At 34.5% G+C, this 72,089-nt stretch overlaps 2 protein-coding genes and 2 long non-coding RNA genes across 4 annotated transcripts; 1 reads left to right on the top strand and 3 right to left on the bottom strand.

Annotated features, from left to right (window-relative positions):
• Positions 1-25,413: 25,413 nt before the first annotated feature.
• On the bottom strand, positions 25,414-27,258 carry LOC122591543. Its single transcript, XM_043763806.1, has one exon. The coding sequence runs from the start codon at positions 27,256-27,258 to the stop codon at positions 25,414-25,416; it is 1,845 nt and encodes a 614-aa protein (XP_043619741.1).
• Positions 27,259-33,399: 6,141 nt separating this feature from the next.
• LOC122590926 lies at positions 33,400-34,300 on the top strand. The gene is made up of 2 exons (XR_006322635.1): positions 33,400-33,439; positions 34,173-34,300. It is a non-coding gene; the product is annotated as an uncharacterized LOC122590926 (long non-coding RNA).
• Positions 34,301-35,355: 1,055 nt separating this feature from the next.
• LOC122594438 lies at positions 35,356-36,366 on the bottom strand. Its single transcript, XR_006323000.1, has 2 exons — positions 36,154-36,366; positions 35,356-35,692 (listed from the first exon to the last, which is right to left on the bottom strand). It is a non-coding gene; the product is annotated as an uncharacterized LOC122594438 (long non-coding RNA).
• A 3,162-nt stretch (positions 36,367-39,528) lies between these two features.
• On the bottom strand, positions 39,529-53,693 carry LOC122593794 (heparanase-like protein 3). Its single transcript, XM_043766244.1, has 9 exons — positions 53,433-53,693; positions 42,645-42,681; positions 42,216-42,399; positions 41,975-42,123; positions 41,174-41,404; positions 40,887-41,076; positions 40,664-40,789; positions 40,406-40,505; positions 39,529-40,089 (listed from the first exon to the last, which is right to left on the bottom strand). Exons 1-9 carry the CDS (start codon positions 53,670-53,672, stop codon positions 39,724-39,726), a joined length of 1,623 nt encoding a protein of 540 aa, XP_043622179.1. The 5' UTR covers positions 53,673-53,693; the 3' UTR covers positions 39,529-39,723.
• Positions 53,694-72,089: the final 18,396 nt, after the last annotated feature.

Raw genomic sequence — 72,089 nt, 5'->3', positions numbered from 1 at the left:
GTAGAATTCTTCAAAAAGAATGTCTAACTCATCACTCGTTGGAGCTGGAAACTTCTTGAATTTGGATGCTAAAGTAGAAGTCCTTGATGAAGTACTTGAATCACTTGGACCAGTATTTGTTGGTAGCAAACTTTCTTGCTCGAAAATCATGCCCGACATCTCATCAAACCAAACATTCATTGTTTCTTGAATCGTATTTGTTCGGCGATTGTAGATACGATAGGCAATTGATGTCTTGGAATAACCAACAAAGTAACCTTCATCACCTTTCTTCTCGAACTTTCTAACATTCTCCCGATCATTCAGAGTATAACAAACACACCCAAAGATATGAAAATAGTTGATGTTGGGTTTCCATTTGTTAACAACCTCATAAGGAGTGTTCTCAAAACGCTGATTAACAATGGACTGATTCTGAGTGTGACAAGCAGTGTCAACAGCTTCAGCCCACATATTGGAAGGTAACTTAGAATAAGCTAGCATGGTTCTTGCAGCTTCCACAAGCGTTCGATTTCTCCTTTCAACGACACCATTTTGTTGTAGGGTACGAATCGCAGAGAATTGGTGAGTAATGCCTTTAGATTTTCAAAATTCATCAAACACGGCATTTTTGAACTCAGTTCCATTATCCGAACGGATGTAACGGACTGGAAGTTGAAGATTTACTTGAGTAGAAGTGATGAAATTGATCAAAGTTTGAGTTGTTACATCTTTGGAGGCAAGAAACTTGACCCAAGTATATCTTGAATAATCATCAACAATAACCAAAATGTATCTCTTCCCATTTCGGCTTTGAACTTTCATTAGTCCACAAAGATCCATGTGAAGCAAATGAAGAAGTGCTAAAGAATTTGGAGATTTCTTCGGTTTATGAGAAGCTCGTTTTATCTTCCTAACGGCACAAGAAGAACAGACATGCTCACTTTCATACTTATAGTCTGGCAAGCCTTCAACAAGATGCTTATTTACTAAAGTATTGATGGTAGGAAAATTTAGGTGAGAAAGTCTTCTATGCCACAACCAAGAATTCTTTGAAGTAGCCTTTGAAATGAGACAAATATTATCGGTTGGTTGGTTATCATCAAGATTGACGGTAAAGAGGTTATCATCGCGGTCGCCACACAAAATGTCAACTCCATCTAGAGTTTGAACCTTGCAGAGAGATTGTCGAAAAAGAACTTGAAGATTGTTGTCACAGAATTGTCCAACACTGAACAAGTTATGACTTAATCCTTCAACATAATGAGTTTTCTTAATGACAATTCCATTGCGTTCAATGTCGCCATAGCCTAAGATAGGAGCGAAATTGTTGTTACCAAACCGAATAGTTCCCCATGAATCGTTCGATAAAGTTCTTGAGCAATGCTTTATTGCCAGTCATGTGTTTTGAACACCCGGAGTCGAGTATCCAAGCACAGATGGTTATTTCCTGCAATCAAATAGAATTAACCGACTTTAGGTACCCACTTGAAGACGGGTCCTTTGTGGTTAGTTAGCACAGGCAGGGTATATAACTTAGGAGATGCATACAAACATGCTTTCGAATCAACATACTTATTAACAAGCACATTTGGATCAAACAAACGAATATTAACACACGAATCAAAAGTAACATGTCTACCACCATTCAAACCATACAAATAAAAGCGAGAATTAACATTGTTTACAACATCACAAGGCATTGCCTTGGCATCATTAACATTTGTTTTCAAGGATGACTTAAAAGATAAATTGTTTGAAACATCAGCAACAAGCTTCTTCTTACTACCCGCTTTTCTCCTTTGCCTTTTCTTCTTTTTCTCAACTTTAGTGATCTTAGGTACTAATGACTTAGCTACCCATTTAGACTCACTAATCAAGCTCTTTCCACCTGTTGGATTGACACTAAGAAGATTAGAACGAGAGTTTTGAAGCACTTTTATCTTTTTAGACTCTTTTGAAGGTGCAGAAACTTCTTGTTTCTTAGGTTTATCGTGAGAAAACCAGCCATATCTATCCCTATATCTAGTTGCACCATTTGTAGCATCCCTAGTTAGCAAAACTGAGCTAGAACTAGACACTTTAGAAATTGAACTAGAATGAGAGCTAGACGAAGAAACATTTGAATTGATTTCCAGAAGTTTCACTTTGTTGTATTTGATTTTGGGAATGGTCTCAACTTGTTTGGTTTTAACATGCTTTTCCGGGGTAGGACACTTTGTTTTTAACTTATTGATTCTTGGTTTGGTGACAGTCTATGGTTCAGTCTTGATGAGTTTGGAAATAACCCGTTTCTTTGAATAATATGAAGTTGGAGCTTTGGAAAACGATTTTGGAGATTCCTCTTTTGATTTAACTTTGATTTTGGTAGATTCAATCTTTTTCTCAGTTTCAGAATCAAAAACATATTCTCCCTCCATGAATTTATCAAAATCATTTTTGGTGAATGGTGAAACCGGAGAAATTTTTGAAAAATCAGGAATCTTGTTTTCCAACTTCACACTATGGGTAATCTCAGGAATGAAATCAACTTGAACTGGCACTTCTTTGGTTTCACAAGAAATTAAAGTAGAAGTATCAACACCTATACTAGCACTAAGCTTAGGGTGAACAACTAACTCTTCAGGAGACTCACAAGTGAAAAACCTAAAGTAGTACCATATCAAAACTAAACTATGCGCAAGTTCGTCATAAGATAAATCAGATTGCACATAATCATCAGCTATAACAGTAGCAACATTTTGACATGAACACTCAAAAGAATCAGTCAAGGTTTGGGTGGAGGAAACAGTAGATGAAACACAAGTAGTCTGAGTGGAATGGTCTACTAAAGCACTTAGGTCAGTTTGAGGAGAAACATCCATACAAACTTTCTTAGTATCCACAACAACTAATTCATCCTCCAAATTCAAACTTTGAGACTTAAGTTTTTCAATTTCATTTTGTTGAGATTTCACCGTTTGTTGCAAACCTTCTATTTGTTTTTCCAGAATCGTAGACGGAACATACATTTTAGTCGGTTTAGGTGAATTACCAACTGACTCTTGGTTTTGAAAATTTGATGCTATTTCTTCCAATTTGAAAATTGAAGATTCTTTCGAGTTATTTGAAGCATTAATAACATCATAGTTAACAAAAAAATCATTTTGTGGTAATTTCTCAACTTCATCAGTCTCAAAATCGTCATCCAGTGGACGAATAAATTGTTGTACCATACCAAGTCGAAGAAATCTTTCATCATACAAGGGTTCGATTTGTTCTTTGGCTTTTTGTAATGGAGAGATATTCTCAAATCCCAACCCATGAAGAAGTTCTGATCTGTCAATCTTGGACTTGTTGAAATAGGCGGTAAAATCCAAAAGAGGGTTTTGTTCGACTTTATATAACTTCTCTTGATAGAAAAGTATATTCTTTTTAAATTCCTCTATTTGGTTTTTAAGAGTTTCAATCTCAACGCCTTTCAAAAAACAAGTATGATTTAAATCAGAAATCTTTCGTTCAAGTTCAATATTGTTAGGTTTGGATTCTAAAAGTTTCTTGTTAAGAATATCAACATCCATTTGTCTTGCATTGGCCCGAAGCCACTCATTGGTCTTTTGAATTTCAAGATCTTGATTGGCTTTTTCAAGATCATGAATGGTCTTTTCAAGTTTATAACACTTATGCAATAACTTAGATACAGGAGATGCATTCAACTCACACTCTTTAACCAACATTTGATCTTTGTAGATTTGAAAATCTTGTTTAATAGTATCATAATCAAAAAGTAATTTCGAATGTTCTTCAAAGAGTTTTGAAAATTTACTTTTAGAAAAGAAATACTATTTTTCAACTTCTTATTTTTGTTGGCTAAAGACGTAATATGAGTTGTCAAGTTAGATAAAGCTAAATCAAACGACTCTTTATCTTTAACTAAAGAAAAAGCAGAGTGCAGATTTACCTCATCATCCGGGTATTCATCATCAGTGCTTTGAGCCTCAAAAGCTTTGTCCTTGGCCAACCTCGCCATGAAGCACACATTTGCAGAGAGATCTTCATCTTCATCATCCGAGAGCAACAGCCATTCGTCATCTTCAGCCAGTAATGCATGACCAACTTCCACTTGCTTTGCTAAAAGCATCTTCTGCTTGTAGTACTCATAGTTTCTCTTGCGGGGTTGCTTGCAATCAATTGCAAAATGACCAGGAATACCACAGTTGTAGCACTTTTTATCAGAAGCTTTCCCCTTCTCAACAACTTGTTTGTCATAACCTTCAACTTTCTTTTCCACATGCTTGGATCCACTTGATTCACCTTGACCATTATTCTTTGAATGATAGTGTTCCTTCTTGGGAAATGCACTTGTGGAAGAAGTGCGGAGATTGTTGTTAGTTGGCCTCACTTTGTAGTACTTTTTCTTGAAGTGCTTGGTAGCTGCGGCAAGAGCTTGATATAATTCGTCAGAAACACCATCTCATGGAGCCAACATATCATCTCCCTCCTCATCAGACGAAGAAACAACTACCATTTGCCTTTTAAGAGCTTCAGAAACCTTCTTTTCAATAATTAATGCCAAAACATTAGAAGATACAACTTCTGGCATTTTGTTTGATGAAGCTTTGTTTAGTACTTGATGTTCATTGAGTTTGAAGGATTCATGAAGATTATGGATGGAGAACTTGGCCAGATTTTGATGTTGCTTAATCTGAGTTCCATAATCTTCCCACTCAAGACCAAGAGCTTTGATGAATTTGATGTTTAACTCAATCTCCGATTTCTTATACAGTAGACAGCCTCTAGAGATTCATTTGGCAATTTGCTGAAGTTGTCAAACTCAGCCAACACATTTGTTAATCTAATTGTTGAAGTTAGGTCAGATCCTTCCATTTGTCTTGCCACCTCATCCGATATCTCCTTGGCTGTATCATAAGAATCAACAGAACCATAGATTTCATCTGGCAGTGCTTTGTATAAGCATGATGTAGCTCTGTTATCTACAGCTGTTCGATCTTTTTGTTCAGCATTCAAAAGATCAAGAGTGAGTATTGCACCAGTGGTGGGATGGCAATGAACTGGAAGTCCATTAAGAATGGAATCTTTAAGAAGGTGACCATTTGGTTGATATTCCACATAATCCATGAATCTTTTCTTCCATAGTCCATAAGAACCACGATAGAGAACTGGAGGTCTTATGTCAGAACCTAATGCCAAAGCTTCACGAGAAGCCATTTGAAAGAGATTTGATTTGGAACTTGACTTAGAATGAAAGTTGAAATTTTCAGAAGCTGAAACGTTCTTGAGAAGATCGTTTTAGGATATGATCGTCTTGAAAGAGATCGTCCTAGATGAATGAATTTAAGAACGACTTGGAAAAGATCGTTTTAGGATTAAGAGGAGTAAGACGATTTAGAGAAGATCGTCTTGAATGAACTTTGATGAAATTTGGCTAAGTATGAAATGAAACTAAAATTGAGGAATGATTTTGTGATTTGGAAATGGAAATTGAAAAAAGGAATTAAAGGAAATTGAAGTATAAAGAACTTTGAAAATGAAACGATCTAAAAAGAGTTCGTCTTGGAATTTTGATCAAGGGAATGAAACGGTCTTGATAAGATCGTTTTAGAAGACTTGGAAATTTTTTTTTTTTTTAAGTGTTTTTGAGAATTTTTGGACAGAGATTTGTTTTGAATTGGAAGGAATTAGATTTGAGCAAAACCAATCAATAATGATCAGTTACCCAGGAAGTGTGTGATTCCCAATCACAACAACTTCAAATGATCAACCTCACCAACACAACATACAGCAAACACTGAGACGATCTTGGTCAAGATCGTTTTAGTGTCAGGTAACTGAGATGATCTTGGCAAGATCGTCTTAGTTTCTGCCAACTCTTTTTCAAAGTTTAAACACTTTGAATTTTGACCAAACCAATCCAAAATGGATCAGTTAGCCACAAACAACACTTTTCCAACAACCACACTTGCTAGAACGATCTTGTGAGGATCGTCCTACAAGCCACAACACAAAATGTATCAAATATGGAAAAACAACCACTGAGACGATCTTAAGGAGATCGTCCTAGTGAAGATCGTTTTGAGGTCTTCTTCTCCAACAGAACACAAAGTAAAAACTCCATTGATGAATTTTCAAGCTTCAATAACTTTCGATTTACTGAGTGTTAGAATGTGAAATCACTTGCAAAACGTTTGTAATTACATCCGCAACAAATCCTAATACACAATTCAGCTTATAACACAACAGAATCAAAACCCAATTTTTAGCGCCAAAACTAAAAATTTCAATCTAGAGATTTAGATCGAATTGGAACTTGAAACTTGACAGGATTATGTTTAAAACTATCAGGAATCTAACGGTGAACAAAAATTGATGATTTCATTTGATTTTTCTGGTGAAAAATGATGAAACAGTGACGGTATGAAAAACGGTTTTTGAAATGAAATTGGATGAAAATTGAGATCAAAATCAGTTATGGATCGATATCAAAGTGATGTTTGCTCTGATACCACATGTAATAACACGATTTCTACTATTGATTCGATCTCAACAATGGTGGTTCAAGTGTGTGTGTTCTTGGTGTGTTTAGTGTGTGTGATTTTCTAGAGAGAGAGAGAAAGAGACGATCTTAATAAGTTGTATGTGAAAAATGGATTAAAGGCTTATGATTTCTAAGGAGTTGAGGGTATTTATAGTCTAAATCTACAATTAAGCTAATTGACACTCCTAGTCCCTCAACCCTAGAAATCATTTCACCATGTCTTAACAACAATAACATCCACTAACTTAAATTACAATTTATCACTATTATTGGATTTCTAACAGTAATCTTACCTGTACGAAGGTAATTCTGCTTCTGCTTCGAGTACGGAGCTAGAGCTCCGTATGGGTATATCATCAATGTGCATGGCACGTGGGGGAACTTGACGACACAAAAGACGGACGTTGCTCGTAGGTATTGTCCGAGTTGGGAAATGAGAAGTTGGGGTATGCTGAGCGTAAATTTGAAACTATAGGTAGGTACCCAGCAATATGGTGGATAGTCCAGGTACCATTTGTGTAACTAGCCCATATTTTAATTTGTGTTATATAATTATAGAAGTAATATAAATTGATTTAGCTTAAATGTATTTTTTTTATTGGTGTAGTTCATCAAGTATTATATAACACAAATTAAAATATTTAAGGTCAAAGTTTATAATGAAAAACCTTAAAAATTTAAAAAAAGATACATTTAGTGAGACAGAGAGGGTATTATACTAATATCATTTTCCATTTACATTATTCTTTTTTTTTAAACTTCTATATCTTATAACGTGTCACTCAAAAGTTACTTCATCCTTCTATTTAAATTTTACTTATACTTTTTAAATTTTAATAATAATTAGTTATTTTCAGAAATAAATTAATCTGAATGATGTAACAACTCTTCCTCCTAAACTCGGGTTACTACTTCAAATACTTGATAAAAGAATAACGTCTATACCTCATACATCTGTTTTCAATAAATAACCCACATATATATTTTTTTTATTTTTAGAAAAAAGAATTTTTTGAAAATTTTTTTTATTTGGAATAGGTTTTTCTTAAGAAATAATAAAAATCAAAAAATAAATTAAAATTTAAAAAATCACACCAAAAAGGGACACAGGGAGGATAAATAGTGGTTTTAATAGTTTTCACCCTTATTATAGTTATCACATTAACCCTACCCTATATTAGTGTTTATATATATAAGTCAAAGTTCATCCGAGAATCTATCTATATAATTATTAAAATAATAGTTAACCGAACGATTCTAAAGTATTTTCAATTCAAAAACTAGCTTATGTCATTGCCACATAGGATTTAATCCTATACGTGTCATCTCCATATATGTTTTTTACAATATTTATCTTTACATTGGAATAAAAAAATGAAAAAATAAATAAATTATTATTATGTGTCATATCTATAAAAAATGAGACTGACTTTTTTTTTTTATAAATGTTTCTGTATATCCATTCAGGGAAAATGTTGGTATAAGCTCAAAACATACAGATTACATAATTATGTATTTGTACCTAATTAATTAATATACAAAAAAGTATTATATATATATTTATATACACAAAGTCTAACAGCTATTTAGCCATTTTATTCGACAAAAAAACTCTTAAATATTATGAATAAAAAAACTCCTTAGATCAATGATATATTTAGCAAAAATAATATCAAAAGATATAATCAAATCCCTTTTATTATAGGAATTAAAATATTTTCTAATTAGATCAATGATATCACTAACCAAAAACTCACTTCAATGTCCACCCTATATATACATAGATTATTTTTTGCTCACACGTCTCTTCAAGTTATCTATACAATACGTAAGTTTTGTATTGCTTTTTGACTATTCAAATTGATTGTAATTAAGGTTAATATTTAGGCTTTATTTTTTCATGCAAAATAGTTTACTATAATGATATGAATTGGTTGTATGTATAAACAGATATCAAGCATCATGTCTTTTGCATGTTTTCCACACCATTGAAATATAGTTAGAGGCTTGGAGCTTCCATATGTTTATATAAAATTGTTCCTTGAAATTGTGAAAGAACTGCATACACTCATTCTTGTGAATAATAAAACTGATTTTTTTTTCCTATTTAATTAGTTGATTATTTTATTTTTTAATTTTGTAAATTGTAACAGTAAGATTCTATTTTTTTTTTATTTTAAAAAAAATTATATTCTACAAAAATAGACAACACATTAATTAATTATATTCTACAAAAATAGACAACACATTCTACAAAAATGAATGAGGTGGGGATGTAACGCACTACATACGTCGCATAAGCATGTAATCTACATATTTAATTAATTATATAAAAATGAATGAGGTGGGGATGGAACCCACAACCTCCCATCTAGCATGTATTAGAATTTGCCGCTTGAACCACAATGCTTTTGATTTATTTTTGGAAAACATAATAATTAAACAACAAAATCCATTGATTTCATTAATTATTTCAATGTCATTTTTTTTAATTTATGAGCGTCAATTTAATGCATTGATTGGATTTCATACCTACGGTTAGTTGTTTATTTCCGTCATTTTTTTTTAAAATTTTGGTTCATCATTGCTATATTGTTAAACAATTTTCTATTTTAATTTTTTGTCATAATATTATTTATTTTGATTTTTCTATGGTTAAATTGGTTTATTTTATTTTTCTTTAATATATTATTGCTCTTAATTTGTGTTGTATCATACAAACACTTTCATAATAATGCAGCTAATTAATATGTGTGATAACACAATTTTTGCACCAAATTCACGTCATCAATAGCGGATTTGAGGTGTGTGTGTTCTTGGTGTGAGTGTGTGTTTTGAGAGAGAAAGTGTGTGTGATTGGAAATTGGCTTATTGGAATTAATGTGTGTTAAAAGTTTTCCAAGGTTATGATCTCTAAGGTGTGAGGGGGTATTTATAGTCTAAATACTCAGATATGCTAAATATTACATTTAGCCCCTCAACCTTAATGATCATTTATCTATGACTTAACTATAAGTAAGTCCACTATTCTAAACTACAATTTATCACTATTTTTGGATTTCTAACATTCTCCCCCTTAGTGATATATTGTAATGAATGAAGTACATGTTATGTTGTCTTGTAGGAATGAATCTGATGAGCCCGGTGGTGAAGACAAATGGTGTGTTGAAACAAGTCTTCAAAGCTTTCTCTTTTGGCTTTGGAGAACTTGATTCAGTCTTGGTCTTGGACTTCTTGAAGTTAAATCATGTGGTGATTCTCAATGTTCTTTTTGAACAGAGAATAACAAGTGTGTGTGTGTCTTGAAACTTTGAAGATTGTTGAATCATGAATCAGAGTTGTCTTTGGAGATGCGGAAGGTATGAACTTGGCTTTGATTCTTCATTCTTTGATTCTTGAGTGAAATTCAACTTTTCGAAATGAAGTTTCATGAATATGTACTCTCCCCCTTGATGTGTGCATTGGAGCTTCTTGATAAAGTGTTATTGTATGACTTGAAGATCTTGAATGAAGTATGTTGATGAAGACTCTTTTGGAGCTTTACTTCTTTGACTTGAATCTTCTAACCAATCTTTCAACTTTTTGAAGCTTCGATCTTTGTCACATCAACTTGAACACTTTGGAGAGTAAGCATTTGAATGAAGTTTGGATAAGTCTCTTATGAAGTAATCATGCTCCCCCTCAATTCAAGAGTATAAACATTTTTTGGAGCATCTTTGAACTTTTGTAACATCTTGAGTGAATATCCTTTCATCTTTGGTCTCATTTTTATCTTTGAAATCAATTCAGATTTTCTTTTTCAAGCCAAGATCTCAATCAACTAAGATCTAGTGAAAATCTGAGCTCAATTGACTGAAATATTAGTGAAAATCTTTGTTATCATGAAGACTTTTATTGTTTCATCAACTTCAAGGTATCATCCATCAAAGTTCCATGAATCCTCCATTTAGATCTTTAGGATGAATATCTTGATCTTCTCATCTTTGAAAGATAAACCTAAACCTTTAGAAACAACCAAACACAAACTTTAATAAACCTAAACCTTTAGAAACAACCAAACACAAACTTTAATAAACCTAAACCTTTTGAAACAACCAAACACAAACTTTTCTCCTTGTTGTCCTTATCAATCATTCTTATTTCTTCCCCAATCAATCATAATATTTTCTCCCCCTCATAATGAGAAAGTTGGGAACCAATGTCATTATGCAAACATTCACTGATAAAATGTCAAAAGAAATAACATGATCCAAAGCTAGATTTTGTGCACATGGAGAAATGTCGACCATCAAAACATCAACCCAAACCATTAGCCCAACCCAAAGAATCCTAGAGGTGACTAAAATGTAAGGTTGAAGTTGTTGGTACAAACGTTATAGCATGGTGTTGGTTTTTTTTTTTTGTTTGTGAGATGAGAAATGAAACCGGATAAGAATGATACGTTAGCATGTTCAAAAATCGAAAGGATTAATGAAATGACCGATAGAAATGTATAACATTTTTCGGATTTCCTATGTATCATTGAGATTTGCACAAAGCAATACTCTAACATAGTTCGGTCTGCAGCTTTTCAACCACAAGATTGCTTCAAAGAATATAAATCATGGTTAGTACAACTAAAGCGTTCGATAACCACAATCTATTATCCTTAAAGATTTTTAGGAAAAGACCGAGGTCACATTTAGACTTCTCGTTAACTCAATAACCACATAAATGTAATTATGAGACCTACTTTCATTGTTGGAAAAGATGTGAGCATTGGTAGGATTTCCATTTGATCATCGTGGAATATCAATTAAGATATCACTACAAATGTTCCGACTATATCACAAAGATAAATAATAATATCACAAAGATATGACTCGAATGTGTCCTAAGGAAATGAATAATGATCAATTTAATGACCAATCAAGATAGCTCTAGACACAATGTGATCAAATGAAGTCGGGGACTGGAGCAGAGTGTCGCCCTTTTTCAATATCAACATCTTCCAAATGAAGAGTCAATAGAAATGTAAAAATCTCCGTGAGAAATGAAACAAGTATTTTTTGAGAAACACTTGAGTGGTTAGGTAAAGATGTGTATCACTTCACTGGGTCCATGAAGACTTTTTCAATATCGAGATATCAACAAATGACATCCGACAGAAACGTGTTTTACCCGGCGATTTGAGAATTTAGGGAAGGGTATCATTTCTTTTAACCCTTTTCTCTCAACATATCACCTTAACCTCTCACTTTTCGACTTTACTCCCTCCATCCTATTTGCACGAAAACATCATCACTCAAAATACCCTCACAATCTAATGAAAGAAGTGAATACTCCGGGGTTAGAACTCATCGACGATGATGAAGTTCATGGAGTGAATTAATCGCTCATGTGCAAACTAATCACCGAACTTCAATTGATTGAAAATCATTGGAAAATCATCAAATGTGTGTATGAAAATATTTAAAACACAATTGAAGTTTTGGAAGTCTTTGAAATCACAAACTCTTCCTTAATCTTATCAAGAATATATCAAAATGTTTTCCATAGAATAGGTGGAGCAAAAATTGGTTTTTGTGAAATCAAAATGAGTAAAATCTTTGTTGTGATTTAAAACATTTAAGCAAACTTTAACTCAATCAATTGTTCAAAATGAGACAACTAGGGAGTACACAAAGGAGTTCAATCCTTCGCTTCTCATATCAACAATTGAGAGTTTGAAAAACTTTATTTGAAAGCAATTAACTGCTATTACACATACATATTCATATAGGACCACTTGGAAGTGGAAGTACACAAAGGCGTTCGATTCCTTGTTATCTTATATCAATCTATATGTATAACAACAGGATCTTAGAGTGTATAAACATTCGAAAATAAATAAAGCATTGAAGAACGGGTTATACACAGAGTATGTATAAGCCACTTTAAAATAAATAAATTTTTTTTTTGTTTATTTTTGAAAATTTATATTTTTGTATTTGATTTTATCTTTTAAAATTTTGTATTTTAATTTTCTAGAATGTGTCAAAAATTCCTTCAAAGGTTAAATGATTTAAGTTTCAAGATTTAACATACCAAGCTTGGAAATAAGAAAGTTAAACCTCTTTTCATCCAATGGTTTTGTGAACAAATCTGCAAGCTAATAGTCAGTTCCCACAAAGTAGAGCTCGATGTCACCTTTCTCAATATGATCTTTGAGAAAATGATATCTAATATCAATATGCTTTGATCGAGAGTGGTTTACTGAGTTGACTGCAATAGCAATGGCACTCTGAGAGTCACAATAGATAGGGATATGATCATATTTCAGACCATAATCAGTTAGTTGTGTCTTCATCCATAAAACTTGAGCACAACAACTAGCCGCAACCACATATTCAGCTTCGGCCATTGATAGTGACACACAATTCTGTTTCTTGGAAGACCAACTCACAATTTTATCACCTAAAAATTGTAAAGTACCGGAAGTGCTCTTGCGATCAAGCTTACAGCCTGCATGATCTGCATTTGAATAAGCAGTTAGATTGAATCTAGTATCTCTCAGATACCAGAGACCTAAATTGGGTGAACCTTTCAGATAACGAAAGATTCGTTTCACAGCTTGATAATGTAAATCAGTTGGAGCAGCTTGATACCTAGCACACATACATGTTGCAAACATTATATCTGGGCGAGATGCTGTTAGATACAACAACGAACCAATCATACTTCGATATCTCTTTTGGTCAAATGGTTTCCCATTTTTATTAGCATTTATATTTGTTCGAGCAGCCATTGGGGTAGAAATTGAAGAACATGAAGTCATATCAAACTTTTTCAACATGTCATGTATGTATTTACCCTGTGATAGAAAAATACCATTTGGTAATTGTTTGATTTGAAGACCCAAAAAGTAGTTCATTTCCCCAATCATGCTCATTTCAAAATGATTAACCATAAGAGATGAAAAGTTTCGGCAAAAAGTTTGACTGGCCGACCCAAAGATAATGTCATCAACATATATTTGGACAAGTAGAACATGCTTACCTTGTTTGCGAATGAACAAGGTTGGGTCCATTGTGCCTTTGGTAAAGCCACCTCTTAGTAAGAAAGTAGTTAAGGAATCATACCATGCGCGGGGTACTTGCTTAAGACCGTAGGGAGCCTTATCTAACCTGTAGACATGGTTCGGCCTTTGAGGATCAACAAAACCTTCTGGTTGATCAACGTAAACTTCTTCTTTGAGGTTACCATTCAAAAAGGCAGTCTTCACATCCATTTTAAACATAGTAAAGTTTTGGAATGCGGCATAAGCTAAGAATATTTGAATGGCCTCCATTCTTGCAACTAGAGCAAAATTTTCATTGAAGTCAACACCAGGTTGTTGGCAATAACCCTTTGCAACAAGTCGAGCTTTATTCCTTACTACCACTCCATTCTCATCCTTTTTGTTTTGAATATCCACTTTGTACCGATTGGATCAGCTTTTCTCGGATTTGGAACTAATCTCCATACCTTCGGTCTTTCAAATTGTGCGAGTTCATCTTGCATTGCCTTAACCCATTCTGGATCACGAAGAGCTTTAGAGACTGTTTTGGGTTCGATATTGCTAAGATAAAGTGAAACAAGACACTCGTTTACTGAAGTACGGGTAGTTACCCCGGCTTGTGGATCTCCAATTATTTGATCAGTAGGATGGTCTTTCAGCATACGTAGCCATTTGTGATTATGAGGAAGAGGATCTTGTTGTTGAATATCAACATCATCATCATTAAAACTTGGGTTTTGTTGAGAGATGGAATCATAACTTGGTAGAACTCTTTCCTCATAAGCTGGATGATCAAAGTCAAGTGGCACAGACACATTTGGAGTGTTCAATGGATTTGTTTTCTGAGTAATGTGAGGAGGTTGTTCTTGAACATTCTCTTGAGAAGAATTATCAGGAGAGGATGGTGAAGAAGAATCATTAGAAGAGGATCCTTGCTCTGAAGAATTTGATGACGATTGATGATTGTTGTCAGGAACTAGATCGTTGTTTTGAATTGGTTCATTGTTTGGAATTGGTTCAACAATGACTTGAGGTTCTTTATCATGAATCGCTTTTGAATAGTAGAATTCTTCAAAAAGAATATCTAATAGAGATTTTCTTCAGTTTATGAGAAGCTCTTTTAATCTTCCTAACAACACAAGAAGGACAAACATGCTCACTTTCATACTTATAGTCAGGCAAGCCTTCAACAAGATGCTTGTTGACCAAAGTATTGATAGTTTGAAAATTTAGATGAGAAAGCCTTCTATGTCATAACCAAGAATTCTTTGATGTAGCCTTTGAAATGAGACAAATATTATCGGTAGGTTGGTTATCATCGAGATTGACGGTAAAAAGATTATCATCACGATCACCGCAAAGAATGTCAACTCCATCTAGAGTTTGGACTTTACAATGAGATTGTCGAAAAAGAACTTGAAGATTGTTGTCACAGAATTGTCCAACATTTAACAAGTTATGACTTAATCCTTCAACATAATGTACTTTCTTGATGACAATTCCATTTTTTTCAATGTCTCCATAACCTAAGATAGGAGCGAATGTTGTTTCCAAAGCGAACTGTTCCCATGAATCGTTCAACAAAATTCTTAAGCAAAACTTTATTTCCAGTCATGTGCTTCGAACACCCGGAATCGAGTATCAAAACACAGATGGTTATTTCCTGCAATCAAAGATATTTAACCGACTTTAGGTACTCACTTGTAGACGGGTCCTTGATGGTTAGTTAAAACAGGCAGGGTATATAACTTAGGAAATGCATTCAAACATGCTTTTGAATCAACATAAGCATTAACAAGCACATCATCAATAAGCACATTTGAATAAAAAGTACGAACATTTACTTGAGAATTAAAGGTAACATGTCTACAAGCATTCACATCAACCACACGAGTACATGAATTAAAATTGTTTACAAGCTCACAAGGCCTTGCCTTGGCACATTTAACATTGTTCAACAAAGATGAATTGTTTGAATTAATAGGAACACCCTTCTTCCTATTACTAGCCTTTCTCCTTCGTCTTTTCTTCTTTTTCTCAACATGCTTTTGATTATTAGTGAACTTAGGTACTAATGTCTTAGCAACCCATTTAGCACAACTATTTATGCTCTTTCCACCTGTTGAATTGGAACTAAGAAGATTAGAACGAGGGGATTTAAACACTTTCATCCTTTTAGAATCTTTTGGAGGTGAGGAAACTTCTTGCTTCTTTGGTTTATCATGAGATAACCATCCATATCTATCACTATATTTAGTTGTACCATTAGATGTATCATTAGTTAGCAAAACTGAGCTAGACTTAGACACCTTAGGTAAAGAACTAGATTGAGAGCTAGATGAAGAAGCATTAGGATAGTCTTTTGGAAGTTTCACTTTGATATACTTTGATCTGGGTGTGGTCTCAGCTTGTTCCTTTTTGACATGTTTAACCGGGGTAGGAAACTTTGGTTCTAACTTAATGGTCTTTGGTTCAGTCTCGACGAGTTTGGACTTAACTCGTTCCTTTGAGTAATATGAAGTTGGAGCTTTGGACAATGGATTTTGAGATTCCTCTTTTGTTTCAACTTTGATTTTGGTAGATTCAATCTTTTTCTCAGTTTCTGAATCAAAAACATATTCTCCCTCCATGAATTTATCAAAATCATCTTTTGTGAAAAATTTCAATGAAGGTTGATTAGTTTCAAATTCTTTTGAAAGTTTTGAAAAATCAGGAATCTTGGTGTCCAACTTCACATCATGGGTAGTCTCGGAAATTAGGTCAACTTGAACTGACACATCTTTGGTCTCACAAGAAAAATGAGTAGAAGTATCAACACCTATTCTAGCACTAAGCTTAGGGTGAATAACTAACTCATCAATTGTATTGCATGTGAAAAAACTATTGAAGTACCATATCAAAACTAAACTATGTGCAAGTTCTTCATCAGATAAATCAGATTGTACATAATCATCAGCTATAAAGGTAGCAGTATTTTGACAAGTACATTCAAGAGAACCAGTTAAGGTATAAGGTACCCTATTGTGTGTGGATCGTAATAAGACGTGATTCGTTATGTCAAGAGTGCGGAATCCTCTTTAGATAACTAGATTGCTATTGCCTTTTGCTGATTAATGAGTAATTAACCAACCTAAGGAGATGCACAACACTTTTGGTTCGTGTAGGAGGTCACACGAAGGAACAAGTGACTTGAATTCGTAAATTCGTGAATATCTTCAAATGATTAACCAAGATTAACCTAATTCCGTAGATTAGGTCTTGTATTTATACTAGTTGTGTATTGGATCGTGTAGGCTTCGGCCTTAATTAAGTATTAAGCCCGAAATTAACAATAACCAATCTACCTCATGCTGACGTCAGCACGAGGGACGTGCCTTTGGTCCTTTGTTTTACTTCGTTTGGCTCGTACATAACATTCAATCATCGTTTAAGTGTTCTACGACACTTATAAACCTTGATTCTATTGTCTTGTACCTGCAAAACAATATATAACACACAAACACAATACAAAACATAAACAGATATAATATTGAAGTTCAAACGTAATCATTAAATATCAACACAAGTTCTTATTTAAATGATTACAAACATAGTTCTTAAAACATAAACGATAATCAAATCTATGTTGCGATTGTCACAACGAATCTGCATCTACAGACTCCCCCTTGACAGTTGCAATTAGATTTCTTTAAAGTCTTTGAACTTCAAAACTATCCATTAAACAAAAGCCTTGTGCTATTCGCATGAATTCTCTCTTGTAAGCAATGTGCGAGAATGTTGCGATAGCGCCTTTCTTCAACTCTCTAAAATTCCACTGCTGAACAAGGTGTATCCAAAAGTCTTCTCTGATCACCTCTTGACAAGTTGACAACCTGCATCGGATCATACATGCGTAGCAACATTTGTTCCTGTGAATCATCAACAAACATCTGTGCTTCGCCTAACTTGATATCTATTTGCCAAAACGTCATTGCTGTCAGCATATCTTGATCCCATCTGATAGCGGGAACCTTCTTAACACATTTAATCCTTCGCTGTTTAAAATGAAATGTGCCATATTGATTCTTAATCTTCTTCAAAGGTGTTCGTTTAATCAACCTCTCTTCTGGCTTTAGACCTCTATCACTGAAATTTCTAATTCTTTCATCTCTGAATCTATTCCAGTAGAAATCTGCAAGTCCATTGCTCTGAAGATTAACGAACCATCGTCTTCCCAAATCTATCATGTCAGAATCACTGAGAGAGTGGAAGTGTCTTTAACTTATTGACATGTATTGGCATCTCTCCTTTCTCTTGATAATAAACAATTTGATTTTGTGATCATAGAACCAACTTTATATCACTGAGAAGTACTTGGGTGCATCCTTGTCTGAGATAAATTCCCAATACAATGATGGTGTCAAATTTCCACCCACATGAAAAGCAGCACGAGTTACAACCACTGGAACCCTTCTATCAATAATGAACTCAGGATCTTGCTGCACGGAGGTATATTGAATCTTCTAAGATCAATCTCTCAGGTAGCATCAATATTCCAGTATAACTCAAAAATATTATCATGTCCTTCATCAACTATATTTGCTGATACAACAAACCTCAAATTTGCTGCATTCCTAGGTTCATCTGGACTGTCTCTGATTGGATTAAGATTGAGATGTTCTACTTCAGCTATTGGTTCAACTTGAATGACTTCATCTTCATTAAAGACATGATCAAAGTCATAAGGTATATCAAGCAACCTTTTTCTATTAGCTTCTGAAGTAATGAACTCTCCTTCTTCCATATCTTCACCATTGATACTTTCTAAGTCATCTTCAACATCAAGATTGTCTAATGCACCTATCCTTTTAAGCTTATCTGCAATTCAAACAATTCCCATATACAAAGATAAAGAACATAAATCATAAGTCAAGACATAATAGTATAAATACATAAAAGAAATTAAAATAAATAATATTATATCATAAATATAATGCAACAATTACATTAATATTTATCTATTTTAACTTACAACAATAATATTATATCATAAATATAATGTAACAAATACATTCATATTTATCTTATAATCATTACAAAAACAAAAATCATTAGCACTAAGGTTCATAATCCGAATCTGACTCTGACTCTGACTCTGAAGATGTATGAGTTAACCCTGACCGTTCTTTCATTTGCTCCCTAAGTGATCCTGGATCATAATAATCATTATAATCCATAATCTCTGCTCTAGCTCTCATATGAGCCTGTGGATCATAACCCAATCTCTTTTCTAGTCTATGCACAATTAATGGGTGCAAATCTGACTCAGTAGAGGCATTGGTAGTAGAATCAGTCTTAGTTGACTCACTATCCTGAGTAGATTTTCCTTTGCTAAGATTTTCTTTATCACCATGATTATGAGGATCATTCACTAGCTTTTCTCGAATCTCCCTTTCTATTCTATTAGACTTAGAATTGGAGTTACTTGAAGTGGAATCTTCCTCATCATCATCATTAGGATCATCAGGATCTGCATCTGGAGCAGCTGTTTTGGTCAAAAATTATCCAAGATAATCAACCTTGAAGACTTAGATCAATTATGTAACCAAACTTTCGTTCGTGAGGTTAAGGGCTTGTAAAATTGGTTTAGATTCATAGATGCATTTAAAATAAGTATGATAAATCAAGATTATGTCGACTTAAACAAAAGAAGGTAGTCAAAAAATTTCACAAATAACTATATAATCAAATATAAGATAGATTAAGCAAGATAAAGAAAGTTAAACGTAAATAAATGCGGAAAATAAAGAGAAAGGAACAAAGAACACCGAGATTTGTTATCGAGGAAAAGCCCTTAATTCTTTATGGATTGCCGGCATAAAACCCCCGGGAGGAAGCAATCGTCCCTGCCTTGTTCTTTTATTAATGGTGTAATTGGTTATAATAATAGAGCGACTTGATCGATCTTTCTAAGTAAAGAAAAGTGTGTTGGTTGTTTACAAGTACAAGTAGAGAAAATAAGCAAGTAAATATGTGAGGGTGTGTAACGTTGTATATCCTATGATCGATCAGGTCCTCGTTTATGTAGAGCAGCCTAGTAACTAATTTTCTGAAATTACAGGGATCTTCCTGGTCTTCATCTGGTGAACGTTAGAGCATATCTTGACTGATATTGTAGTCGTTTGAACATATTCTCCTCATGCTCAATTCCTCTTGAAGTCCGATTATGATGCTGGACTAAGTCTTCTTTGCGTGTTGATCAAATAAGACATGTGTTGAATCTCTTTTGTACAGCTAGAGATATTTCCCTTGTGATAAATATCAAGTTACCTGCATAATATTCTCATAGAAACAATACTTGAATTTTATCGTTAGTAATTCGTCAAGGCGTGTCAAGATCCTGAAGGTCCATGATCTTGAGGTCCCAAGATAATGAAACCTGAAATTTCACCCATAACAATTGTCCCCAAAGTTATTTTGATAAAAAATCAATTTTGTTTAAAATAACTTTGCTCAAAATAATTTTGAATCTTCCGTAGTACGCTTTGACCAAAGTCAAGGAGTTTACTTTTGAATTCACCCCGAGGATAAGACGCGTGGAGATAAGATAACCAAGAGTCTTGACTTGATAGGTAACTAGCCGACGATTCATTCATGTCCTTTTACCCTATTATATAAGCGAGTGCCCTCAGTCTTTTGGAGTCACGAAAAATCTTCTTTTCTTTAAAATCCATACTTTCAATATGTCTCTAAAATCTCTTGGGGATTTCCTTCAAAAGGTATATTTAAATATTCTTTTTCCGTAAGTTATTTGTTTGTTATTTATAACTTATTTATTTCATATTTCAGTCTTTCGCTGATCTCGAAGAACAACAGATCGCCAAAAACAAGATAAATGATGAGATCATCCAAACTATGGAAGGCATACTCAAATCTTACAGGGAATCCGTCGAGACCGAAAAAGAAATGGGTCTGGAGGTGAAAAAGAGTTTGGAAGCAAAAAATAAGATTCTCAACAATGCTTTGAGAGACATTTGTTGTGAACTTGGCGCAACGCAGGAAGAACTCCGAGGGGCTCGAGAGGAACTACAAAGGGTTAGGTCAATCTTGAATAAGTTGAAGGAGATTAACCCTGAGCTTTACTGGGACGTTCTGCTGTAAAGTTTTTGATGGGCGATGATGGATATAATGCAAAGGCCTGAGCCCATTTTTAAACCCTTTTGATTGTAACTGCTATCAAGCAGTTTTATGTTTTGTAAATATTTTCGTTATGAATAAAAAATATTTATCTTTTGATCTTTATTGCTTCGATTCCAAAAATCAATAATGTTAATGGGGTTAAAATTGGAAAATTAAATAATCGTTTGCATGATATCACATGTCAGTTAGTTATTACCCTTGACTTATTTGACTATATCAACAGTAATAAATCAAATCAAAGCAATAATTATAGGGTAAGATACATGCACCTTGTGATATGTAATTAAGATCCACTTGTAAATTATGATCTTCAAGCATCCAGCGTCTTAATTGTTTGTCAATTCCACTATATTCCTGTAGCAATAAAATATAAATGGGACCGATATGATCTTTGGAGGGGATTAAAATTAAGAAGGGAATTCTTAATTTTAATATTCTCATAGGGACATTGGAGTCTAAGATAATGAGGGTGTCTCAATATCTTGAACATGCTTGGGAGGCGTGGTTAGCCTTTTCATACGTGTTTGTGTAATGGGTGGTGTGGTTAGCCATTTCGGGAGATCGATGGTGACATCGATAATCGGTAGAATTAATTTCGACAACCTTAGAATTTAACCCTTCAGCTGTGAAATTAATGAACGTGCGACATGGGCAAATCGTAAGAGAGGGTGAAAACCCCCAACCAAAAGTTGGCGTGAAAGCCAAAAGGTGAAGACTTTGTTCCACGTTGCTATGTATGATGCTGAATATCCTTTGAGATCCTACAAATTGAAATCCTTAGAAACTGACGTTAACCATTTGGCTAACGCCACTCCGCCGCTCAAGTCAGTATCATCATTTTGAAGAATAAACAAATAAATGAATAAATAAAAAAGGATTTAGAAATCATACCTGATTTTGTCAATGAGACAAAATTAATTAGACATGATATAATTTAAGGTGGATGGCGTTCCAAGCTCTTGGAACTAATTTACCTTCTAGATCTTGTAACCAATAAGATCCTTTACCAGCTTCTGCCTCGATCAAATAAGGTCTTTCCCATTTCGGGTTCAATTTCCCATCAGGCTTGATCAAAGCTTTCTTTAACACCAAATCCCCAACTTGAAATCGTTTTAATCTTAAATTCTTATTATAAGACTTGGCAATTCGTTGTTGATAAGCTGTTATTCTTATTCTGGTTTTTTCTTGTAATTCATCTAGAGCTTCCAAGCTTTCAAACATTAATTCTTTGTTTTTCTCATAAGTCAAAAGACTTATCCTAGCAGTTGGTAAGTCCATTTCAGTGGGCAATACTGCTTCTGCTCCAAAAACAAGCGAAAATGGGGTTTGCCCAGTTTCATTTTTAGAGGTTGTGCGATCAGCCCATAAGACAAATGGTAACTTTTCAGCCCATTTTCCTTTGGCCTGTCCCAGTCTTTTCTTTAGATTCTTCATAATAATCTTATTACTTGACTCCGCTTGACCATTGGCTTGAGGATGAACAGGGGTAGAAGTGATCATCTTGATTCCCCATCTTTCACAGAAATTTGTGGTTTTCTTTCCAATAAATTGTGAACCATTGTCACAAATTATCTCAGCTGGTCAATATATTCCTTTTGATGAAGGATATAACATGAGACTCCTGGATCTCGGAATATGCTTCAGCTTCAATCCATTTTGAAAAATAATCTGTCATTGCCAAAAAATATTTCTTCCCCGCTGAAGATTCTGTCATTGGTCCTACAATATCCATTCCCCACTTCATGAATGGCCATGGTGACAAAACTGGATACATAGGTTCAGCTGGTTGATGATGAATGTTGTTATGTCTTTGACAAGCATCACACTTCCTAGCATAATCTTCAGCATCTTGTTTCATGGTTGGCCAATAATAACCAGTCCTTAAGATTTTCGAATGTAAGGATCTTCTAGCTATGTGGTTCCCACATTCTCCTTCGTGAATATCTTTAAGAACCTCTTTGATCTCGGGTTCCTCTAAACACCTAATATATGGTCCTGCAAGAGACTTTCTATACAAGATACCATTTATCATAGAATAATGTGCAGTTTTCATTCAAAAAGCCTTTGGGTTTTCATCCTTAGGAATTGTCCCATTGCTTATATATTCCTTTATAGGTGTCATCCATGAAGTTTGATTGTTTTCAGATTCTCCAGTTTCACTATCTTGAATAGCTAAAGTTTTATGAGACTCTTTATCTATGGCAGGATATAGAACATGAACTATAGGAATACTAGTTTCAGACGACATCTTAAATGTTGAACCTACGTTTGCTAAGGCATCAGCTTCAACATTTTCTTCTCTAGGTACTTGTTCTATATCGAATAAGTCAAAATTTTTAGCTAATTTTTAACTATATCTAGATATTGTATTAATTTTTCTCCTATCGCAGCGTATAATCCATTAAAATGATTTGCTAAAAGTAATGAATCTACATATACTTTAAGGTTCCTAATATTCATATCTTTAGCCAATTGCATACCAGAAATTAAAGCTTCGTATTCTGCTTCATTATTAGTAGCTATGAAATGACAATTTACTGCTTGGGGTATGATATCCCCCTGTGGCGATTTTAGTACGATACCTAATCCTATTCCTTTAACATTAGCAGCACCATCAGTATATAGGATCCATTTTTCAGTTGCTTCTTCTAGCATTTTAACTTCTAAGTCCACTTCTTGTTGTAAGTCAGTACTAAAATCAGCCACAAAATTAGCTAAAGCTTGAGATTTTATAGCATTTCTAGGTTCATATACTAAGTTAAAGGCACTTAATTTTACAGACCATTTAGCCATTCTTCCTGACACTTCAGGTTTTCTAAGCATACATTTTATGGGGTAATTTGTCCTAACATGTATAGCATGCGTTTTAAAATAATGTCTAAGTTTAGTAGATGCCATGACTCAAGTATGAGTTTTTTGAGATGAGAGTACCTAGTTTCAGCATCAATTAAACTTTTACTTACGTAGTAGACAGGATTTTGTATGCCTTCAGATACCTTTACAAGAACTGTGCTTACTGCATTTGATGATACTGCCATGTAAAGATATAAAGGCTCACCATCTCCAGGCTTCATCAGCAGCGGAGTGGTTGATAAGTACTTTTTTAATTCCTGAAAGGCCTCTTCTTGCTTTTCACCCCATTCGAATTTCTTATTCTTTTTCAGAATATCGTAAAATTCTTTGCATCTATCTGAGGATCTTGAAATGAATCTGTTGAGAGCTGCTAATCTGCCAATTAATCTTTGGATGTCTTTAGCATTCGACGGAGACTTCAAATTTAATATTGCTTTATTTTGCTCCGGGCTAGCTTCAATTCCTCTTTTGGTGACCATATATCCTAAGAATTTTCCAGCTCCGACTCCAAAATTACACTTGGCGGGATTTAACTTCATATTGTACTTGTCCAGGATGTTGAAGGCTACTTCAAGATCCTTTAAGTGATCTTCAGCTCTCTTGGACTTTACCACCATATCGTCTATAAAGACTTCCATGGTATCCCCCAGTTGATCTTTGAACATCATATTCACTAGCCTTTGATATGTTGCACCTGCATTTTTAAGACCAAAAGGCATTGCAATATAACAATAAATACCTGTTGGTGTCATGAAGGCTATGGCTTCCTGATCTTCAGATTCCATTTGTATCTGTTGAAATCCCGAGGAGGCATCCATGAATGTTAGCATCTCATGTCCCGAAGTTGCATCGACCATTGCATCAATATGTGGTAGTGGAAATGGATCTTTTGGACAAGCTTTGATTAGATCAGTAAAATCTACACAAACTCTCCATTTTCCATTTTTCTTTTGTACGACCACCACGTTTGCCAGCCATTATGGGAATTTAACTTCTCTGATCATTTTAGCCTTTAATAATCTTTCAACATCTTCCTGGATTATAGCATTTCTTTCAGGAGCAATTTTTTTTCTTTTTTGCTGAATAGGCTTGAAGCTTTTGTCGATTCCCAGCTTGTGTGTGATGACATCTCTTGATATTCCAGTCATATCTTCTTGTTTCCAAGCGAAAGTCTTCATTCTAGCTTTGAGGAAATCAGTAAATTTGACTTCCATATCTTTTGATATCTTTTTCCCTATTAAAACTTTAAGGTTAGGATCTTCAGGAACCAAGATAACTTCCTTTACATCTCGCTCTTCTGGTTTGTCTACATCGAAGACCCTTTTCTGTAATTGCTATTATGAAATTGGCTTTGCAGCTGACTTCATGCTGGATGTGTAGCATTCTCTTGCTTCTTGCTAATCTCCCTTGACAGTAACTACTCCCCAAGGTGTTGGAAGTTTAACACATTGGTGATATGATGAAGGTACTGCCTTCATTTCGTGTATCCAGGGTCTTCCCAAGATTATGTTGCATCCTGGGAGACAATTTACGACACAGAATTTCTGCATCGAATTCATCCCTCCAACATAAACTGGCAATTTTATTTCACCAACTGTATATTTAGTTTCCCCACTGAATCCAATCAATGGAAAAGCCTTTCCATTGATATCTTCTTCCGAGATATCTATTCTTCGTAATGTCTCCAGCTTGATGATATTCACTAAGCTCCCATTATCTATCAAAATCCTGCGAACATAATGGTTAGCGATAAAAAGAGTAATTACCAGCCCATCATGATGAGGTTCCATGATATCATCAAAATCTTCTTCAAAGGAGATAATGTCTGAGTCCGAAATTGATGCTTTCTTCACATTTCTTTCTCCTTTATCTGCTTTGCTTTGCAAGTCTTTTTGCTGCTGAATATATTGTCCCGCGCACTTCCCATCCTAGAGATGGTATTAATTACTTTTGCATTCGCTGGTGGGGAATCTGCTTTTTGTGTTGATTTTGGTTTGGAAAAGTCCAAGCCTTCAACATCTTTGGCCTTCTTCCTTCCAAGGAGTTCTGTCAAATATCCTTTTGCTAATAAAGTGGATATTTCTCTTCTTAACATCTTGCAATCTTCGGTGATATGGCCAAAGTCTTCATGATAAGCACACCACTGGCTAGGATCTTTCTTCTTGAAGTATCCGTCATTTTTCTTCTGAGGCCATCTCACCTTGTCTCCAAGATCTCTAAGCGCCATTATAATGCCAGGAGTTCCTACAGAGAAACAGTATGATGCCAAAGTTGGATATTCGACCCCGTCAACTTCTTCAACGACATGTCTTGAGCAAGGTTTGTGTCTCGGTTTAAACACCTGGGTTTCTGCCTTCCGATTTGGATGATCATATGATAAGGCATCTAATTTCAAAGTTGTAAGTTCATTTTCTTCGAGCCTTATAAATCTTGCTGCCCTTACTTTTGCTTCATCTAAATTTCTGCATGGCGTCATTATGAGATCTTCCTGGAATTTAGATCCTTTATGGAAACCTCTCTGCAAAGCTTGAATAGCGGTCAACATATCTAATTTAGGAATATTAAGAGATTCTTTTGTAAATCTAGTCATAAAATCTCTAAGTGATTCATGCGGTTTTTGAATTATTTTATATAGATCATCAATCAATTTCTCAAAAGTCCTACTGCATGAAAATTGACTATAAAATAAATTTGTTAAATCAGCGAAAGAATTAATAGATAGAGGAGGCAAACTCTGCAGCCATTTTAAGGCTGATCCAGATAGTGTCGATCCAAAGCTTCTGCATAAGCAAGCTTCTTTCAAATTTGATGGTATCGGCACCGTTTCCATTTTCTCCAGATACAGCGCGATATGCTCCTGTGGGTCAGTGGTTCCATCATATGGTTTCATATTTGGAACTTGGAATTTCTTCGGGATTTCTACGTTCGCAATCATGTCGCCATATCTGTTGATTAGATAGGACACAGGGTTAACTTCAGGAATTGGATTGCAAAATCCAGGAACGCTCGAAATCATGTCTTTAATCCTATGAAATTCTCTAGCGATGTAATCATTTGCTCCTTGTCCGTGCGATGGATTAGTAAAAGCAAAAGATCCAGCAAAATTATTAGAATTGTTCAAACCTGCACTCATGATGGCCGATGTTCCAGCAACATGAGTGTTTTGCGGAATATTACTCCCAAAATTAGGAGTCGCAGTTGGCATCGACATATTAATAGGAGCAGACTCAGGAGCAGTTGGAGTCGTTGAAAACAAATTCCTAGGAGTCATCAGTGGTCTATTTTCAAAAATCCTTGACTCAAGAATTTTTAATTGTGCCTGATTATATTCTTGATTAGTCTTAATTGTCTTATCAAGATTCTGCAAAATAGTAAACAAGTCAGGCAGTTCTTCAGAGTTAACATTCCTAGATCCGGTATTGTAGGGATCCGGATTGCCATAATCGTCGTAAAAACTCCTTCTTTGAGTCTGGCTTGATCTTACATTCTCCTGAGATGAGTTTCCCGCCGGAATTTCTCCAGATAAGTCTGGGATCTGGAATGAATCCATTGGCTCCTTTCCTTTTTCCTGGGCAGAAGTTCCAGCAGCATTGTTCTTGTTTCTTCGATAAGAAGCACGTCCTGGAGGTGGAGGAGGCAAGGGAGAAGAAAGAACAGGAGTAATTTGCGAAGAATTAGTTGGTTGAGTCGACATCTTCGGTATTAGATTTTGAAAAATCGAGATTTATGAAAATCAAAAAGATTTTTTATCAGATCGAAAGCACCTTTTGCCCCACGGTGGGCGCCAAATTGTTTTGGTCAAAAATTATCCAAGATAATCAACCTTGAAGACTTAGATCAATTATGTAACCAAACTTTCGTTCGTGAGGTTTAGGGCTTGTAAAATTGCTTTAGATTCAAAGATGCGTTTAAAATAAGTATGATAAATCAAGATTATGTCGACTTAAACAAAAGAAGGTAGTCAAAAGATTTCACAAATAACTATATAATCAAATATAAGATAGATTAAGCAAGATAAAGAAAGATAAACGTAAATAAATGCGGAAAATAAAGAGAAAGGAAAAAAGAACACCAAGATTTGTTATCAAGGAAATGCCCTTAATCCTTTATGGATTGCCGACATAAAAACCCCGGGAGGAAGCAATCGTCCCTGCCTTGTTCTTTTATTAATGGTGTAAATTGGTTACAATGATAGAGCGAATTGATCGATCTTTCTAAGTAAAGAAAAGTGTGTTGGTTGTTTACAAGTATGAGTAGAGAAAATAAGCAAGTAAATATGTGAGGGTGTGTAACGTTGTATATCCTATGATCGATCAGGTCCTTGTCTATATAGAGCAGCCTAGTAACTAATTTTCCGAAATTACATGGATCTTCCTGGTCTTCATCTGGTGAACGTTAGAGCATATCTTGACTGATATTGTAGCCGTTTGAACATATTCTCCTCATGCTGAGTTCCTCTTGAAGTCCGATTATTATGTTGGACTAAGTCTTCTTTGCGTGTTGATCAAATAAGACATGTGTTGAATCTCTTTTATACCGTTAGAGATATTTCCCTTGTGATAAATATCAAGTTACCTCCATAATATTCTCATAGAAACAATACTTGAAGTTTATCGTTAGTAATTCGTCAAGGCATGTCAAGATCCTGAAGGTCCATGATCTTGAGGTCCTAAGATAATGAAACCTGAAATTTCACCCATAACTGCAACCATAACAGCTTTACCTTTATCTTGAGTCTTAGAAGTACTAGCACCAACTGTACCAGCAATCTCCGACTCAGTTTATCTTGCCGACTCCCCCTGAATATCTGCAGTCTCTGTATCCATAGCATCACCAGCAGCATCTTGACCTTGACTTCTATTCTCTGGCTCACTGACATCTGGTTGTCGTTGATTTGGATCTTGAGTTCGATCTTGATCTTCATGATCATCATCTCTAGTCTTCTTTGCTAGCTCATCATCCTTACAACCACTCTTATCTCCCCCTTGAACCAAGAATTGGTCAAGTCTAGAACCAAGAGAATGAACAAGTGTTGTCATTAAGTCCATCTCTTCTTGATGCTTGGCAGCTTGGAGCTTTAGCTGCTTCTCCAAAGCTGTAACCCTCATCTCTAACATCTTCTTCTCAGAAAACAAACGACTCAGTTGCACTTGAACAGGAACAACTGGACGTGACATAGAAGCAACATCAAATGTAGAGGCATGAGGTGGCATCGTAGCTTCAAATGAAGGCATACGAGCACTGAAAGTTCCTGTGGGAGGCATCTGAGGTCGTTGCAGAGGAGCCAACAGACGTCCCATAATTGTAGAAACAAGAACTGTAGCCTGAATAGGAACAGACGAAGGCCTAGCAGCAACTGTCGACTCTGGCTCTTGATGAACTGTAGACTCCGGAGCAGTAGGAATCGTAACAGTTGTAGCCTCAGTGACAACTTGTGCGCGAGAACCAATTCCTCTTATAATAAATTTTGGTCTCGACCTTCTCTCCCCAACAACAACATCAGTAGAAGTAGTAGACACAGAAACAGGAATCTCGGAGACAAAAGCTCTTAAAGCAGCAACTGATGGAGTATCACCAACATTAGGTGCATGAGACCTCTCCATAGCAGCTTGATACATAGCAAAATCTCTATCAACTTTAGCTTGAGATCGCTGAGAAGTTGGAGTCTCTGCACAACATCAACTCCTTTTCCTTGTCTTCTTCTTCACTTCGGCAATCTTTCAACCTCTTCTTCATCATCTTCTGAGTCATCACCAACATTAACAGTAACTGGTAGCTTAGAAGGACCAACATCATCACCAACTGGAGCAAAGATAGAAATAGAAACTCCAGAAGTTGGTGGAACAAGATTTGCAGGATCATCAATATCCTCCATAAGAGCATCCATATCTGGATCATGCTCCAGATCACCAGCATATAAAGGAACATCATTGAGTCCCTCAAACTGATCAGCTCGCTCTTCTTCAGGGTTATCTTGAGCCTGATCATCACCAGCTGCAGCAGCAACGAGTTCTTCATCTTCCCAACCTTGTCTAGGGGCAACATAGTTAGGATCAATCAAATGCCCGAACAAAGGTGGATTATCAACATGTACCGGAACATTTCTACCTGACAAGTGCTTCATACTTTCAACAAATGCCTTATAAGTAAGACGACCTTAATTGAAGTAGGACCGTCAAATGGCAATTCAGCTGCAAAGTGACGAATGATTATCATCACAAATCTTGGAAACAGAAAGAATTTCTTATCTGTATCAAATGACCTCAACTGCTTCTCTAAATTATCAAAAATGTACTGAGAAAAGCTATACGGCTTGTTCAGCACCAAGGCAACCATCTGATAAGCGTTCTGGATATTCATCTGGTCATAGCATGTACTCGGATGACTAATGGACCTCAACAAATAGTAAGCTAGCAACTTCCATTTGCCACGAAGATGATTTCTGAAATATGGGTGAGTAATAGCACTAGTATACCCCATACAACGTAGAGCACCATCACAAAATTCCTCTAAAAATTCAGTCGGACCTTGCTCTATCTCGACATCACCTAAGTGTAATATCGTCCGTAAGTCTCCAACCGAGAATGAGAATGAACGTCCTCCAATAGTATTGCGAATGTACATATGATCACCCATCTGCACTGAACGGGCTGAGTTCCAAAACTCCCTAATGAGACTTATCACCAACAGAGGGTTCTTTGTCACAGCAAACTGTAGGACTCCGTGAAACTCTGATGTGCACCCCATCTGCGTAATACTAAGATCGAGTGCCGCATTGTGATCCTTGAAGAACACACGAGCTCCTGCACCTTGTCCTGCCATACGTGCACAAAAACAGACAAAAAACGACTAGAAAATGAAAAGTTAGAAACAAAAATATCAGAAATTTCCTAAGTGTCACGACCACATTCGTGTGACGTCAGCACGAGGCTAACCCTCTTCGTGCAACGTCAGCACGAAGTGTTCTTCGTGAACCCAGAAACATAAGGCATAAACACCTCCATTCGACGATTCAATGAAATTAAATCATCAACTTGGACTTGTTTTCATGCATATCATTTATTAAATGCCTAGAAAATCAACAATCGAAACAAATTCGATGAACACGAAGTGGTTCTTGTTCTTGATGTTCTTCATGTGAATAGTGACTGAATCATAATATCTTCAATTAATCTTGAATTTAAGTACGTTAATACGAACTTATTTTAGATTTAAGGTGTACAAACATCAATTAATCCAATTTTAAGTCCAAATCATCAAAAATTGAAGATCAAATTCTTGGTTCGTCCTAGTTACTGTTCACGCGAAGAAGATTCAAAATTTGGGCATTATAACGACATGAAATCGTTGATTCTCATAGTCAAAACATCAACAATCAATCATAGATCGTGAAAGTACCAATAAATCTGAGTAACATACACGAAAAAGGGATGAATTCGATCGAAAATAGCAATGAATGAATAGTTCGCACGAGGAAGGCAAGTTCGTGTGGTAATTTTAGGGTTTAATTTCGGATAAAAGTAATTAATTAAGGTTAAACCCATATTTATACCATAAGTTCGTGGGCCGGTGTTAGGTCCAGCTTTTACGGGACTAGCTCCAGACTTGAAGACTGGAGTAATCCTGAAGATTTGTCCAGAAATTATGGAAGTCCAGTAAGCGTCTACTTGTACAGGAAATCTAGAGTCCTCCAGATTTGCTTATTGAACTTCACTCCAATCCAGATCTACTTCACTGAAGAACATTCTCACTGAAGACAAAGTCTGAAGTTTGAAGAAGAAGACTGACATGTGGCGGAGCCCACTGGCAGGCTTACCAGATCAACAACTGGAGTCCTTGTCAGTGTTCTAGACCTTACAAGTCTGAACACTGATTACGAGGAGTTGACTTTATACCTTTACACGCTTTTACCCGGATATCTCTTTTGTCCCTTGTAAAGGTTTTACACGCGTGTAAAGGTGGTTGGCTAAAAGGTGACAAGTCACTATCAATGTGACTTTATCCTTGTACTTTTAGTATTGCATTTAAAGAAAATACCAAAGTTCCTTAAATGCTCCCAACCACATGTGTACGGCAAAATAATCACTGTAGAGATTATTTTGCCTATAAATACTAAGTCATTTTCCTCTTTCAAATTACTTTTGCAATTTGGTGAACTTGTCTAAATACTCTCGATCCAAACAGTTATACTTCACAACTTTAAGTATTTCGATCAAGGAGATTATTTAGCAAGTATAGATCACTTGTAATTGATAAGGTTGTTTAGATACTTACCTTGGCATTATCTAGGTTCCGCAACAACCTTGTATTTTGTTTATACATCAATAAATAAAATACACATTAAAATTACTTTCGTGTTCCACCTTTATTTAACTTGCTTATTTATTGCTTAAGTCTTGTATTTACTTATTTATATTCTTGCATTTATATTTACGTAAATACTAGTCCTCATCTAGTGCATACTTGACTTGTTGTATTTTACACTCGTGGGTTAAACCATCGGTGAGGGACTTCACAGCCGGGCCGAAGGAGTCCTTCGTGGGCTTCTTGCTGACTTCAGCGAACGAAGTCGAATTTTCAGCATTGAATTCACACGAATTGCTTTCCTTAGCCAAATTTTGTCAATTTTCCAGAAAACTTATTAAGGAAAACTATAAAAATTCCAGAAACATAAACCTGTAGATACTCGTTACTAAAAATCTGTATCTACCCGAATATGCAATCGTAAATCATCCGTACTAACTTGTCATCAACATAATGTATCAAATAAATCTTAGATTATTATCTTGACATAAAATCGATTATTTCTTCATTGATGTTTAACTCAACAAATGCAAACTTACATCAAAGCATATTTAATGTATAATGCATCAAAATATCATATCAACAACCTATCACATTACATCTTAGGTTGTGATCCTGATGATACAGGTATAACCTATCACACTAAGTCTTAGGTTAATAAATACAAGGCAATCCATCCTTGTAGCACAGTTCTTGTAATTTCTGAGCACCTTTTATTGTCCATCGCAATGCAATTCTAAAAGCAAGCGGAAACAGTTTTGCCTTTAATCACAATATCAATATTTGATGCCAATTTCATGTAAAATGAGTTTATTATCTGTAACCTGCACACTTAACAAACTTCATCAATGCATCAAAAACAATATAATATCATATATATGCAAAACAACCAAAATCTTAACCTAGAAATCATTACAGGATCTAAGGTAAGTCCAATCTTTGTTAAGCATACTTATCAACAAAAAACAATTGAAATTTCAAAAAAACTTCATGAATGTTAATTAACAAAAAACAATTGAAATTTCAAAAAAAAACTTATGTATTAATTCATTTCATTTGCATTAACAATATCACATTTAACTTTCATGCTCATGAGTTGTAGAGGTTTTTGCCTATACATTGAACAAATCCTATAGTAATATTAGATCTTTCACAAAATTTAAGGACTAGATCAATTCATTACTGAAAAGCAAGCATTCTTAGCCATATATCTGAATATGTTTCCCACAAGACATTGTATAATTTAAGTTCAAATTAAGGAACCTTACTACTTTGTGTCTACCAATATATCCCAAATTGTAATCACTGAACTAAGTAGTTATATTACGAATAAGCAGACTTAAAAGCTAAGTATCCTCACTTCTAATCGTCTTACAACATCAACTTAAATTTCTCCCATATTTTTGTCATTTTGTCATTTTTCACATTTTTATGGTTTTTATGACACTAAGAACTTTTTTTGACACTTACGTTGTGCATATTTCGAATACCATGGTTTAGGCTTGCTTGAGGAAAGACACCACTAGCCGGAGATCTCACTTTTGATCAGCCCTCTTTCACTCTCAATTCAAGTGAGTCATAGCCCCCTTTCAAACTATTTTATGTGTTTTAACTATCGGGGTGAAAAGCATGATATATAAGCTAAATTGCTTTTATTATTACAAATATATGAAATGATTCTTGATATTATGATTATGAAATGAAATTGTTTCGTATGTTCATTATGATAAATGATTTATATGATGAGCTTGAGTTCTGTCAAACCGCTTTCTTCGGTTCACTACTATTTACTCCGATTATGGAGGCCTGTAGTTAGTTAGTTGCGCAACTAGGTTTCGTCCACCCACCCAATTGTGTAACGGTGGAAGGTTGGTTGTCTTTGTGACAACCTCCACTTCCAGTCCGACCACGGGTGTTCTAGCTACCTTACTTAGGTCGTCTCCATGGCACGACCCCTTTTTATTATTATTGTTACGGCACTTGATTGACAGCTCGTGCAAGATTTATCTATTTATTATTGGACTTCGAAAAAAAATGGTAGTAGTAGTGGCTCAAGCATTTACTCATCAAGGTTGATTGAATTATACCCTCGTGGTTATATGATAGAAATTTTACTACGTTGATTATAGTAAGTGGAACATACGCTTTCCAAATGCGACATTGGAGGTATACATGGAAATTTTGGTGACTCTCAAATTTTTGGTTATGATGGATATATATATATACACTTTATGTTGTTAGTTAAAAACCTATGAACTCACTCAACTCTCGTAGTTGACACTTCTTCTTCTTCATGCTTTTCAGGTTAAAGATTTAGGTGCGTAGCGTGGACCACCCTTTTGGACTCTAATATGCTTGTATGGTTGGACGAGTATTGCAAACATTTAATCATTTTAATTATGAATTTGGTTGTGTAATGGATTTGGACGTCATCTTTAATTTGTAATCTTTTGGATTTTGAATGTCATTTGAAAACTTGAGTTGATGTTTTATATTTAAATCTTTTGTACCATGTCGTTCTGTGGCATCTCGTGTTTCCGCCTTAGTCGGGGTGTTACAAACATATCCAAAATATATATATATATATATGCGATATACCTTTTCACCCAAACTTTTCTTTTTGGAATCAGACAATTTTACAACAGCTCTATAACCCATACTAAAGGATAGTTTTATTATCCTTTTAGGTTATTGATATTGGAAGCTATTATTAAATTTGTGATATGAAATCGAGTTCTGCTTTCGTGTTTGTCTCATTATTCTTGAACATCATATTTTTCTTATTTCTTTTTAATTTATTAAAAAGTTGTCAAAGTTATATCTAAATCACTCGGCTTTCAAACTATGTTGACAATATAACATGACTGTCATTTTATTTGATATGAACCATTTAGTTGAGGTAACATTGCTTATATGGCCTTTTAAGTATGGATGATTATCCGTACATCATGAAACATGTTTCACTATACCGTAAGCCCACCCATTCTTCCTTTCCGACCTTAGCTTAGCTGCTCACGCCAATGCTCATGGGTACAACAATTAAAATACCATTATTTTTTTAGCTGTAGACCATGAAACATGTTTCACTATACTATAAGGTATAACACTTAAAATCACGTTTGGTGATATGCGACTATTTTGTACAGATCATCACCCATCACCCTATACGTATATTGTTCTTGACCTACCAGATCCTGGAATCGATTTGTGTCGGGTACAAGCATCTTAAATGAGTCGAGTTGGATATCGATTCGAAAAAGTTGGAGAAAGTTTCAAGTGACATTAGCACTGTTAGCTTTATAATTTATGGTGTTTAATTGTAAAATTATATTAGTGAAAGGGGTGTTAATGTTAATTAGTAAAATGTATAAATATCCCCTTCCACCCCATTTGTAATTAACCCTTTCATATAATAAAATCATTCTCAATATCAAATCTATACTAATACTGGTATTCCCTCAAAACACACACTAAAACACACTCTTTATACATACTAAAACCAAAACCGGGATTCCAACATTTTACCAACATTAGTAGTCAATTTAATTGTTTACATTTGGTATCAGAGCTTATGGGAAAAATCCGACCTGTTCCAAGATTTGATTCCTTCTGATTCCTTTCGATTTACAGGCCGCCGTTTTTTTATTCCTACCTTCAACTGCTACCGCTCAAATACCGTTTTTCTTCATTTTTCGTCTGAATCTCTGTTCCTTTACTGGGATTCCATTTATTCATCAGATTTTCAAAACCGGTATTCAAAACCGGCTTTCACCCCACTTTTTGACTTCCCGCTGTGTGGTTGTGTATTGTTGACATCATAATACCTGGTTTACCCCAAAACCGGTATTAGTTCTCTTATTCATCATTTTCTATACCAAACTCTGCCCAAATTTTTTTATGAAAGCCGATATTTGTTCTGTTTAACTAAAAACCGGTATTCGACATTAGTAATTCAATTTGAAAACCGGCATTAGTCCTTTATTTTGAAATCCAACATTAATACTTCAAACTGAAAACCGGCATTTTAACATCATTTTTGAAACCCGGTATTTGTTCTTGAAATCTGAAACCAGGTATTAGTTCATAAAAAAAAAAAAAAAAAAAAAAAAAAAAAAAAAAAAAAAAATTTATTCATACTTTTACCTAAACCCTTACCCGATCCCAACCCATCTCAAAACATATCATTTCCAAAACCCATTTCCTTTACATAACCCATTTCATCATCCCAACTTTCCTAAACCCATCCCTTTGCAAAACCCGTTTGGAATCATGAAATAACACCTACCTTCGTCGATCGACATGAATCTTATTTGTTTGTAGTACTGTTTACTTGGGTCTCTTGCTCGATCACTATTTTTTTTACCATATATCGGCTGGTAATTGAAAGACAGAAAGTAATAGACAATTTGTGGTTGAAGAAATATTTTCTTGATTGAAAGATAGAGAGATAAGCAGAGAGCATTAGTTCATTATTTATCTTTTGTAACTGTTTGTGGATATCTTTTTATTAAAAAGAAAATCACTTTGGAAAGGTATAACGTAAACTCACAGCTGGATTCACATTTTTCTAAGAAAACGCGTGAAGCAAAAGTAACTTTATCGTCAGGAATAGTGACACGCGTAAGGTAGTGGATGTTGTGCTGTTGATTTCTAATTGGTTGGTTGAATTTCGTTGTGGGTCTTCACGTGAATATAGAGTCCTGTGCTCTGACATTATTATTTTTTATTTTTATTCAATTCATTGTAGAAGTCATCAATTCATTGGATAATATCATAGAGTTGTCATACTCTTTGTCCATATTTTAAATTGAAGCTTGAATTATAAATTTGTTCTAGTTTTTCTTTTACGTGAATATTGCTCTCAATTGGGCCACATCAACTTTTGGGCTAACTTTGTAAATTGGGTTAGTCTTTAAGTATTGGGCTAAACATCAAGTATCGTTTGGGCTGAATTTGTGTCATTTGACAAATTGTTCATTTGTTATTATTTTTGGGCTAGATAATATTAATTGTTGGGCCTAGTTTTCTTTTAAACTACGGCTGAATATTTGGACTGAATTTTAGTCAAGATGTCGACTCCTTTAGACATTTTCTCGGATGATCCCATTTTGAAAGAGTTATTTTCGAACATGACAACAGAACCTACTTGGGATCAAGAGTACCGTCATAAAAATAGGGTGTGCACATGTTGTCAAACTACTTCCGTACAACCTCATATTTTTCCTTGTGCTGTAAAGATTTATTCTACCAAATTTTATGCTTTTAACAAGTTTCATGGGATCAAGACTGAGAATGACAAACTTAAAGAAGAGAATGACAAAATCAAATTATCAAATGATCTTTTTAAGAAAGAGAATGACAAACTCGAAGAAGATTTAGATAAACTCAAATTATCGAATGATCTTAGTCTGGAAAGCATTGAATATCTTGAAAAGGAAAATGATCATTGGTATTCAAAGGTTCGGAGTTTAACAAATAAATTGGAAGATTTTGAGACAAAGCTCAAAGAAAGCATCTCATCTTTGGAATCTAGTCTTGCAGAAAATACCACTCTTGTTTCAAAAATACAATCTCTTGAAGACGAGCTTGCAAAACTTCTGAAACAGCCAAGTGAATCTTCTGTTCCAAAGATTGAGAAACCCCAAAGCTCTCCGAAACCAACACCATCCAAACCAAAAGTCAATATTCCAAAACCCCTTGAAAGAAAATTTTCTCAATTCACCAACTATTCCTTGCAAAAGGATAAAAGGTATTCTCCGAAACCAAATTTTGATGGAACCAAGACTTCTATATCTTTCCTTTCATTTGAAGATAATTCACTGTTTATCTCCCGAGCAAAATCTCATTTGACAAAGTCAAAATGGAAGCCTATTCACAATCCCAAGTCATCTAAGTCAAAGTCATTCAAATATTCGTTTTCGAAGCTGTTTGACCTTGCACCAAAACCAATGCAAAAAGTGAATGACTTTGTTTCACCACTGCTTCCACGAAAACTCTTCTCATATTCAATTCCGAGTTTTCATCCTCCGTGGAATGCATATTCTATTCGTCGACTCGATGAAACTTTTCTCTGGACTATCAAGCCAAAAACCGTTGGGCCGAAAATCAAATGGGTTCCAAAGGTTGTGTGTAAGTGATTCGATGAAAATGGCTTATACATAACTCAATGTATAACCCGAGCTGCAGCTGTTTATGTAAGACATCAACTTCATAATCAACCTTTCCCCGTTTTCGACTTATCATTACACATGATGAACATGTTAGTCACACATTCATCATGAGGGGGGAGAAAAAGCATATGAAGTCGAAAAAGCTTAACCGAATGCTTATCTGAGGGGGAGCAAGAACATTACCCTCAAGTAAAACCCCCACAAAAGTTTGTTTGATCGCATATACATTTGGGTGGTATAATACCAAGCTTGTTATTGCCAATGTGGTGGGTTAGTCGCTGGTACACCCTTTATATAAGCGTTGGTGATACAAAGAAGGTCATTTGTTTGAGGGGGAGCCAGAACTAAAGACGAATTTAGTTTCTGACTGTACATGGTCAATAAAGGAAAGATTTGTTGGAAAAATGACCATTGTTCCATGATGAAAAGAGTTTGAGATTAAAAAGAGATTGATTATTTAAGGGGGAGCAAGAGTGAACTCATCAAACGCTTAAGTGATAATAAGTTGCTCCAAAATGATTGTTTGTTTGAGGGGGAGCAAGAAGTTGAAGATTATTTGATAACTTTCCCAAGATATTTGATTGTTTGAGGGGGAGCAAGAAGATTAATTGATCATATGATCAAATGCTCCAAGATAATTGTTGATTCAAAGACAAGTTAGATCAAGAAATGCAGTTTCATAGTCAAACCAAATTTCCAAATTCCTAAACCAAGCTTCTGCAATGCCAAAAGAATTCAAAGTCAAAACCAAGCTTCCGCACGCTACTCAAATCTAAAAAGTTACAAAGATTTCAATGATGCACCCCAAGTATTCAAAATTTACAAGAAAAGATCAAGATTTAGAAAGTCCTCGTCAAATCAATATGTTTGTTGAGAAGATTCAAAGTCAAGGTTGATATAAGACGTTGAAGACAATGAGAAAGCTTCAATGTCCACTCAACATTGAAGATTTTTAACAAATGGGCTCATAATGTTTATTTAAAGACCAATGACGATGCATCATTTACAATTCAACACCAAGGGAGAGATTGTTAGCTTTATAATTTATGGTGTTTAATTGTAAAATTATATTAGTGGAAGGGGTGTTAATGTTAATTAGTAAAATGTATAAATATCCCCTTCCACCCCATTTATAATTAACCCTTTCATATAATAAAATCATTCTCAATATCAAATCTATACTAATACCGGTATTCCCTCAAAACACACACTAAAACACACTCTTTACACATACTAAAACCAAAACCGGGATTCCACCATTTTACCAACATTAATAGTCAATTTAATTGTTTACAAGCACATTACTAAATTCGTGTTTCATCTTTTGATGACCTTTTATAGCACATTACTAGAACCAAAACCGGGATTCCACCATTTTACCAACATTAAATAATAGTCAATTTAATTGTTTACAAGCACATTACTAAATTCGTGTTTCATCTTTTGATGACCTTTTATAGCACATTACTAGAACTCTTGCGAAAAGCAGTTGTAATAAAGGAATTAAACCATAAACAGTTCTTTTTACAAGTCCCTACTTCGGAAAGCTATTTACATGCACCAAACAAGCTCTCCTTTCTAAACAAACACGAAGTTTATACATGCGATCATATATAAAAGCCAGCAAAACTTCATTTAATATTAATTAATCTAGCTTAAAAGCACAAAACAGTTTGATATTAGCTTTAGGACTTCTGAAACTCCATGGTCAAATCACCACAAGCATCCAAAGTAAGATATGGGATGTGGGCAAATACAATAGAGTAAGGGGCCACAACTATGGGCTCCAATGAACTGACATTCAAAGGCTCTAACCGAGGTATATTACCGGAGGCATTCACAGTCAACTCTTTCCCATTAAGCATCATAATTTGACTATGCAAGTTATTATCTTTTGCTGTTAGATGGTACTCCTCTCGTATTCTCGATCCATCCATTTTTGAATCATGTGTCACCAACTGGATTTGTGCCAGAGAATGGAGTAGCGTATTAAGTGTTACTTTAATGGTGGTAGTCCCGTCTAGATTGATGAGTAGGAGTGTCATTCCATCCTAAAATTCAAATCAATACTGTTGTAAGAACTATGAAGAGAGTAAATCGGATGAACTCATAGTTGAAAGATAAATTTTATATGATCCAGCAATTTTTTTATATGAAAAAAGCCTACAACGGTGGCCTTTAGCGAATGGAGGATCTATAAACTACTGGCCCAAGGCCTATAATATTTACAGATTCCAAATTAGAAGCACATCCTTCAGCAACCATATTATTACAATTATTTTATTTTTGAGTATTCAAGGTATTTATATTTTTATGTCAGATAAAGAATTACATTTTAATAGTAATTGAATTTTTTAGAAAACTTACAGATTCTTTGGCACAATGTGCGTAAGAGCGCAATCTTTTGGTCCCCGTATAGGTTGTGGCGAGAACGACTTTCCCCATTAGTCGATGCCAAAGAAGAGCGCTGGTATTTGAAGAGAAACATTATCACATCTTAACTTTAAACTTTTCGAGAAATAGTTATAGCTACATAATTGCTAATACATTTAACAGAAAAAGCACGTCTATTTTGAAATAAAAAGGTCTGTATCTATGGGTTTGACTTTAAAGGTGAAAATGCACCTGTAATAATCAGGATTCGGCTCAAAAGTAGTCGTGTTGAGTAGCCCATAATTTCCTCCTATTAACGTTTGTCTGCAGTATGTCTTAGTGTTGTAAACAGCTGACATTCCAAGCTGATCCAAGTACCTGAATAAGTTAACTAAATCAATAAAACAAAAACCTCATGCAATACTTTCTAGATTCTATACATGTACAATTCTTAGGAACATAGAGTTTTGCCTACCAAAAACTAAAAACGAATGCATTAGTCACAAGATCATGGCCGCTATTGTAAGCTCCACCAGCCTCACCAACCCAAGCTGATGCAGACGTTTCAGAAGTCTCTATGATGTTCTTGAGTTGCTTAAACGTATCGACCTCATTATCAAGAACTGTTGGATTAAGAATCTTTTCAACTAGGTCTTTATCAACCCCTGTTTCAAAGAACAATTTGTAGTTCCAATGCTCATAATCTTTTTTTAATAGCATACAAATCATTTTTTTTTGTCTGAACTTTTTAATAAAAGATACCTGCGCCAAGATTGTATATATGGTGTGAGACCACATTAATGATTTTGGTTGTTTTGTTAATGTACTCCTTGAACCACTTTGCATCAAAAAAGCCTCCTGGTGAGATAATGAGAGGCTTGGGCTCGATACCTTCATAAATTTCTTCAACAACGTTTTTGAGGGTCATTGTGTCAATGGCATACTGAGATGCTGCTACTCTTGTTCCAACCCCAGTTCCACATAACTCATTTCCTACAATGAAGAGTGAATTATTGATCCATTTCTACTTTATGTCACTATATTGACTAATTCTCATGTAAATGCCAGATGCAAAGTATATTTCTTCTTTAAGAGGTCAGATATTAGAACCCATATATAGCTAAAAGATGGTGGTTTGAAAGTCGCCCAAAGTAAATCCTTATTGCATAGAAACCATTGTGACCGGTTAACCTACAAACACCCGCTCAGATCTTAAAGAGGTCAAATAATAGAACCAACCAGTGTATGTCTTAAAGATAGTGGTTCGAAGGTCTCACAGAGTGCATTCTTGACACATAAAACTTCCTAAATCATTTTACTAAATATATAAAAACTACTGTTATAAAAAAAAAGATTATTGTAACCATATTTGACAGATTAATTATTTGAAAAACAGAAATCTCCAACAGAAGGTGACAAGGTGTTTTGGGTCAACCCGGCCCGACAGAATCCATACTTAGGATCTAGCTGTTTTCATCGTGACCCGTTACTCAGCCAGTCTAACCACCCATTTTAGTGTAATACAACAATAGAGTAGAAAAAGGTGCCTGGTGGATGAGTTACCGAATTCCCATGCGTACATTGTGTAATTCTTTCCAACAGTGTAACGAATAAAAGATTCAGCATTTGTGGAGTCCCAAGTACCAGTAGTTGTACCACCAGCAAGCAATTTCCTTCCATTTAGAGCATTTAACCCAAAAATTACGATAGCCCTGGATAGATAAGGCTGTTTATGAGCCAATTTAGTTTCCTAATCATGAAGTACAATCATAATGTGATGATAAAAAGATGTCATATTGGTTACCGTGTTTCATTAAAGAATTCGATAAGCTCATCCCATCGCGATAATGGCAGGCAGCCCGAATTAAAACTAAATAACGCTGATGCATTGTAGGCAAAGGGGATGCACGGTTTTGTTTGATTTTCGGTTTCATAGAAAAGTTCATCTTGCAAACTCCCTCCTAATCTGATCTTTAATGGTGAAAACGCTGCATAATCATTCAATAACTGTGAATAAGTAACCTATTTGAGATCGAGAAATATAAAATTTGACTTCTATCTGGTGTCAAAATGAGTTGGTTTTTAATTCGAAACTGATGACAATTATTTTGTTGTATATTTAAGAGGCCTTAGAATTTTAGAGCTAAAAAAAAGATTAGCATATATATGTTTCGAAGTTGAGGTTACTAAGAATGATATTCCAAAAGTCAAATCACAAGGGATTTCTTTTTACCTTTGATTGCATCCTTAAATATTGTGTTGTTAAGATCCTGCAAGAAATCAAGCCAAGGGAAAAAGAAAAATAGATTTAATTAATATATCTATCAACATTCATGATCAAACCATCTCCAATACAAGCATCAAAATATCAAATTTGGTGGATTGCTATTAAAAATCTTCTCCACTCAAGACATCAGATTTGGTGTTATATTTGGTGTAACAACAAATTTTTAATCACTTTGAACCAGATTTTGCGGCACGCCAAGTAATGTAAATTACCCTTTTAACCATCTAAGTAAGCTTTTTGTTATTTAATCATACTGATTAATTCCCAACATTCTGAAGTGTCCACATTTAAAAATAGATTACGAAGCGTGTTAGCTAATACCATCATAAAAAGGAAAGTAGATTACAAAGCGTCATATCCGAACATTAAAAAACAACAGACTTAAACATTAGCTAATAACATTATAAACATAAGTGTGTTTATCTTATTACAATATAACTAAACATTAAAAACCCACAAACAACATACTTAAACATTACATTCTTCAGTTGACTTCATACTTGTTTTCTTCGGATTCATTGAGTTGTCTACATCTTCTAATAAAATTCAATGAACTTATTGTATTCCACAGACTTTATTGCAAGAACATGATGGATTATTATATCCATTTCCATCCGCATAAATCTCGTCTTGTGGAATAAAAAATTGGCTCAAACATGAAAGATGGATTATATTGATTCAGCATGATACCATATATATGGTACGGGGAAACATAATAGGATGAAACTCATCATACGTCTTACAAACTTTAATTATTTGATCAAAAATCAGAGATCCAATATTATAAAACTTACTATTACCATCACCAATAGCATATAGAACTCTACCCATCAATTCAGAAACCAAGTTGGTATTATAAGATGGAACCCACTTAAAAATACTAACAACAAAAAGAGACTTATACTTTGGAATTAGTATGTTAAAAGTAAAACCTTATTTGGGCCATAATTGAACCATTCCACCGGATACTCTTCGAGTAATGTCATGAATATCAATATTGTCGACTTTTTCATTATTAGATAATACAAAATATTTATTAATGATATTGGGCGAGAAATCATAAAAATGATCCATTACAAAAACATGATGAAACATAGGAGATGTATAATCAGTTGTGCAAAGTCTTAAATTAGAATAGAAATCATGAATAACTTCGGTTGTGAATGCACACAGATTAGTGACAGTAGATTCAACACGACGGATTAAATTGTTATGTGCAAAAGAAAACCTGTTATTTGGTTGTTCGATTATAAGCGACCTTCTCAAAGTGACGTCGCAAAATTCACCGGAAGCAACGTCAGAAAAAGAATAGTTCAGAGGTTTAAACGAATCTAAACTTTGTGTGAAATTTACGTTATTCATGCATGAATAAATAAAGTATGATTCCGGATTTTCAAACAAATCAAATTTGTGAGGATGATGAGTTCATTGATAATACTTGGAAGATGAAAAATTGTTATAAAAGGAACAAAATTTAGAGAGAGAAGTGAATTATCATACACAAAACTAGTGATTATTATTGATATCGGATTATATATATACACAAGTGAGTAACCGCCACCAACAACCTTTCCCGCTCACTATCTATCTGATATTGACACTAGTAGTCCCTCCAATATCCAATTTTACAATGAACCCCCTGAACTCCTATTTTACATTCAATTGCATCCATTCTATTTAACAATGTAACAATACCCCCTGGTTCTAAACAATTTTCCCCTCAAAATTTGAAATTAGGAAATATGCACTTCATATCATCCAAAAACTCCCAAGTGGCTTCAGTAATTGGCAATCTTTCCCATTGAACCAGAATTTGAATTGCTCCTTTGTTTCCTTTCTTAACAATGCCTCTGTCCAAAACAACTTTTAGTTGTAAGAGAAATCTGGACCCTTGAGGCATATGTGTGGGTTGAGGAAGTAGTCCATGAGCTTTCTTTAATAAACAAATATGGAAGGTGTGATGAAACCGAGCCTCTTCCGGTTGAGGAAGTAGTCCATGAGCTTTCTTTAATAAACAAATATGGAAGGTGTGATGAAACCGAGCCTCTTTAGGAAGGTCCAACTTATAAGCAACCTTACCATATTTCTACAGGATTAAGAATGGACTAAACTTTTTTGGAGAAAGCTTCCTATTTGAGTATGTTTTCAAAGTCTTTTGAGCAAAAGGATATAATTTGACATACACCCAGTCCCCTGCAACAAATTCTCTGCTAGTTATCTGCTTGTCACTAAATTGCTTCATTCGATTCCTTGCCATCTCCAAATTCTTCTTAAGTTGTTGGATCATAACTTCTCTATCTCTGTACAATTCTTCCACTGCTTGAACAACTGTATCCCCTGCAATATATGGGATGTGAATATTTGGTTTAATACCAAATAAAGCCTTATGGGGTGTCATTTTTATAGTAGAATACCAGGTGGTGTTCTACCATCATTGGGCAATACACATGCATCTCAAATAAGACTCCAAGCAGAGATTCAACACTTTTGTTTTAACACTTTTGTTTGACCATCTGTCTGAGGATGATAAGAGGATGACATTGCTTGTTCCACCCCCTGTAGTCTCAAAAACTCCTTCCAAAACTTATTGACAAAAAGTGGATCCCGGTCAGAAACTATAGTGAATAGACACCCATGGATCTTAAAGATTGTCTCCAAGAAGACATGAGCAACTGAAGCAGCAGTAAATGGATCAGCCAATGGAATGAAGTGCGCATATATGGTAAGCCTATCTACCACCACAAAAATTGTTTCTTTGTCTTCAACTTTTGGCAGTCCTGAAATAAAGTCCAATGAAATGTCAGTGAAGATGGACTTTGGGACAGGTAGTGGCTGCAACAATCCTGGTGAGGCAATTGGTTCATATTTTGCTTTCTGACATATAGAGCAGTCCTTTATATAACTTTTGACATCCATGAGACACTTCTTCCAGTAAAATAAATCTTTGATTTTTGCCAATGTAGGAGTAATTCCAGAATGACCACCAACTGTTGAAGAATGGTTGCCGAAATGATATTCTTTCTCAACTGCTCATCTTTAGGGATCATTATTTTCTTTTTCCTTAATAATAGGCTGCCATCCCAACTTCTATTAGGAATTTGCTCTCCTTCTGTAATCTATCAATCAGCTACTTACATTCTTCATCATTTTGCTTGGCAATTGCAAATTTCTCCCATAAAATAGGATTGACTGAACTGATTTCCATTTGCAGAATTGCCAAACCCTCATCTCTAGATAATGCATCATCTACTAAATTCTCCACTCCTAGATTATTTCAAAGTCATATCCCATCAACTTTGCTAACCATTTCTGTTGTAACGGAGCCACAATTTTCTAATCTAATAGATGTTTCAAACTCTGATGATCAGTTTTTATGATGAAATGGCTTGAAGCCAAATAATGATTCCAATGCTTGATTGCCATTATAATTTCCAATAACTCTTTTTCATACACATACCATATTTGTTGTCTAGCAGTCACTACTTTGCTTAAGAAAGCAATGGGGTGCCCATTTTGCATCAGAACTACCCCCATACCCTTCCCTGAAGCATTTGTTTCCAAAACAAAGGTGGAAGAAAAATCTGGTAATTTTAAGACAAGTGAGTTGCTCAGGGTTTCCCTTAACCTTCTAAAAGCCTGCTTAGACTCCTCAGACCAATCAAAACTATCTTTCTTCAACATATCAGTTAGGGGCTTTGTAATTATCACAAAATTCCTTATAAATCTTCTATAATAACCACATAAACCCAGAAAACCCTTCAACCGTTTAACTGTGGTTGGCATTGGCCAATTCTTTATTGCCTGAATCTTACTTGGATCGGTTGAAACCCCTTTTTCTGTGATCATATGTCCTAAATACTCCACTTTTGTTTGGCTGCAAAAGCACATTTAGACTTCTTTGCTTTCAAGTTATTTTGCCTCATTATTTCAAGTACAACCTTGAGGTATTCCAAATGTTGATCCCAACCCTTACTATATACTAATATATCATCAAAACAAACTAAAGCACTTTTTCTTATCACAAATTTAAATGTATCATTTATGAGGGTCTGGAAAGTAGCTGGAGCATTAGTAAGACCAACTGGGAGTACCAGAAATTTGTAGTGACCTTCATGAGTTTTGAAAGAAGTCTTGTATATGTCAGCCTCATGCATCCTCACCTGGTGGTATCCTGATCTTAAATCCAACCTAGAAAAAAATTTTACACCCTACAATTCATCTAAAAGCTATTCTATCAGTGATATTAGGTAAACATCTTTGACTGTTGCCTTATTGAGTCTTCTATAGTCGATGCACATTCTCCGTGTGCCATCTTTTTTCTTCACAAGTACCACAGGTGTTGCAAAAGGGCTGGTAATGTGCCTTACTATGCCACTATCAAGCAGTTCTTTAGTCATTTGCTCTATAATGTCCTTTTGAGCTCTTGGGTATCTATATGGCTTTAAATTGAGATCAATCTTTTCATCTTTGAACTTAATTCTATGGTCACATTCTCTAGTTGGAGGTAACCCTTTTGGCATCTCAAAAATGTCTGCAAATTTGTTTAACAAACTGTCCAAGCATTCTTTTCACACCCTTGACATGGGATAAGCCATGCTATTTTCAGCAGAAAGTTCTTGCAGAGTAAAAAGCTCTGCCTATTCTACCTTCTCCTTATTTCCCACCAATTGGCTCATTTTTTCCATGGAACATGACTGCACTCCTTGTTGGAGCACTCCTTTTGGCTCAAAAATTTGTCCTCCCACTTCAAATTTCATGGTTAAATTTCTAAAATTCTATATTATATCATTGAGTGTTGCCACAAATTGCACCCCCAAGACAATATCATAATTTGTCAGCTCAATTAATAACATGCCAGCTGTGAAATTATAACCCTGCATTTCCCAATTGAAGTTTCTACACAAACTCATACAATCCACACTCCTTCCATTAGCAACTGTCACTTTCACATCAGGGATCTGTATAGTAGGGCAATTCAGCTTTTGCCTTTCAATTGCACACATCTTCTCTTCAGAATCATCCAAAACTTCCACAAAAAATAATTGCTTATTCCCCTTACAAACCCTGCTATGACCGCTAGTAAACTTCTCATCACAATAAAAGCATTCATTCCTTGCTCTTTTTTCCTCCATTAATTTGCTATTAATTCTTTTGGGAACTACAACATTTGTGTTTGAAGGACTAGGTAACAGGGGTTGTTTAGTCACACTGGTCAATGTGTTTGTTTTGGCATAAGACGGTTTATAGCCAGAATTGGAACTTGTTGCTCCCCAAAGATTTATACCCAAATGTCATATTTGCTTGATTCTGCATTCTTCCTAAGGAGTATGTTTCCCTAAGAGTTTTTGTCTTAAACAATCTAATGTGACACTTAAATTCTGGTTTAAGTCCATCAATGAATAAACTAACAATGTACTCCTCGGGCAGTTTTACTATATTTAATAACAAATCAAGCATCACAATAATCATCCAACTCACCACTTTGTGTGAAGGCCTTCAGTGCTCCCATTGCATCTTCTACCGGTGTTTGTGCAAAGCTTGCAGAGATTGACCTTTGATATTTATCCCAGGAGATGTCTTGCATTGTCTTTCCACTTCATTGAATGTATGCCAAATGCCAAGATAGGGCACTTCCCTGCTGCATATCTCATTTTGTAGTTTTCAGGTATTTCATCTAATTCAATGAAGTGTTAGCATCTTTACAGCCATCCTTCTAGATCATCTCCCTCAAATTTCATAAATTCCACCTTTGTAAGATGGTTATTACACCAACGGCAACCGGAACTGCCATCGCTGCCCTGCACCACCGCCCTTTGATTCTCTAATCAAAAGAAGTTGCAAACATGTTTGTAAAAGTCAAAAGACCATGTGTTGTATTTGCAAACTGATTAACCCTAGAAACATCCTTGGATAGCTTTTCAACTTCTTGATTACGTATCGTCATCTTCCTTGATTTGTAATTTGTAACCGTCGCCGGAGATAATGATGGAAACTCCTCGTTGTATGAAGCAGAATTCCGATCAAAACCGGAGGAATCTATGATTCCGAGGTTCACCGGTGATGGAGGTTCGCCGGAATTAATGGAATCAGTAACGAGGAGCATCGGAGAAAAGGCTAGCGGTAGGCTCTAATACCAATTTGTTATTAAAGGAGTACAATTTAGAGAAAGAAGTGAATTATCACACACAAAACTAGTGATTATTATTGATATTGGATTATATATACATAAGTAACCCCCACCAACAACCTTTCCCGCTCACAATCTATCCAATATTGACACTAGTAGTCCCTTTAGTATCCTATTTCACAATGAACCCCCTCCAACCCCCCCCCCCCCCCCCCCCCCACTCCTATTTTACATTTAATTGCATCCATTCTATTTGACAATGTAACAAATGCCAGGGATAATGACCTGTGGATGTAGTTGATCTAATCGGGGGTCTATGCTATGTAACGAACTTACCAAAATTGTCTAAGTGATGTATATTACCGGGTAAACTAAAGGTACCCGGTTACCATCCATTTTTTTAAGGGATAATGACCTGTGGGTGTAGTGAACTATGACAAAATGTCTATGTTATGTATTGATCTAATCATGGGTCTATGTTATGTAACGAACTTACCAAAACTGTCTAAGGGATGCATGTTACAAGCTAAAGCCCGTCATCAATTTTTTTCCCTTTATTTTTTAATTTTAATAATTAGTTTATTTATTTAACATATATAAATAAATATAAGTTATGCAAACATATATGTATATAAGTTCTATAATTATATAAAAACTATAAACACCATCATATCTTCTGGCCGTCACCTACTTTCCCATTTTGCCGATCAACCCTAACACAATCATATACCAAAAAGTCAAAGATCTCAAAAATTAAAATCGCATTTGAAGATTACGATTCCTTATAAGGTCAAGAACCTGAAACCAATCATTACATATATTCTCAAACATATACACTTACACACACAAATCTAAGGGTACATATATACAACCCACACAAACAAACAATGAGAGACTAGGGGACGTATTCTTACATGGTTTCTTGAAGCATAACTTAGAATTGAAATGAGAAAGAATATCTAAATGCTAGATTTTAGTTAAAGCAACAAAATAACAAACTTAGAAGAACGCATTACAAGCCTAAAGCTGAAAAGATCAAATCCCTTTGACCTCAGAATTCATCATTTCTCTTTTCAGAATATTAATAAATAACTAAATGGAAACAAGAAAATACCAGTTCTCAAATACTCGGGAGAAGTTGGAAACAATAAATAACATGCATCACTTACACAGTTTTGGTAAGTTCATTACATAACATAGACCCTCGATTAGATCAATACATAACATAGACATTTTGTCATAGTTCACTACATTTACAGGTCATTATCCCTTTGGATGGTAACCGGCTACATGTAGATTACCCGATAGTATGCATCACTTAGACAGTTTTGGTAAGTTCGTTACATAACATAGACCCCCGATTAGATCAATACATAAATAGACATTTTGTCATAGTTCACTACATCCACAAGTCATTATACATTTTTTTTATTATTATGTGAATGGTAGTTTAATTAAATGTGAAAATAACCGATTATATAAGTGTTACAAATTTATGATGGTTATAAATAATGTCCTTAAATGTAGGATCTCGAATAACTAAAAAACGTAACTTTACAAAATTAGTTTTTAAGTTTAGAATTGACATAAAATGGAATTATATACCATTGGTTGTTGTCAGTTAAGGTTAATTCGAATTATTATTCATAACATAAGTACAATATTCATCAAATTACCATAGTATATTAATAATTGTGTTATATTGTTGTTGTGAACATTAGAGAGTACATCATTCATCAAGTTATGATAATAAAATAATTGTGTTACTGTTAATGTTAAGATAAGACAACTATATATATATATAGTTATATATATATATAGATATATTAATATATATACATAGTGAAAAGTTATTTTGAGAACCTTTTTTTGTGAGAACTTTTCAAATCAAGTCCAACCGATAATTATTCTTTACATGAAAATTGTTTTTTGATTATTTTCTGAATAACTTATGTGTGATTTTGAAGTTTATAGTTGTGTGGAGGCATGGATTATCATCCGTTATACAATTATGTGGAGATTTGGATTCTTGATCACATGTGCACGAATATTGCTATGATTTTGTGTTACTGTTAATGTTAAGATAAGGCAACTATATATATATATATAGTGAAAAGTTATTTTGAGAACTTTTTTTTTGTGAGAACCTTTGAGAACTTATGGACAATGTAGGACTTTTGGACATATAGTGAGCTTATTTCAGGTGTATCTGACTATTCGTGTTCTTGTTCAGTGATCTAGGATACTTATACTTGTGCTGCTTTCAGGTGAGTTTCGTCGCCCCTCTTTTTACAAGTTTTGGGGTGGAAAGTATACTTATTTTATTTTTAACAGTTTTATCGATTTCTGTTTTATGTTCAATATTGAGCTTGTACGTATAGAGTTACTTATGCCATTTGACGTGCTTTGATCTTGTTTGTATGTGTGTGATTATGTGTTTGTTTAATGTGCTTTGGACGTGCTTATTGTATGAGTTAAGACTTGGACTTAAGACTTGAGACTTGGACTAAGGCAGGTACCGTAAGACCGGACTTTGAGACTTGGTCTCGTGACTTTGAGACTTGTGACATTGAGACTGAGACTATTGACTGGCTATGGCGTAACTCTGCTCATTATATATTGAACAAATACTTATTTTGACTTAATATAATCGACAAAAGACTTATTTCTTTGACTAGACTTTTTGACATAAAACCTACGAACTCACCAACCTTTGTGTTGACACGTTTTACTGTACTTTTCAGGTACTCAGGCTAATCAGGAATAAAGACTGTTATGCTAGGCTTGGACTTCGGAGATTAGTGCTCCTTCATTTATTGTCAGACTTTAAGGCTAAATGCCTTGGATTATTTCCTTATGGACTTGGTTGTAATAAACTATTCTAGCACTATTATGACTTTGAGCTCATGTTTCGGGAATATATTCATTATATTCTATTTCATTTAGTAGTATCTATGTAATTCCATGTCGTGATGTACTTTTCATGACACCTCATGTTTCCGCCAACGGTGGGGTGTTACAGAAACCCTCGCCGGAAAACTTAAAATGCCGATAACTTACATGTATTTTTGAATTAATGCATGTAACCACCACCAAACTGTTCAAAACATGATTCCGCACAAACCCTAGGTGAAAGAAATCTGAAATAAAGTTCGCCGGAAAACAAGACACCTCGCCGGAAATTCAACCGTCAACAAAAAATCAATATATCGGAAAACTAAATACATCAAACTGATCAACTTTTCACCGTGAGTAAAACCTGATAAATTTCTGATTGATTCGATCAATAACAAGGAGGAATCTGAAGAGAGAAGTTTGAAGCAAAAAGATGTTGTTTCTTTTCACTTGCAGCTACTATTTCTTCTCCCTCCGTCTCTCTCCCTTTTCAGATAATGATGAATAATGATGATGATTGTATATATATATATATGCAAATGATATCCTGATTTCGATTTGCCTTCAGGTGTGTATATATATATATACTAGGTTTTCTTTTTACACACACGATGCGCGACCGTTTAATTGATTTGTCAAAGCTTTTAATATTAATATTAATATCGATAATCGATCAATGAAATTGAGTTTAGTTAGCATAATATTAATATGTTGTTTATATTTATTTATAGATACAAAGGAGTAAAAATAAAAAATATTAATTAGTTGTTTATAACCTAACTATTACAAAGTAAAAAAAATAATATTAAAGTTAATGAGTATATATGGCAGTTCAGAATTATATAAAAAAATTATTAGAAAAAATAATGCGTAATTACATTACTAAAGTTTTAGTAATCGTATAAAACTCAAGATATGCAAATACAATTGGTAAATAGATTTAGCTATCTTATCAAAATTTAGAATTTGTTAAATATTTATAAATTGTTAAAATAAATATGAAGATAACACATAGGACACATAGGATAAAATCCTATGTGGCAATTTATGAAAATTTCTTTAAGTTAAAGAGGCTTTAAAATCATGCAGTTAACTATTGTTTTAATATAGATATAGATGCAAATGATATTCTGAAAAACATATCAAATCAAATAGATACTGCAAATGATATTCTGAAAAAGTAGGGTCAACATTAATATTAAAATGTATAACCGGGTAAAAATGTCACTTAGCCGGTAAAAATACAACAAAGGTGTTTTAGCCATTTTTTGTCCCCAACATAAGACTTTTTTTGTTCGATTCTCAATAAAGTAAAAGGTGACTTAAGTTAATTTTCTATATCAAAAATACACTCATCGAATTTTATAATAAAAGTACTATATATATTTTATTATGCACGGACTGTCATTAGCAAGAACCTTTCTTATAATCATACATTGCACCATACATTGTTTTCTAATAACAATTCATACACACACTGATTCTCCATGCCACTTATTTTAGAACACAGTTTTGGATTTTGATGGAATGAAGTTTTCTCCAAAGCAGTCTCACTATAATTATATACGAGTATCTGTTTGTGTGTAATCAGGTTCTCGATCATTTCTATTTGATTTCAGAATAAAGGGAAATTTAGCAGAGTTTTTTCATAGAATGCAACATATAAAGATTCTCAAACAAAAAGAAAAGAGTAAAGAAGATTAAAGTTATACCACATTGAGAAGAGAAGCATGATCCCAGCTACATGAACCATAATCACATTTTTCAGGTGGCCACCAATCCATAGTAGCACAAATAAAATCATCATCTATCTCTGCAATCCCACTTTCTCCATCAATGTATACAATCCCTTTTTCAACTTTTGAAGATTTCTCAAAAACACAGCTGAAAATGATCAACATACCCAAAAAACAAATACCCATTTTCCATGACATACCACCCATCATTAACATTCTTTTCTTATAATATTCTTATAATATAATATAATGAAGAACATTGATATACATGGAAAGAAATAGATGGGCTTTTAATATATATAGAAGAATATATATATATATATAATATACAATGGAAAGAAAGGGATTGGGGTTGTTTATTGTGAAAGACTTGGCATGAGAGAAAGACTCAAAATGAGAAGTTGGTGGCGGTGGAAATGATGTTTTTTGCTTTGACTTTTTTTGTTTGTTTGGAGTGATATCATCACACTGACTTTAATTTTCGTTTAAGTAATCTTTACTTACTAGACATCGACACATCGTTATGCTTACCTTTGCCTCTTCTCAAAAGCACCTTTTATGTAACCAACTCATTCTCGATAAGTCTTATTATTTTTATCATTCCACAAGATATACTCCTACAAATAAATTATTTAATTTAGATATTAATTAACATAAAGTATGACCACTATTCATTTTTATTTTACACTTATAGTCATTTTTCTTTGTGCCATGTAATGTACGTATCATTCTTATCTCAAACGAATTCAAATCTAATTTATTTATTTTAAATTAAATTACAAACATCATCATTGTGGTTTGCATTCTTATAAAGGGATAACAATTAACAACACATAAGCAATGAGAGGTCCTGGCGACATCAATACAATTTATGAAAACAAGTCACTTTCCGGTTGTACATAATTGATAGAAAGTTAATTCTGTATGGCGTTTAGTGTTTTGCTAGATATTTTTTATTAATAATATATTAGCGTTCTAAAAAAATTGTACAAATAGAACAAAAAAAAAGCACATATGATAAAAGTTCACTTTTGTTTAATTTATATAAATGACTTCTTAAACTGATTATCACGTAAGATGTCATTGTTTTTTTTCCGAACAGTTATAAATATTACGAAAGAAAAAAATTACTACTAAAAAACTAACAAATACAAAAAGAATACGCGATAAAACGTTACATCTTATATTAATAAATAGAACTTTTTGTAGAATATTGCAAATTTCGTGATTTCGGTCAAAAATTTTCATTTTATACATTTATCTCAAATAAGTTAGCACGAACAAGGTTTTTACTATTTTCTAGTCCCAAGGAGGATTTGTGTAAAAATTGCATACCATATAAATCATTTTTGTATTTATTATGTCTATAAATGAAATGAAAAAAAAAAAAAGAAAACGAAATTTACACACCAAACAAGCTTCGGAAACACCGATCACCTCAACCATGTGCAACGCTAAAAAGGGTGTGCAATCTTGTTCGACACCAAGTTCCATGTCATTTGACCGAATCAGCATTAATTACACATACTTTAATATTTTTTTAAAAGATAATTCCGCTTGAAACTTTATGTCATGATTCGACGGCAGAATGTCTAGCATACGTTGTCTTAACCAGGTCTGCGCTAAAAAGCTCCCTCGAAGTAAAACTCCCTACTAATCCGCATGAAGGTACGGCGATTAATAGTGATAAACCCTGTCCCCTCAGATTTGAACCTTGATATACCCAAGTCAAACCTCATAAAGGAACTTCCTCTTTCTTTCCCAAAGCTTGAACACAACATGAATGCGGGATAGTCTTTCAACCATTGAGCTAATGTCCAAGGCTTGAACACATACTTTAATTAGTCTCTCCTAATTATGCTTATTATGTTTAGCTTTATATTTTAATGCATCGGTTAACTATTTTCTCATTAGTTATATATGCATTTCATTTTTGTTGGAATAAACATGATTTGATTCAAGTGATAAAACATTTCAAATCGTCCTGTGGAACCTCTAAGAGCATAAAGCATAACTGTTATTGATTTCGGGTTCCCATAACAAGGTGATTGACTAATAATCGATGAGTAATTCGGCTATAACTTGATGCACGAATTTAGAGAGGAGAGAGACACGAAAATTAGGGTCTTATGTGTGTAGGGATTAACCTTAACTTATGGTTAATGATTCTCTATATATAAGGAGAGTATTTATACTTTAAAAACCCCTTTGGTGTTGTGCACCATTAGTCCTCTTAGTTACAATCACCTAATGAGAAACCCTATACTACGTCTTTAAGAGTAAATAAGCCATTATATATTTCAGTTATCGTCAATTATCATATCAGGAATGATACATGATCAATGACGGTCACACTAACGTGGTTCCAACATTCTCCCACTTTACCAAGAGATCATTTGTCTATGAGTATTCAGTAAGTCCGTGAAACGCCCCAAACCATATTAACTCGAAAGGCATACAATCATTTGAAAACTCATGTTAAACAAGCTAGACAATTTTATACTTAGAAAATTTAAGCCAATTTTCGCCAAAAAAATCAAAGTTCTCAAATTTGAAAAATGACAAATTGAACCTTCTTAGAATGTAAATATAAGTCTATTGTATGAGTTTCAGGTCCCGGAAAGGTCAACGAAGCCTCGGTAAAAAATGTAAAAAAATTACAGAGGAGCACGGCTCTTGTGTCCTGCAGAGGCCGTCCACAAGAGCCGTCCTCTGCACAAAGGCCGTCCTCTTCAGGTTTTGTACTTTTGACACTTTGAACAACTTTCGACCCTTTTTCTCAAAACCGAGCTTCCGACGACTGATTAGCAACTTAGTTTTGACATAAATCAACTAACACAACATTTCCAAAAGTCTCCATACCATCCATTTATACAAACCAACACATTTCTAATACAAAATGACTCTTTAGAAGTAACCGAAACTTCTTATTTCTTACATTTGACAAAAATGAATAATTATACCAAAACAATCAATGTATCATGAGCCATAGTTCAAAGGGGTCTCTATGGGTCCTATGAACGTTACCATTGTACGCATTTATGGTATGCTTCAAGCTTTACAAATTCAACTTCAATCTTTATGTTATTTAGCTTTGTTTCCACAACTGGGACAACCTATAAAAAGGGTAAACAACTAAAAAGTAAGCAAAACTTAGTGAATAATCTTGCATACGTTTATACATACGAAGGAGGGCAAAAACACAAAAGACTATCGCATGTAGCCAATGATACCGTCATATCATCACTTGCATACTCACTTTTGCGCTAACAAAACATATATGGATCCACATACGCTAAACAATCATCAACATGATTAACTATCGGGATTCTTAGGCCCCGGAGGTTCTTAGGCCTCATAAACACTATGCCCCATATGGGCCTACGCCGAATCAATCACCACACATGGATAAATAAACTTCAACATGATGTGGTCAACACCACACATGGACAAAAGGCTTCAACATGATGTGGTTGATTGACCCAACGTATAGATAAAGGTATGCAAGAGTACTCACCTCCTCCGCGAAAACCAAAATCATAAATCAAGAAGACATCATGAACACAAAACATGTATGCTTCAACCTAGCAACAAATCACAACGCATATAGGATCATCAATCACATACTAGGCCATCTAGCCATAATCACTAACATTTCAACACCCAACCCATCATTTAAAATCTTATATTAATCTTGGTTTGATTCACATAACATGTATCTCTTATATCATTTTCAATTGGCCAAGAGTTACTTTCGTATCAAAATCATCATTAACATATTTGACCTAGCAGACTTCAAACAAGCATAACTCAAGTTCTACTTACTCTTTTAACATGATTCCAGTGGCCAAATTTTCATGACACATACACCTACCTTTTATATTTAGTGACCAATATGTGAGTTGTCCTTCAAAGGTGACTTCTGGTCGTTTTAAAAATCAAAATTGCTGCTGTTAAACAGCTTTGACCCTACTGCCTTCAAATGACCATAACTTGAGTTCTACACCATATATTGACCTCATTCTAGTGGCCACTTCTTCTTAACACATTTAGGTACATTTTATATTCAGTGACCAAGATATGAATTAACTTGCAAGAATATGTTTTACCCGTTTTAATGAAAGACATAGAATCAGTTTTGCTGAAAAATCAGCATTGCGCCTCTGAACTCAAAAATTCATATCTAGAGTTCTACTTCGTATTTTTAACCCATTCTAGTGGCAAAATTTACTTAACACAATAACCTACATTTTCTTTTTAGGACTCGACAAGTGAAAATTCTGTCATGAGGGTGTTTAACTGGTTTCAAACTCAGGGACAGAATCTGTCCAACATTATTCTTACTAGTATTCATCAAAACCTTCATGCAACCCAACTAAAAACCCTAAATTTGATTAAATTACAATAACCCTAACTTGTATTATAGCAATTAACTCATTTTTATGAAAACCCCCAAATTCTAAATAAAAAGATAGTTGCATGAACCATAATTTTAAAGGAAAACAAGAATTAGGTTAAAGGAAAAATTATTACCTTCAAAATTAGGAAATTGGAAATTAAGATGGAAATCACAATCATCATCTTCTTTCTCTCTTTTGTTTTTCAGCCCATACACACACAATCCCATACTCTCAATCTCTCCCAAATTATTCAATTTGATGTTAAGATTATTATTATTTACATAGGAATTTCATTAATTGACTTGAAATGATGAAAGTTCCTAGATGAATATGAGATGTAAGGTGAATAAATTTGGTAGAATAATGAGTAGAAGAATTTGGAAGAAAATGGGGGTGAGTCATGAAATGAGAAATGGTTGGCACTCCTCCTGAGTGCCACGCCTCTAATACATAAAAATGGTATTTTCGCCCGCTATCTGCTAATGTTCCAACTAATTTAACCACATATCTAAAAATAAAATACTAGGACATTATTTTAATGTCAAAACTATAATAAAGGTTAATTTTCATTGGTTTAAAAAATATAGGATGTTACAGTCCGGCCGGGATAATACTCATTTTGTTTTAAACCGAAATCATAGCAAATAAGTACAGTCGTAGAGAAGAATATCAACCCAGGACCCCCACTAGTCAAAGTATGACTCAAATTTAAAACTAATAAGCATTGATCAATTGACTAAGACAAATTTTGTTATGTAATGTCTTTACACTATTATGAGCTCAAAATGTAATTAATAGACAAACAAAATCCAAATAAGGAGAAAATTTTCCATTAACATAATAATAATAATGACCAATAAGTACAACATGCTATCATAATAGGTCCTTTAGTAAGCCTCATCTTCGACAGGTGTCCTAAGAAGATTTTAGGAGGAAGACCTTCGGTCATTGGATCCATTAGCATACTATGTGTACTTATGTACTCAATACAAAGAACATTTTCCTCAATCCATTCACGTAAAAACAGAAACTTTGTATCCAGATACATCTTAGCACCAGTTGAACTATTACTGTTAAAAAAATTATGGTAACTCACAGTAAAGCTTCAATAGTCTAGTAATAAAGTTGACGATTTTCGAGTACACTGACCAGGTTCTTTAACAACATCACATGACATGATATTATGAACGTTCAGCCATTATGGTAGACGTTGCAGTCAATTTCTATTTGTGACTCCGTCAAAATTTAGGTCTGCCAGCTAATCATAAATATATATACAGAATTAGGTTTCTTATCAGAATCAGAACATCCTACTACTTTTAAGTTTTCACTTATTCTATAAGTTAATGTGTAGTCTTTGGTCCTTTGCAGATATCGTAGAACCTTTTTAGTCGTTTTCAATATGCTAATTTGGGATTAGATAGTTAACTCCGAAGCATACCCGTAGTATAGGCGATATCTGAACGAGTACAGACCTGAGTGTACATAATGCTCTTAACTACTTACGAGTAATGTATCATCCTTATTTTCTCCTTTTAATCTCAATGATTGGACTTCGGAAACAATCACATACGTCTCCTTTTACTAATAGATCTATAGTGGGTGTGTAGTGTTGCATATTATGGCGTTCTAAGATGTGTTCAATATAAGTCTTTTGAGAAAGAACCAGAACATCATTACACCTATCTCGGTGTATTTCGATACCTATGACATAAGAGGCATCACCGAGATCTTTTATGTCGACATTATGCGGAAAAAAAACGCTTCGACTTACGCAACATATCCAAGTTGTTACTTGCAAGAATATCATCCACGTGCAAAACAAGGATTGTAATTTTACTCCCACTGATCTTGAGATAGGTGCATGAATCCACTTGAATCTTTAGGAAGTCTTGTCCTTTTATGAGTTCGTCAAACTTAAGGTACCATTTTAGTGATGCTTGTTTCAACCCGTATATGGACTTATTTAACTTGCAGACCTTGTGCTATTTACCTTATGGAACTTCAGGTTCACACGTATTCGCCTTCTTGCAAGTTTCCATTCTTGAAAGCAGTCTTGACATCCATCTAATGTAACTATGAATCACAATGAGATAGGAAAGCCATGGTGATTCGTAAGGAATCTTTAAGAGAGACGGGAGATGAGGTCTCTTGATAATCGATTCATTACTTTTGTGTAAAGCCCTTCGCAACCAGTTTGGCCTTATAGCGTCCGACGTTTCCATTCGGGTCTAATTTGATTTTGAAGACCCACTTACAACCTACAGGTTTAGATTCTTCAGGAAATTCAACCAAGTCCCAAACGTCATTATGCTTTATGACTTTATTCCACTAAGTGGCCTGATCGCTATTAATGGCTTCTTAATAAGGAATATGATTAGTAAGCTTTCCAATGTCCTCAACTTCAATTAAATAAGTTAGGAAATCATCAAAAGTTATGGCCTTGCGTGACCTAGATGATCTCTTGAGTTGATTTTCAGGTTTAGTAAGGAAGATGCTTTAGCATTAGTAATAACTAATAAGATGCTTTAGCATTAATAGTATCCTGATTAGGAGGATTAAGATTTTGATTAAGAGAAGATGGATCAGTGATATTAGGAGTAATCAAAGGAGTTATCGAAGGAGTATAATAACCGACGAGTGGTTCCCCCCGCTTCTTGTACTTCTTGCAAATCAAAGTTATGATTTGTCCTGCTCTCACTAATCTCTTAGTTCTCATGAAATGTGACATGCTATGTGTCAATAATGCTAGTAGTGTAGGAAAAACAGTAAGACTAATAACCGGTAAAGAAACAAGTAAGGGAATTAGGATCCAGTTTCTTTAAGTTAGGGTTATAGAGTTATGCTTTGGTAGTACAGCCTCATATGTTCATATATTTTAGACTCAGTTTCCTTTATGTCCATGAGTCCTAGGGACAGATTAGTGTTGGCAAGTATACTTTTCACCATGTCCATTAAGGTTAGCAATTATGCTTTAGCTCTTACAGGTTCCACAGGACGATCTGAGATGTTTTATCACTCGAATCGAATCATGTTTATTCCAACATGTGGTATCAGAGCTAGGATCGAAACCTGCCTCTGATACCACATGTTGGAATAAACCTGATTCGATTCAAGCGATAAAAACATCCCAGATCATCCTGTGGAACCTGTAAGAGCACAAAGCATAGATGTTATTTATTTCGGGTTCCCATAGCAAGGTGATCGAGTAATAATGGGATGAGTAATTCGGCTGTAACTTGATGCACGAATTTAGAGAGGAGAGACACATGAAAAATAGGATATTATGTGTGTAGAGATTAACCTTAACTTAGGGTTAATGATTCTCTATATATAAGGAGAGTATTTATACTTTAAACTCCTTTGATATTTAATGTGTGCACCATTAGTCCTCTTAGTTACAATTACCTAATGGGAAACCCTATACTACGCCTTTAAGAGTAAATAAACCCATTATATATTTACTAGACATAGGGATTTTAGTTATCATCAATTATCATATCAGGAATGATACATGATCAGTGACGGTCATTCTAACGTGGTTCCAATAATTTTCGTTTTTAATAAGAACTAGGCGCAAATACGTGCATGATGCGCCAAGAATGGTGGTAGCGGTAGTGTGATTATGACGGTGATTGGTGTTGGCGGTGAGTGTAGGTTATTAATGTAAAAATATAATATAGAGTTTTAGGAATTTTTAATTGTAGATATTGTAAAACTATTTTATTAAGGATATATTGGGTATTTAATAGGCTTAAGAATAATGTTAAGTTATATTATTAAAGAGCATTTTGGGTATTTTAAAGGTAAAAAAATAAAAGTGGAAATGGGAGTTTGTTTTATGGATAATGATAAATCAACCAAACTCATATGTCTTAATTAAAAACAACCTAATCGGATGATAACATTTGATAGAATAAAAAATTAAATTTTGAACACATAATTAAAGGATTCACTTGTTAATTTCTTAAACTTCTGGTTTAACTCTTAGATATATGAATTAAATTGATTTATTACTTAAAATTTTGTGTTATATAGTACTATAGTAGTCTAGATTCGATATGTAATAGCCTTGTTAGTTGGTTACATAAATAATTTATTTGGAGTATTTATTTATTTTCTGTAAATTAATTTTGTCATGCATATAAATAGTTCATCAATAGTTAACTAATAATCATTTTAGTTGATTAAACATGTAAAATCTTTCATCATCATCTGAATATGCTTTAAATTGTTGTGAGTTATTAATGACATTTCAATAATTTATCTATTACTTAGTTTCTCGCCTATCCTAATGAGGCTGTGTTGCAGTTTTGAATGAATTTATTAGAATTTTGGATTAATTTGCTATATATATATATATATTGTTAGAAATACAATAATAGTGATAAATTGTAATTTAAGTTAGTGGATGTTATTGTTGTTAAGACATGGTGAAATGATTTATAAGGTTGAGGGACTAGGAGTGTCAATTAGCTTAATTGTAGATTTAGACTATAAATACCCTCAACTCCTTAGAAATCATAAGCCTTTAATCCATTTTCACATACAACTTATTAAGATCGTCTCTTTCTCTCTCTCTCTAGAAAATCACACACACTAAACACACCAAGAACACATACACTGGAACCGCCATTGTTGAGATCGAATCAATAGCAGAAATTGTGTTATTACATGTGGTATCAGAGAAAACATCACTTTAATATCGATCCATAACTGATTTTGATCTCAATTTTCATCCAATTTCATTTCAAAAACCGCTTTTCATACCGTCACTGTTTCATCATTTTTCACCAGAAAAATCACATAAAATCATCAATTTTTGTTCACCATTAGATTCCTGATAGTTTTAAACATAATCCTGTCAAGTTTCAAGTTCCAATTCGATCTAAATCTCTAGATTGAAATTTTTAGTTTTGGCGCTAAAAATTGGGTTTTGATTCTGTTGTGTTATAAGCTGAATTGTGTATTAGGATTTGTTGCGAACGTAATTACAAACGTTTTGCAAGTGATTTCACATTCTAACACTCAGTAAATCGAAAGTTATTGAAGCTTGAAAATTCATCAATGGAGTTTTTACTTTGTGTTCTGTTGGAGAAGAAGACCTCAAAACGATCTTCACTAGGACGATCTCCTTAAGATCGTCTCAGTTGTTGTTTTTCCATATTTGATACATTTTGTGTTGTGGCTTGTAGGACGATCCTCACAAAGTGTTGTTGGACGATCTCCTTAAGATCGTTCTAGCAAGTGTGGTTGTTGGAAAAGTATTGTTTGTGGCTAACTGATCCATTTTTGATTGGTTTGGTCAAAATTCAAAGTGTTTAAACTTTGAAGAAGAGTTGGCAGAAACTAAGACGATCTTGCCAAGATCGTCTCAGTGTTTGCTTTTTGTTGTGTTGGTGAGGTTGATCATTTGAAGTTGTTGTGATTGGGAATCACACACTTCCTGGGTAACTGATCATTATTGATTGGTTTTGCTCAAATTTAATTCCTTCCAATTCAAAACAAATCTCTGTCCAAAAATTCTCAAAAACACTTAAAAAATTTTTTTTTTTTCCAAGTCTTCTAAAACGATCTTATCAAGACCGTTTCATTCCCTTGATCAAAATTCCAAGACGATCTCTTTTTAGATCGTTTCATTTTCAAAGTTCTTTATACTTCAATTTCTTTTTCAATTTCCTTTAAATCCTTTTTTCAATTTCCATTTTCAAATCACAAAATCATTCCTCAATTTCAGTTTCATTTCATACCTAGCCAAATTTCATCAATGTTCATTCAAGACGATCTTCTCTAAATCGTCTTACTCTTCTTAATCCTAAAACGATCTTTTCCAAGTCATTCTTAAATTCATTCATCTAGGACGATCTCTTTCAAGACGATCATATCCTAAAACGATCTTCTCAAGATCGTTTCAGCTTCTGAAAATTTCAACTTTCATTCTAAGTCAAGTTCCAAATCAAATCTCTTTCAAATGGCTTCTCGTGAAGCTTTGGCATTAGGTTCTGACACAAGACCTCCAGTTCTCTACCGTCGTTCTTATGGACTATGGAAGAAAAGATTCATGGATTATGTGGAATGTCAACCAAATGGTGACCTTCTTAAAGATTCCATTCTTAATGGACTTGCAGTTCATCGCCATCCCACCACTGGTGCAATACTCACTCTTGATCTTTTGAATGCTGAACAAAAAGATCGAACAGCTGCAGATAACAGAGCTAGATCATGCTTATACAAAGCACTGCCAGATGAAATCTATGGTTCTGTTGATTCTTATGATACAACCAAGGAGATATGGGATGAGGTGGCAAGACAAATGGAAGGATCTGACCTAACTTCAACAATTAGATTAACAAATGTGTTGACTGAGTTTGACAACTTCAGCAAATTGCCAAATGAATCTCTAAAGGCTGTCTACTGTAGATTCTGCAATGTCATAAATGAACTTAGGAAGAACAATGTCAAGAAATCGGAGATTGAGTTAAACATCAAATTCATCAAAGCTCTTGGTCCTGAGTGGGAAGATTATGGAACTCAGATTAAGCAACATCAAAATCTGGCCAAGTTCTCCATCCATAATCTTCATGAATCCTTCAAACTCAATGAACATCAAGTACTAAACAAAGCTTCATCAAACAAAATGCCAGAAGTTGTATCTTCTGATCCTTTGGCATTAATTGTTGAAAAGAAGGTTTCTGAAGCTCTTAAAAGGCAAATGGTAGTTGTTTCTTCGTCTGATGAGGAGGGAGATGATATGTTGGCTCCAAGAGATGGTGTTTCTGACGAATTATATCAAGCTCTTGCCGCAGTTACCAAGCACTTCAAGAAAAAGTACAACAAAGTGAGGCCTACTAACAACAATCTCCGCACTTCTTCCACAAGTGCATTTCCCAAGAAGGAACACTATCATTCAAAGAATAATGGTCAAGGTGAATCAAGTGGATCCGAGCATGTGGAAAAGAAAGTTGAAGGTTATGACAAACAAGTTGTTGAGAAGGGTAAAGTTTCTGACAAAAAGTGCTAGAATTGTGGAAATCCTGGTCATTTTGCAATTGTTGCAAGCAACCTCATAAGCGGAACTATGAATACTACAAGCAGAAGATGTTATTGGCAAAGCAAGTGGAAGCCGGTCATGCATTGCTTGCTGAAGATGACAAATGGTTGTTGCTCTCGGATGATGAAGATGAAGATCTCTCTGCAAATGTGTGCTTCATGGCGAGGTTGGCCAAGGACAAAGCTTTTGAGGCTCAAAGCACTGATGATGAATACCCGGATGATGAGGTAAATCTGCACTCTGCTTTTTCTTTAGTTAAAGATAAAGAGTCGTTTGATTTAGCTTTATCTAACTTGACAACTCATATTACGTCTTTAGCCAACAAAAATAAGAAGTTGAAAAATAGTATTTCATTTTCTAAAAGTAAGTTTTCAAAACTCTTTGAAGAACATTCGAAATTACTTTTTGATTATGATACTATTAAACAAGATTTTCAAATCTACAAAGATCAAATGTTGGTTAAAGAGTGTGAGTTGAATGCATCTCCTGATTCTAAGTTATTGCATAAGTGTTCTAAACTTGAAAAGAACATTCATGATCTTGAAAAAGCCAATCAAGATCTTGAAATTCAAAAGTCCAATGAGTGGCTTCGGGCCAATGCAAGACAAATGGATGTTGATATTCTTAACAAGAAACTTTTAGAATCCAAACCTAACAATATTGAACTTGAACGAAAGATTTCTGATTTAAATCATACTTGTTTTTTGAAAGGCGTTGAGATTGAAACTCTTCAAAACCAAATAGAGGAATTTAAAAAGAATATACTTTTCTATCAAGAGAAGTTATATAAAGTCGAACAAAACCCTCTTTTGGATTTTACCGCCTATTTCAACAAGTCCAAGATTGACAGATCGGAACTTCTTCATGGGTTGGGATTTGAGAATATCTCTCCATTATAAAAAGCCAAAGAACAAATCGAACCCTTGTATGATGAAAGATTTGTTCGACTTGGTATGGTACAACAATTTATTCGTCCACTGGATGACGATTTTGAGACTGATGAAGTTGAGAAATTACCACAAAATGATTTTTTGGTTAACTATGATGTTATTAATGCTTCAAATAACTCGAAAGAATCTTCAAAATGTATGTTCAAAACCAAGAGTCAGTTGGTAATTCACCTAAACCGACTAAAATGTATGTTCCATCTACCATTTTGGAAAAACAAATAGAAGGTTTGCAACAAACGGTGAAATCTCAACAAAATGAAATTGAAAAACTTAAGTCTCAAAGTTTGAATTCGGAGGATGAATTAGTTGTTGTGGATACTAAGAAAGTTTGTATGGATGCTTCTACTCAAACTGACCTAAGTGCTTTAGTAGACCATTCCACTCAGACTACTTGTGTTTCATCTACTGTTTCCTCCACCCAAACCTTGACTGATTCTTTTGAGTGTTCATGTCAAAATGATGCTACTGTTATAGCTGATGATTATGTGCAATCTGATTTATCTTATGACGAACTTGCGCATAGTTTAGTATTGATATGGTACTACTTTAGGTTTTTCACTTGTGAGTTTCCTGAAGAGTTAGTTGTTCACCTTAAGCTTAGTGCTAGTATAGGTGTTGATACTTCTACTTTAATTTCTTGTGAAACCAAAGAAGTGTCAGTTCAAGTTGATTTCATTCCTGAGATTACCCATAGTGTGAAGTTGGAAAACAAGATTCCTGATTTTTCAAAAATCTCTCCGGTTTCACCATTCACCAAAAATGATTTTGATAAATTCATGGAGGGAGAATATGTTTTTGATTCTGAAACTGAGAAAAAGATTGAATCTACCAAAATCAAAGTTGAATCAAAAGAGGAATCTCCAAAATCGTTTTCCAAAGCTCCAACTTCATATTATTCAAAGAAACGGGTTATTTCCAAACTCATCAAGACTGAACCAAAGACTGTCACCAAACCAAGAATCAATAAGTTAAAAACAAAGTGTCCTACCACGGAAAAGCATGTTAAAACCAAACAAGTTGATACCATTCCCAAACAAAGTGAAATTTCTGGAAATCAATTCAAATGTTTCTTCGTCTAGCTCTCATTCTAGTTCAATTTCTAAAGTGTCTAGGTCTAGCTCAGTTTTGCTAACTAGGGATGCTACAAATGGTGCAACTAGATATAGGGATAGATATGGTTGGTTTTCTCATGATAAACCTAAGAAACAAGAAGTTTCTGCACCTTCAAAAGAGTCTAAAAAGATAAAAGTGCTTCAAAACTCTCGTTCTAATCTTCTTAGTGTCAATCCAACAGGTGGAAAGAGCTTGATTAGTGAGTCTAAATGGGTAGCTAAGTAATTAGTACCTAAGATCACTAAAGTTGAGAAAAAGAAGAAAAGGCAAAGGAGAAAAGCGGGTAATAAGAAGAAGCTTGTTTCTGATGTTTCAAACAATTTATCTTTTAAGTCATCTTTGAAAACAAATGTTAATGATGCCAAGGCAATGCCTTGTGATCTTGTAAACAATGTTAATTCTCGCTTTTATTTGTATGGTTTGAATGGTGGTAGACATGTTACTTTTGATTCGTGTGTTAGTATTCGTTTGTTTGATCCAAATGTGCTTGTTGATAATGTGCTTGTTAATAAGTATGTTGATTCGAAAGCATGTTTGTATGCATCTCCTAAGTTATATACCCTGCCTGTGCTAACTAACCACAAAGGACCCGTCTTCAAGTGGGTACCTAAAGTCGGTTAATTCTATTTTATTGCAAGAAATAACCATCTATGTTTGGATACTCGACTCCGGGTGTTCAAAACACATGACTAGCAATAAAGCATTGCTCAAGAACTTTATCGAACGATTCATGGGAACTGTTCGGTTTGGTAACAACAATTTCGCTCCTATCTTAGGCTATGGCGACACTGAACGCAATGGAATTGTCATTAAGAAAGTTCACTATGTTGAAGGATTAAGTCATAACTTGTTCAGTGTTGGACAATTCTGTGACAACAATCTTCAAGTTCTTTTTCGACAATCTCTCTGCAAGGTTCAAACTCTAGATGGAGTTGACATTTTGTGTGGCGACCGCGATGATAACCTCTTTACCGTCAATCTTGATGATAACCAACCAACCGATAATATTTGTCTCATTTCAAAGGCTACTTCAAAGAATTCTTGGTTGTGGCATAGAAGACTTTCTCACCTAAATTTTCCTACCATCAATACTTTAGTAAATAAGCATCTTGTTGAAGGCTTGCCAGACTATAAGTATGAAAGTGAGCATGTTTGTCCTTCTTGTGCCGTTGGGAAGATAAAACGAGCTTCTCATAAACCGAAGAAATCTCCAAATTCTTTAGCACCTCTTCATTTGCTTCACATGGATCTTTGTGGACCAATGAAAGTTCAAAGCCGAAACGGGAAGAGATACATTTTGGTTATTGTTGATGATTATTCACGATATACTTGGGTCAAGTTTCTTGCCTCCAAAGATGTAAGAACTCAAACTTTGATCGATTTCATCACTTCTACTCAAGTAAATCTTCAACTTCCAGTCCGTTACATCCGTTCGGATAGCGAAACTGAGTTCAAAAATGCCGTGTTTGATGAATTTTGTAAATCTAAAGGCATTACTCACCAATTCTCTGCGGTTCGTACCCCACAACAAAATGGTGTCGTTGAAAGGAGAAATCGAACGCTTGTGGAAGCTGCAAGAACCATGCTAGCTTATTATAAGTTACCTTCCAATATGTGGGCTGAAGCTGTTGACACTGCTTGTCACACTCAGAGTCGGTCCATTGTTAATCAGCGTTTTGAGAAGACTCCTTATGAGATTGTTAACAAACGGAAACCCAACATCAACTATTTTCATATCTTTGGGTGTGTTTGTTTCTGAATAATCGGGAGAATCTTGGAAAGTTCGAGAAGAAAGGTGATGAAGGTTACTTTGTTGGTTATTCCAAGACATCAATTGCCTATCGTATCTACAATCGCCGAACAAATACGATTCAAGAAACAATGAATGTTTGGTTTGATGAGATGTCGGGCATGATTTTCGAGCAAGAAAGTTTGCTACCAACAAATAATGGTCCAAGTGATTCAAGTACTTCATCAAGGACTTCTACTTTAGCATCCAAATTCAAGAAGTTTCCAGCTCCAACGAGTGATGAGTTAGACATTCTTTTTGAAGAATTCTACAATTCAAAACCGATTCATGATGAGGAACCTCAAGTCATCATTGAACCAATTCTGAACAATGATCCAGTTCCTGACAACCTTCATGAATCATCATCAAGTTCTGCTGAGCAAGTTGCTACTTCTTCAAGTAGTAGTTCTTCATTCTCTTCTAATGATTCTTCTTCTCAATCCTCTCCTGATAATTCTTCTCCAGTGAATGTTCAAGAACAACCTACCCAATTTACCCAGACTACCAATCCGATAAACACTCCAAATGTATATGTGCCTCTTGACTTCGATCATCCATCTTACGAGGAAGCTGTTCTACCAAGCTATGATTCCATCTCTCAGCAAAACTCTGGTTTTAATGATGATGATGTTGATGTCAATCAACAAGATCCTCTTCCTCATGATCACAAATGGTCACGTATGCGAAAACATCATCCTGTTGATAACATTATTGGAGATCCACAAGCCGGAGTAACTACTCGTACTTCAGTGAATGAGTGTCTTGTTGCACTTTCTCTTAGCAACATTGAACCCAAAACTGCTTCTGAAGCTCTTCGAGATCCAGAATGGGTCAAAGCTATGCAAGACAAACTCGCTCATTTTGAGAGACTGAAAGTATGGAGATTAGTTCCTAACCCAAGGAAAAATGAACCTATTGGCACAAAATGGATTTTCAAGAACAAGAAGGATGAGATTGGAGTGGTAGTAAGGAACAGAGCAAGATTAGTCGCAAAGGGTTATTGCCAACAACCTGGTGTTGATTTCGACGAAACTTTTGCTCCAGTTGCAAGAATGGAAGCCATCCAGATCTTCTTAGCTTATGCTGCATTCAAAAACTTCACTGTGTTTCAAATGGATGTGAAGACAGCTTTCTTGAGTGGTGATCTCAAAGAAGAAGTTTACGTTGAACAACCAAAAGGTTTTGTTGATCCCAAAAGACCAAACCATGTCTACAGGTTAGACAAGGCTCTCTACGGTCTTAAGCAAGCACCCCGAGCATGGGTGATTCCTTATCTACTTTCTTGAATAGAGGTGGCTTTACCAAAGGCACAATTGACCCTACCCTATTCATTCGTAAACAAGGTAAGCATGTTCTTCTTGTCCAAATATATGTTGATGACATTATCTTTGGGTCAACCAGTCAAACATTTTGTCGAAACTTTTCATCTCTAATGGTTAATCATTTTGAAATGAGCATGATTGGGGAAATGAACTACTTTTTGGGTCTTCAAATCAAACAACTACCAAATGGTATTTTCATATCACAAGGTAAGTATATTCATGACATGTTGAAAAAGTTTGATATGACTACTTGTTCTTCAATTTCAACTCCAATGACTGCTCGTACAAATATTAATGCTGATAAAAAAGAGAAACCATTTGACCAAAAGAGATATAGAAGTATGATTGGTTCATTGTTGTATCTTACAGCATCTCGCCCAGATATAATGTTTGCAACATGTATGTGTGCTAGGTATCAAGCTGCTCCAACTGATTTACATTTTCAAGTTGTGAAACGAATTTTTCGTTATCTGAAGGGTACACCCAATTTAGGTCTCTGGTATCCAAGGGATACTGGATTCAATTTAACTGCCTATTCAGATGCAGATCATGCAGGTTGTAAGCTTGATCGCAAGAGCACTTCTGGTACTTTACAATTTTTGGGTGATAAAATTGTGAGTTGGTCTTCCAAGAAACAAAATTGTGTGTCACTATCAACAGCTGAAGCTGAATATGTGGCTGCGGCTAGTTGTTGTGCTCAAGTGTTATGGATGAAGACTCAACTTACTGATTATGGTCTGAAATATGATCATATTCCCATCTATTGTGACTCTCAAAGTGCCATTGCTATTGCAGTCAACTCAGTAAACCATTCTTGATCAAAGCATATTGATGTGAGATATCATTTTTTCAAAGATCATATTGAGAAAGGTGACATTGAGCTCTACTTTGTGGGAACTGACTATCAGCTTGCAGATTTTTTCACTAAACCACTGGATGAGAAAAGGTTTAACTTTCTGATCTCTAAGCTTGGCATGTTAAATCTTGAACATTAACTTATTTTGTTCTTGATACATTCTTGAAAAACAAAATACAAAATTTAAAAAGACAAAAATCAAATACAAAAATATAAAATTTTGAAAAATAACAAAAAGATTTTCTTAATTTTTTTCTTTTTCAAAATGGCTTGCATATATTCTGTATGCAACCCGTTCTTCATTGAGCTATTTATTTCAAAATGGCTTTTGCATACTCTGTGCATAATCCGTTCTTATTTGAAATTATTTATATTTCAAAGTTGGTATAAGATGTATTGTTATACATATAGATTGATATAAGATAACGCGGAATTGAACGCCTTTGTGTACTTCCAAGTGGTCTTATATGAATATGTATGTGTAATAACAATTTTTCATTTGATTGAAATTGCAAACAATTCTCTTCAAGAGTCTTGATTTTGTTGCAAACAACTTCAAATTTTTCAAATGAATTTCATGTTTCAAAAAACTCTCAATTGTTGATATGAGAAGCAAAGGATTGAACGCCTTTGTGTACTCCCGAGTTGTCTCATCTTGAACAATTGATTGAGTTAAATTTGTGCTTAAATGTTTTATTTGCATCCAACTCGTTGATGTAAGATGCAAAGGATTGAACGCCTTTGTGTACTCCCTAGTAGTCTTACTATGAACATTGTTGTTGACGCAAAAATTTGTGTTCCTTAAAATCTTGTTCACTTTAAACTCTTTTTGACTTCACAAAAACCAATTTTTGCTCTACCTTTCTATGAAAACTTTTAAGATCTACCTTTGCATAGATTAAGGGGGAATTTGTGATTTCAAAAATTTCAAAACTTCAAATGTGTTTTCAAATCATTTTCTTACACACATTTGATGATTTTCAAATGATTTTCATCAATTGAAGTCCGGTGTTTAGTTTGCACTGAGCGATTCGTTCACTTCATGAACTTCATCATCACCTATAAGTTCTAACCCTGGAGTATTCAATTCTCTCTGATTGTAAGGGTATTTTGAGTGATGATGGTTTTGTGCAAATAGGATGGAGGGAGTAA

Source organism: Erigeron canadensis, chromosome 3 (genome assembly GCF_010389155.1).
Source record: "Erigeron canadensis isolate Cc75 chromosome 3, C_canadensis_v1, whole genome shotgun sequence".
Classification (NCBI taxonomy): Eukaryota; Viridiplantae; Streptophyta; class Magnoliopsida; order Asterales; family Asteraceae; genus Erigeron; species Erigeron canadensis.
The sequence above is the reverse complement of the archived record's forward strand: the minus strand, read 5'-3'. Positions and strand labels throughout refer to the sequence as shown.

What these genes read in the sequence shown, in the direction of transcription:
- LOC122593794 (XM_043766244.1), bottom strand. Translation starts at nt 53,672, where the DNA reads ATGTTAATGATGGGTGGTATGTCATGGAAAATGGGTATTTGTTTTTTG. An exon ending in AATGTACGCATGGGAATTCG is followed by an intron (nt 41,405 to 41,974) that starts GTAACTCATCCA and finishes TCTTCATTGTAG; the next exon opens with GAAATGAGTTATGTGGAACT. An exon ending in TATATACAATCTTGGCGCAG is followed by an intron (nt 41,077 to 41,173) that starts GTATCTTTTATT and finishes TCTTTGAAACAG; the next exon opens with GGGTTGATAAAGACCTAGTT.
- LOC122591543 (XM_043763806.1), bottom strand. Translation starts at nt 27,258, where the DNA reads ATGTCGACTCAACCAACTAATTCTTCGCAAATTACTCCTGTTCTTTCT.